This window comes from Enhydra lutris, unplaced genomic scaffold (genome assembly GCF_002288905.1).
Source record: "Enhydra lutris kenyoni isolate GAN:26980312 unplaced genomic scaffold, ASM228890v2 scaffoldscaffold59, whole genome shotgun sequence".
Taxonomy (NCBI): domain Eukaryota; kingdom Metazoa; phylum Chordata; class Mammalia; order Carnivora; family Mustelidae; genus Enhydra; species Enhydra lutris.
Window position 1 is genome coordinate 9,493,129 of NW_019154143.1, and position 71,592 is coordinate 9,564,720.

At 47.2% G+C, this 71,592-nt stretch overlaps 1 protein-coding gene and 1 pseudogene across 1 annotated transcript; both read left to right on the plus strand.

Moving 5' to 3' along the window:
* Nucleotides 1-22,336: 22,336 nt before the first annotated feature.
* LOC111158507 (neuralized E3 ubiquitin protein ligase 3) lies at nt 22,337-28,154 on the plus strand. Its single transcript, XM_022520575.1, has 4 exons — nt 22,337-22,416; nt 25,294-25,779; nt 26,770-26,838; nt 27,476-28,154. The coding sequence occupies exons 1-4, from the start codon at nt 22,389-22,391 to the stop codon at nt 27,640-27,642; spliced, it is 750 nt and encodes a 249-aa protein (XP_022376283.1). The 5' UTR covers nt 22,337-22,388; the 3' UTR covers nt 27,643-28,154.
* Nucleotides 27,999-33,912, plus strand: LOC111158387 (annotated as a pseudogene).
* The last annotated feature ends 37,680 nt before the right edge of the window (nt 33,913-71,592 follow it).

The following is a 71,592-nucleotide window of genomic DNA, read 5'->3' on the forward strand; positions in this document are numbered from 1 at the left end:
GATGGCATTTAATCTTTTTTTCAATTACATGAGTCCTCTAAGAACATTCAGGACCACCTTAGAACACTTTCAGGGCCCAAAACCCACAAAATGTTCCCAGACACTGAGCTAAAGCTAAAAGCTGCCTTCTCCTAACTCCTAACTCCCAGGACCCTTTGCTGGCCCGGTTCTTGGAAGAAAACCTGGCTGTGGAGGTTCTTCTCATCCTGGAGCTCTCCAAGCTGGAGGGCCCATTCAAGATCTGTCCACCTGGCCTCATTTTAGAGAGGCAGCCACCAGGCCCAGAGATGTTAAGTGCGTTGCACAAGGTCACACAGCACGCCAGTGTTGCTTCTTCTGGGACCCACATGAACCCGTCCAGCTCACTCAGAAAACAACGCACTGCCAGTTCTTGCCCTGGGAAGCTCTGTTCCCAGGCTCAGCAGTTGCAAAAGGCCCCCAGGGCTTTGTTTTCAAAGAAGAAATGAAGCGGGAAGTATTTTTAACAGTATTTTTAACTGCTGGCCCCGCCTTGCTCCTGCCTTGCTCCCTCGTGCTAGCTGTCCAGGAAAGGCCGGCTTCACAGTGGCATTGCAACTCATGGAAAACAACAAACGCCCGAAATAGATGATACCCAAGCTCAGGAATGGAAAAAATTGGCTCATGCCTTCAAATGCCTCTTTTAGAAAAAGCCAAGAATAGCTTTCAGCCTTTGGGGACCTGCTGGGGGTGAGGGAGTGAGGAGGTGTGGTGCTGGGACAGGGATCGAGCCAAGATTGAGATCACCAAGGGCCCAACTTCAGCCGGAAGAGTTTTGGCCACTTTCCCCCAGGGCACGTGAAAACCAGCTTCCCCAGCTCTGTCCACCCAGGGAGCCATGTGCACATCCAGCTGCTTGTTCCCTCTGACTCCCCACTGCACCCCCACCCCTTAGCCCTGCCCTTCAGTTGAATCGGGAACAACTTTGTGGGGCCCGGCCTGGACTGGGAGCTCCTCCACCCCACCAAAGGCCTCGCAGGGTGGAAACCTGAGATTCTGCCTGCCCTTCCTGAGCCTGAAGGGTGAAAGCCGATTCCCTTGTGTTGGGAGGGAGGGGAACGACAAAGAGAAAAAATGGTTTTTTTTTTTTTTTAAGATTTTATGTATTTATTTGACAGAGAGAGAGATCACAAGTAGACGGAGAGGCAGGCAGAAAGAAAGAGAGAAGGAAGCAGGCTCCCCGCCGAGCAGAGAGCCCGACGCGGGACTTGATCCCAGGACCCTGAGATCATGACCTGAGCCGAAGGCAGCGGCCCAACCCACTGAGCCACCCAGGCGCCCCAAAAATGGGGGTTTGGATACCTCCATAGACAGCTGCTATGTGGCCTTGGGCAAGTCACTTGACCTGTTGGAGGCTTAGCTTCCTCCTGTGGAAACCAGTGGTAGTCTTTGATTTACTCATTCATCCAACAGTTGGTCTGACTCCTTACCAGCACTGGGCTAGACACTGAGGCCATAACCACAAGCAGAACAAAGCCCTGATCCTTTGGATCAGAAGATGTACCCTTGTCAACCTCACAGGCTGCGGGGAATTAGCCATCCCTTCTTCACACAGCTTCTGAGCCACAGCCTGGCACTAGGAGGGGGCAATGCTTTGGACTAGTGTTTATGAGACGTTATGCCAAACATCTTACCTCCATGATGTCATTTTCCCTGTGATGTGGACACTGTATTTATCTCCATATTACAGCCGAGGGCGTTAAAGAGCAGAGAGTTCGTGCTGGATAAGTTCAGAGGCTCGTCAGCAAACAGTAAGGAGTAAGGAAAAGCCGACTGTGTGCCAGGACCCTATTAAGCCCCAGGGACAAAATAACTAAAGCCTGGTTCTCTGTGTCACTTTGTAATACAAAGCGGTAAGTAGACTGGAGGTCAATACATAGGCACAGGACAGACTTCTTGAAAAGTGGGGCCTGTGCAGCCTCTTAAAAATAAAATCCCACTGTCCCCTCAACCCTGTGTTGTATGACTGTCTCCCATTTGACAGAGGAGTAAACCAAAGCATGTACAGGTTAAGTGACTTTCCCAATCACCGCACAACAGGGGTTTCTGCTGTAGGGTTCCTTATCATAGACAGGTTCCCAAGCCGGACCCCGCCGCTGGCTTGCACTTAGAGGAGATAAGAGAAGCCAGGGGTGCGGAGCGGCGGGCTGCGGGAGAGAGAACTACGTCCCCCAGAATGCCGTGCGAGGGGCGTGTAGGGGCGGGGCCGCCGCGGGCACAAGGCTGTAATTTCTTGGTATAAAAAAAAAAAAAAAGTAGCAAAAGAAAAGAGAGAAAGAATCAAAGCCTCAAGCGTCATGTCTAGGAATAGCCTCGGAGCCAGGCCAAGTCATTATAGACGATGAGTAATCCGGTTAAGTCATTTCTCTAAACACCATTCCTTGTAAGAGAATTAAAATATCAGTTTACATCAGAGGGGGAGAGGCAGGCTCCAGAGGCCCGGCCGGGAGCGCAGCCAGGAGGGGGCGCGGCTGGCGCTCCTCTGCGGCTCGGCCCTGCCCGGGGGCGGGGACTGGATGCCAGGGTCCTGACAGCTGGACCCTGGGCTCTGGCGGGTGGCCAGCTAGTGAGGGGCGTGCGGGTGAGAGTTGGGGGGTGGGGAGCGCCCCGCCAGGCCTCGGTTTACGAGTTGGTAAGTGTTTCGGGGAAGGTTTGGGGCTGCCCTCTGTTGGAAGAATCCATGTCCCTCTCAGGGGCAGCCCTGCAAGGTGAATGGTGGGGGGACTACACGGGGATGGGGGGCGGCTAGGATACTCTTTTCTTCAGTGTCCCTCACTTCCTCCTGGATTTAGAATCCATATCTCGGCAGCTGCAGGTCTACTGTTGGAATCAAGGGTTGGGGACTGGCCTGGGGACACGGAGAGAGGAAAAGGGGCGGGGGTGGGGGGAGGGTCTCCAATCTCATGGAAGGTGCCGAGTTCCCTTAAACGTGCGGGAAAGTCTTCCGGCGTTGGGGGGGCTAGTGGTGGTGGTGGTGGTGGTGGTGGTGTGTGACCACCAGCTTAGTTTTTGGCGTCCTGAGAGCAGGATTATGATGAATTGGGAGAGCGAGCTGATCAAGAAGTTGCCTCTTGACCCCTAGAAGCTATTGTCTGAGCCGTCTCCAGGGCCAATCACAGGAGTTGAGTCCCAGCTGTGAACCAGACACAGGTGTCTTCCCGCTCTGGATCCTCACCAGGTAAGGCCGCTGGGGCCCAGAGACTTCCCACTGGCTTCCTGCCCTGGTCCCCCAAGGAGGCATAGAGTAACTGAAGCTCAGAGCCACCGAAGTTTGAGGCAGGCCAGGCCCAGCTCTAAGGTCCTTACACACTTTCACTCTTGGCAATGAGTTAGGCACTTTTAAAATTAATTAATTAATTAAACAAACGAAAGGACAAGGGGAAAGCATACACAGGTTCACAAGTTCCCAGGAGGCTGCCCTCACTCCCAGCCCTGGGTACTAGAACAGGAACCGCCCAGGCTCTGCAGCCCAGGCAGTCTGCTTTCCAGTCCTCTGTGAGTCTTGCTTGCTGGTGAGCTTGCAGGAATTACTCACCGTCTCTAATTTTCAATTTCCCCACATGTAACACAGGGTTTAGCCATCTCCCCCGCCCATCAAGGTTAATGTGAGGTTAGAAGTCACACAGGCCTTCAACAAATGACCATTCTGCTATTGGTGGTATTAACAGGCAAACAGCCTCTGACTGGGCGAATTCTCCATCTGTGGAAGAAAATAAAGAAGTAAATAAATAACCACACGTCCTCCACCACCATCCCCCCTACCTCTTAGCACAACAGGCATCTTTCCCTGTGTGTCTCCCAGGGGAGATCTGGGCTGGGCCCTGAGACACCCCCCACTGCCCAACCTGATCAGGTTTCCTAAGTTTTCAGGTAATAGCTTCAAAGTCTTGAAGTCTCTGGTGAGGTCTTAGGGTCTAGCCAGGATGCCAAGACGCCAGGAGGAATTACGGTAAGGTATATGATTCCTTTCCAACCCGAATAGGCTCCATTAACCCCTTCAATTCTTCGAGCCTAGGCTTTGGGGTGGGGCAGGCTGCCTTAATTCCTGCTCCCCCAATGAACGCTAACATCAAAATGAAAGCTTCCAGGCTTGGAGTCGTCTGGGACCCATTGGCTCCAAGAACTCAACATCCCTTAGAAGCTTCCTACTCTCCCTGGACCTCTCCCCACACTCCATCCCATGCTTGAAGGCCAGGCCTCTGAGATCATCATCTCAGTACTATCCATCCTGAGACTGCCCCAGGCGCGGCCTGCCCTCCCTTCCTGACATCCCAACAATGTTTGACACAGTGCCTGGCCGGGAGAGCCCAAGGAGAATCCAGGTCCAAATGGTCCTGCCTGTCTCAGGCCCTCCTTCCTTCCCACTTCGCCAACCCAGAACTCAACATTCTCCCCATACACACTGTGCATCTTTTCCAGTTCTGCATGCCTGGGAGCATGAGTACAAACCTGTGTCCATACACCTGTGCATTTGCACACACATCCTGCATGAGAGAGCCCATAGCTCACACACAGAAACACAAATGCATACACACTCCACTGCAACTCACTAGAGAGATCACGGACCCCGAGGCTTCCTTCCCCACGTCTGAGACACCATGCTGGCCTCCCCGGACGCCCTAAAGGGGACAGATGATTGTCCAGCCCTCCTGCCTCTCCCTAGCTGCCCATCTGTGCCTCGGGTTCTTCAGCCATGGGGCTGGCCTGCAGGGTTTTGCTGTTGCAACTGCCTTCTCTGTCCTGTAGTGCACAATGAAGATCCATAGAAGGGGGATGAAGGAGGGGAAGGGAGGGAGAGAAAGGGCAGGATACCCATTTCCACCTCCTCCCACTGCCTTCCCCCACCACCCTACCACATATCCTCTAGGCCTTCTCTAGGGCAGCACTTCCTAATTTTTTTTTTAAACTAATCTCTACACTGATGTGGGGCTCGAACTCACAACCCTGAGATCAAGAGTCACATGTTCTACCGACCGAGCCAGCCAGGCACCCCAGCACTTCCCAATTTTTAAGGGCAGGATATTCTATATTTCAGCCTTGAGGTCATACACGTTCCCTTTTTCTTGGAGTTTCAAGGCTGGGTAACCGTGCAGGTCTGGTGGCCACTCCGTCCCTCTGGCCCCAGGCTGGCAGCTAGGATCAGAGCCCCCACCCCGGGTCTCCCTTCCCAGTGGCCCCTTGGTGGTGATGAGCAGGATCTGGGGCCCTGGATGCCATTCAAAGCAGCACATCCTCCATCCCTTCAGGATCTCAGTATCCCCAAGCCCCTGACCTACTGGTCTCTGTGGCAGGGGGGTTCCAGGCCCCCAGTAGCCTCACTCACTCTCCCAGACCTGCCGTGGCTGAGCCGGCTGTGCCTCAGTGGAGTGGTGGAAGCAATGAGCATCTTTCTCCCTAAGACAAGTGCCCCAAGTCAGTGAAGTCCTTCATGCTCGGTTTCCACATCTGTAAAATGGGGATGGCGTACTAATAGCTCTCACACCTCCTAGTGCGATTACATGCACCAGACAAGCTATTTCTTGTAAAGGGCTTAGAACTGTGCGTGGCAGGAGGAAGCTCTCCATATACGCCAACTCTTCTCTACAGTCCAGAGCAAAGCAGAAGGCCCGGCATGAGCCAGGGCTCTGGGAAGGGAGACAGGAAACCTGGATCCCAGGTCCAGCTGTAATGAGCATATAGGCCATTCAGTCTTGGAAGGCCCCTGTCCACCCCGCCTTCCCTCCTGCTCCTGTGTGTCATATTTTGTTGGCTTTGGGGGCTTTTTAAAAAAAATAAATAAACAAGGACTGCATGAAACCCCTAATATTCTGGCTAAGTTTTGAAACTGCTCAGAAATCCCCTCCTCCCCTTGTGAGTCAGTGGCAGGAGTGATAAGCAGAACTGCTGGTGGGCAGCCGCGAGAGAGAAATTCTGCAAAATAACAGCTGGGCGGCCCTGTGGCCCCAGGGATTTGACATGGGGTTCGAAGAGACTTGACACGGGGTGCCGCTGGAGGGGCCCGGAGGCTCGAGGGCCCTGGGGATGGGGGGCGGGGGTAGAGGCTAAACCCTGAAAAAGATCACTGTGCCCACCCCCTGGCGTAATAAAAACAACTCTGAACGGTTAAATGAGTGTCAAGAAGTCCCACAAGACTGACTTTTCCCGTAAGGCGATTTCGATGCTCGTTTGGAAATATCAAATTCTTTCCAAGCATTTTCTTTTTCTATTTTGGTGCCTTAAGCACGTGCTCGGCGAACCAGGCTCGAGCCCCGGGTCGTCCAGAGCCCCCGTGGGCGCCCAGCGGAGGAGCGGCCGCCGGAGGGGGCGCGGCCGGGCGGTGCCGGGAGCGGCGGGGGCGGGGGGAGCGGGGAGGGGGCGCCGCCTAGGGGACCCCAGGCTCACAATTCCCGCCGGATCCTTCCTCGGAGCCGCGGTGCTGCACCCCCGCCCTCTGGGTTCGCAGGACCGGGCGGGGGTTTCGGAAACGCTTTCCTTGCCCAGCCGGATCTGAGTCAAAAGGGGGTAGCTGGTTCAAACCGAAAGAATAATTCGGTTAGCCAAGGCCACCAATATTTCTCTCGCGCCCAAATTACTGCCAGGCAGGGAGCTCCTGGGCCTGAGCGTCGCGGTCCCCTCGGGCCTTGCTGAAAGCCCCTTGTTCCCACATAGTTCTTTTTTTTTTTTTCCCCAGAAAAGGGGCCGGGAAGGGCTCCAGGCAGAAAGGGCTGACTCAGGGAAGGGTGCTTCCTCCTGTCCCAGGGCTCTGCGGGGCGTCCAGGGCGGTCAGTGATCCTCCTGGTGGCCCAGAGGATTGGGGTGTTCTGAAGGAAAACTTGTCTCCTTACCCCAGTAGGCCCTGCCCCGGGCCTGCCCTTCTCAGGTCATTCAACAAGCCCCTCATGCCTCTTTGTGTTTGCACCTTCCCTTCCCTCTGCTGTTCCCTCTCCAACAGCTTTCAAGGTCCTGTACACCCTCCTGGGGATAGAGGTGTGAAGCTCTTCATAACTTTTCTTGAAAGTCTCATATGGACACTCCTGGGTCCTCTACCCCCTCTTCCAATAGGCCTGGCTTCCCACGGTAGAGACCAACTTCAAACCAACTCAAAAAGACCCCTCAAGTAGCTTCAGCATCCCTGACAATGACCCCCCCTCCCCTCAAGGTCACTTCTAGGCCCCTTAGCTCAGTGGAGCTTGCCCTCTGACCAGCATCCTAGCACACACAGTGAGGCCCAAGTTAACGAGGTTTTTTTGAACTACCCTTATCCAGGAGAGAAACATTGATCTACATGGAGTAGTTAATTTCTTTTCAGGCTGGACTGCCAGGGTCAGTGGAACAAGTGAGGCCTACGGACCCCCCTCATCCAGCCTGTGGATTCCGATTACTTCCAGACCCCCACTCAATCCCCCAGCCTCTGCGGGTACAGAAAGTCTCTGGCTCGGGGACCCTGCTGGACTCAAGTTCATTCTGACTTTAGGACAGGTGTGGAAAGGAGATGCTGATGGTTCATCCTCCTGAGCCCCCAGAACACCTGGCTTGGGCCTGTTGCCCTGCCCGCTTTGGCTCAGCTCACCACCTCAGCACAAAATTCGTCCTGTAAGCAGGACCACCGTGAGCTCTCTGGCAGGGCCAGGAACACAGCTGCGCTCATGCCCAGGGTCCTACGGACGCCAGATGGCAGCGGCGTAGAGGGCCTCGTGGATGCATACCAAGGACACAAGGACAAGACTAAGTAAGGACAAGCACAGGACATGGCCAAGGTCAGGGAGTGCGGGGTAGGCTGGGCACCTGAGGAAGACACAGAGGCATAGAAGCGCATATACCCCTTGCCCCGCAGGGCTAGTGGGCGGGGCTGTCAGGGCTGCCGACCTATCAGAACACGCATATTAGCCTGCTGTGTTGCTAAATTGCAGGAAGGGGAAGGAGAAGGGGGACAGAGGGGAAGGCACCAAAATGGCCCCGTGGTGGGGCCCACTCTAGGGGCTTGGAGCAGCAGCTAATAGTGACATTGAAGTATGTCCGCATTATAAATGGTTTAGATCGGGATGGGGAGGTGACTATTAATCCTGAGGGCTGAAGGGAGACCCTGGCTCCTGGGTGAAAGGTGGGAGCCTCTCCATTTTAAGGAGCTGAATAAGAACTTGAGGGTAGGAAGGGGAGCAGAGGTGGTTCTGCCTTATTGTGGTACATTCTCTGAAGTTTCTCCACCTGGTTCCATTTTTATACGGTTTTACATTGTTAAAGTGTTGTTTAAAAAAAGAAAGAAAGAATATATGGGGAGCCTGGCCCGCTCAGTCAGAAGAGTGTGAGACTCTTGATCTCAGGGTCGTTAGTTCAAGCCCCATGTTGGGTAGAGAGATTACTCAAAAAATTTTTAAGAAACTAAAACAAAAACAAACAATAAAACAACCCCAAAAGCATATGTGATAGACCTTAAGCCTAAAATATTCACTATCTGGCCCTTTCCATAAAAATTTTGCAGTCTTCTGATTTTATGGCCGGGGAAACAAAGCTCTGGAGAGGGAAAGCTACCATCAAGGCCACACCACAGATTGGTGGTTGAGCACTCTCCGTGCCCGCCAGGCTCCTGCTCTTCCTCCTGCATTCCAGCGACACCCGGGAGGTGGTGGCCTGCCAACCCTGGGTCAGCTGCTTGTGAGAGCCAAGGGGCCAAACAGGGGACCCAGATGGATGCTTGCACCTCGAATGGTGGTGGATGCTTCTCCCCGTTTCCCTGCCGTTGCTCTGAAAGGATTATGTTTTGCTACCTTTTATCTGGGAGTCTGGTCGAAGCATACCACTGAATTCAGAGAATACAGTTGCTGATTTCTGTACATTTTCCCCCACTGTGGTCTGGCCCGCTTATCAAGAGCTCTGTTAATCATGATACCCAAGTGTGTGCAGGCACAACACATAGGCACATGTAGGGACATTCTGGGGAATTGATTTTTCTGGGTAACTGAGGGTTAACTGGAAACCCGTGTCCTGACGCCTTATCGAAAATTTCTCTACAAACGGTGAGCATTTCCCCAACTTAGTATTTTGAAAAGTTCCACCACTTTCTAAATATGTGACCTTGGTCGAGTTACTTAACCTCAGTAACCTCAGTTTCCTTATCTGTAAAATGTGCACAGCAATACCTTTCTAGATCAAGGCAAGCCCTAGAAAGAGGAGCCATCTGTGCCCTAGACGTGGGGTTGCCCTCCCCGCGGCCGTCTCTGCCCGTCAGAGGGACTACGTAGCTGGCTGAGGCTCGGTGCAGGGATCTAGGATTCTGGTTTTGATGCTGTTGTACATTCTGTCCATGTTGACATGGAGATAGGGCAGAACTGGCATCAGTCTGCAGTTTCTGTCCCAAGGAAGTCCTCCCAAGGAGATGGTTTTCTTATGATTTGCTGCTTCTTCATAAAAGCCTGTACAATCAGGGGTTGCCCACAAGGACCCGAGGACTCTTGGTCCAGAGCCTAAATGCTGTCTTGATTTGAATTTGTCATGCCTCCTCTGAGAAAGCATCAGCAGATGAAGGGTAGGATTTGGGCTCAGGCTTCCTGGCATTCCATCCCACCCCCAATCTGTCCCACCCTCCCTGCACACAACTCAGGGCCACCCTCATGCCAGAGGGCCAGCAGGAAGAGAGACAGGGAAGAAGGGGGAGCTTCTGGGGCCACAGGAGAAGGCAGGAAGGACATGAAGGTCACTCTGGTCTGGAGAGAAAGCTGGGCAGGCTCTGGATTCCCAGTAAGCCTAGGGGGATTGGGTAGAGGGGGGCGCTTCCGGTCTCAGTTTTGGCCTGGTGCATTCTGGGAGGCTTTCTCAATGGCCCCCAGATGGAGGAGTTGAGGGGGCTGCCCTGAAGTGGGGAGCCCATGGGAGAAATGCTCTTGCTGGCTGTGGAGGGGGAGGAGGCAGCCTCCTCTTCCCTCTGGTCTGAGCCCTGCTGCTTCAGCCACTTGCTCCCTCAGAGATGAGGCCAAAGGGCGCGCTGGGGCTTTAAGCTGGAGGCACAGCACCCACCTTCAGTGAGAGGGAACAGGCTCAGGATCAGATCGATCAACTCCCAGTCCTGCAGCTTTCCGTGTGGCCCCCGTGAGGCCTCTGGGCCTCACGCTCTTTATCTGTAAGCTGGAAATACCTGCCTTAGTGTTGATGTGAAGACTGTGGGGTTAATGTGTGAAAAATCAGCCTCGCATGAGTCACCAGCCTGACATGGGCATCCCACCCTCTTCTCAGAGCAGAGCACAGCCATTGGTCCCAGGGGTGAGCAGGGCCGCCTCGGTCCCCCTCGGGCTTAGTCTGTCCTAGGCTCTCCCTTCCCACAGCCCACCCCGCATCCCAGGTCTTCCTACAGAGGCTGCCAGGCTGGGACAGCGCCTGTGACAGACATCAGAGGGCTTGCTGTGGGATGTGGGAGTCTCACTCCCCTCAGGCTGCTTATCTCCACCTGGAGAGGGTATCCCTGGGTACCTAGAGGCTTGCCAGAGAGTGCCTGACCTCCCACACATCCAGCAGAAACTGGAGGGGTGGAGGAGGAGGAAAGAGAATCGAACAGTAGAACACACATGTGCTGAACACACACGTGTGCAAAGACAGAATCACTATGGAGAGGGGGAGGGAGATGGCACAAAACATTCTGATACGAATAACACAAAACCCACTTTGTATATGTATGGCACAGAGGATTCCGCAAGTGCTTTCAACCTTGCCATAGTCCCTGATTGCTAAAAGCGGACAATTTCCTTTCTAGGGAAAGCTGTGAATAGCTATAGTACGGTAAGGTGAGGGCAATGTGAGGGGGGAAATCTGGAAGGATCTAGAGGTGAAGACTTGAGCCAGGGTCCTAGGAACAGTAGGCAGTTCATGAATATAGGCTGATTGGTTGTTAGTGGGGTGCATGGCAGAACCCTGATTTTAATGGGGTTGGCAAACAGCAGTCAGTCAACCCTCAGCATCCCTTGCAGCTGGGGGTAGCCTTGAGACCTACCTACCGCTGGTCAGTGAGATGCAAGGAGTCAGCTGGGGGTTTCTAGGAGTCTGACCTTCCTGCCACAGGCCTGTGTCTTCCTCTTTGTCGCTTCCTTTTTCCTTCCTGCTTGGAAGGTACCATGGGGTAAAGCAGCTATCTTGAAACCATGAGGAAAAGAGCAGCTTGCCAAGGAAGCGGAACAGGAGGCTGCGAGGACGCTGGATCCTTGATGGTCTGCTTGAGCTCCGGTACCAGCCTGGGCTACCCGCTGCAGGATTGGTTGTCCTTTGAGCAAAAGGAGCCCCTGTGTGGTTAAGCCACCATCCCTGGGTTTTTGTTACATGACATTCAAGGCAATTCTGAATGAAGTCAGTGGGCAGGTGCTGGTGGACCTCAGTTGTCCCACTAGCTAGAGGGCCCTGGAAAACTCATTTGCCCTGTCTCCTTGGCTTCTCTGTAAACCAGAGGTTGGATAAGAGGTTTTTAAAAATTTTTTTAAAAGATTTTCTTTATTTATCTGATAGAGAGCACAAGTAGGGAGGAGGGTTAGAGAGAGAAGGAGCAGGCTCCCCGCTAAGCAAGGACCCTGATGCGGGACTTGTCTCCAGGACCCCAGGGTCCTGACCTGAGCCAAAGGCAGACGCTTAACTAACTGAGCCACCCGGGTGGTCCCCCCCTCCCTGGAAAAATGACTGTTTTAATAAGGACATCTGGCTCTGCACATTTCTGCTGCCTAACAAGTGTACGCCTTCCTTCAGTTTACAGATGCTGGCAGTTGAAGGAATTACGTCTAAAATTAGATTAGATTATGTGGAAGGAAAGATTGCCATCTTCTTTTTTTTTTAAGATTTTATTTATTTATTTATTTGTCAGAGAGAGAGCGAGCGAGCACGTGCACAAGCAGGCAGAGTGGCAGGCAGAGGTGGGAGAGAGAAGCAGCCTCCCTGCCAAGCAAGCAGCCCTATATGATGCAGGGCTGAATCCCAGGACCCTGGGATCATGACCTGAGCCGAAGGCAATGGTTTAAACGACTGAGCCACCCAGGCATCCTGGAAAGATTGTCATCTTAAAGCTTCTGGGACTCTGGGAAAGGAGGCCTGCAGTTGGTAGCCCTTTGTTTAAAATCTGCCACTGTGATTGTGGTGTGCTGGTTTTTCCTTGTAATTTTGTAAATATTTTGCTATGTATATTTTGAAGATATTAGGTATAATCAGGTTGAGGATTGTTATAGTCTATTGGTGACTTACTCTTTCTACCATCATACAGTGCCTCCTTTTCCCCTAGCAGTTAAAAGTCTATTTTGCCTAGTGTTAAAACTGCTATAGTATCTTGCTTTTGATTAGTATCTGCTTAGTACAAAAATGTTTCCAATATTTCTGGGTCGGAATGTCTGAGGCATATCTCCCGAAACAGCCTATAACTAACGCGGTGGAAACAGAGCCCGAGAATCTCTGCCATGTTAGTGGCAAGTGTAGTCTGTTTACAACTATTGTCATTATTGATATATTTTTATTTAATTTGCTCTTTTATTTATCTTATATTTACCGTGTTCTTGCTTTGCTTGTCTCCTTTTGCCACCTTCTGTTAGATTGGTCATATTTTCTTTATGCTCACCCCTTTTCCCTATACTGGTTTGGATAGTGTGTATTGTATTTTTATTCTTTTAGAGGCTAATTTACAGCTCTGTCATGCCTATCTGACTTAACAAAGGACAAAATTAATCAGTGTCTTTCTGCTCTTCCGCAGTAACACCAAAGCTCTTAAAAGCTTCAACTCCAATTACCCACCTCTCATTTTCCATGCATTGTTATCTATTATTTTATTTCACCTTATTTTTAAATCTCAAATTGTTTATTATTGGTGGTGGTGGTATAAATTAGTGACCTTTCTGTTCTATTTTTAATTTTTAAAAATTTAATTCCAGTATCATCAACATATAGTGTTATATCCGTTTCAGGTGTAGAATATAGTGATTCAACAATTCTATACATTACTCAGTGCCCTTCACGGTAAGTGTGTTCTTTATCCCCTTCACCTAGTTCCCCCGTCCCCCCCACCCTTCTCCCCTCCAGTAACCCCCCATTTGTTTTCTATAGTTAAGAGTCTGTTTTTTGGGGAAAGAAAGAATCTGTTTGTTGGTTTGTCCCTTTTTTCCTTTGTTCATTTGTTTTGTTTCTTAAATTCCACATATGAGTGAAGTCATATGGTATTTGTCTTTCTCTGACTTATTTCACTTGGCTTTATACCCTCTAGATCTATCCATGTTGTTGCAAATGGCAAATTTTTGAAATTTTAAAAATTTCTTTTTATGGCTGAGTAATATTCCATTGTGTATATATCCCACATCTTCTTTATCCATTCATCTACTGAAGGACACTTGGATGGCATCCATCACTTGGCTATCGTAAATAATGCTGCAATAAACACAACGATGCCCAAATCAATGGCTGTTAAGATTTATACATTTATGCATAAGATTCTCTTATAACCTCTATTATTGTGGATAAATTGTCTTCAATCAGTGTAATTATTGCTCCTTTTTAAGTAAGCCATGTTTTCCCTCTGATTGCTTTTACTGTCTCTTTGGTGTTCTGCAGTGTCTATATGTGGATTTATTTTTATTTATCCTACCTAGGATTCAGTGTGCCTTTTGAATCTAAAGAGTCAAATCTTGTTTCCATTCTAGCAAAATTTCATCCATTCAAAGCATCCTAATCTTTTACTATCATTTTTATTTCTCCCTTTATAATGATTTTAACATCCTGATGTGATATCCTTTTCAGTTTGTTCTGTCATCCCAAATTCTTGGGGATAATGATTTTTCTGTTTGTCGTACTTGCCAGCTCTCCTTCACAGTAGGTGGTTTCTTTGTGTGATTCGTAACTGGTGTTTTGAGCTCATCTTCAGTGAGACTGTTTTGTTCCGCGGGAGCCCAGTGTGTCCCGGGTTGTGAAAATGGCCTCAGAGATCTATTCTGTATTGTTTGTATGAACAGCTCCAAGGACTCAGCAAGGGAATATATTTTGTGTTGATTTTTCAGCTTGGGAACTCTTTGCCCCACAGATAGCATAAATTTAGATGCTACTCCCATGAATACTTCAGGTTTTAAGTCTTGATTTTTCCCAGGAATCTTTTCACCCACTGGGAGCCCTAAGCCAAGACAAGACTCACTGTCAGTTCTAGGTCAGTGGGTCGATTTTTTCCTGCAGGCACAGCACACACATGTCTCTGCACCTGCGTGCTGGGGTTCTCATGCTCAAAGCCTCCCTCCCTTCACCTGGTGCCCTCTGGCTGCCACCCTCTCTCTCTTTGCCTGCACCCTGTGGCTGCTTGCTTTCCTCCGATCGCCATTCTCTCCTTCTCTCATAGCAATGGCATGCCCCAGTTTCTAGCTCAGCACAGGACTGTCCAGAATAAAGGTTACATTTCCTAGACCTTGTCACCGCATGTGGCCACATGATTAAGCTTGGTCAACGGGAGACAAGCTGAAGTGAGGGGCCCCGGGAACCTTCCTGGCTGTGCACTTGGAAAGGAAGGGGTATTCTGTGCCCTGTCTTGACTCCCCCTGTGCCAGCAATTGTCTTTCTTAGTTTCCAAAAAGGGGCTGAGTCCACCTAGAATCATCTCTGTGGAGTCTGTGGCTGGCCCTCACCTCCTGCTAGACTGCCTTCTAGCAAATACGTAACTCCTCACCCAAATCACCAGCTTGAGCTGCTCATGTTCCTGCCCAGACATGTAGTTGAGCCAGGGGCTGCCCTGGCCAGACTGGGTCAGAGGTCCTCAGGGCTCTGGAGATGCACAGTGCTCGTGACTCACTCCCCAGTGAGCCTACAAAGGGCTCCAGGGGATCCATCCTCCAGCAGGGAAAGTGTAGGGCACTCCCATAGCCCTAAGAAATGCACTGATGTCCCCTCCAATAAGGGGAAGGCTGCCCCTTCAATGGTAAGGGCTGGTGGTTGCTAATAAGCGCAATCCCCTGTGCTAACAGGTACCCATTCAACCCCATCAGCCCTCGAGGTGGGCCCCTTCGTTCCCATTTTGCAGATGAGAAAGCTGAGGCTTAGGAAGGGCAATCAGCTGGTCTGGGAGGGGGGGATGGCTGTTAAGTGGCAAACCCAGCTCTGTCTGACTCGAGTTTATTCACTTGTCCATTCCATTGTCCTTCCTGCCTAGTAACTCTGGAGGGTCCATCCCATTCCTCCAGCTCAACACCTGGGCACCCCGCCCCACTGATCTCATTCATTCACCACTGTACGACCTGCCTGCCCAGCCCTGTTCTCTTGCCTAATCTTCTGCTTGGATTCCCAGGTGCCCTTGAGCCCTCCAACCTGACGGCTTGCAGCCGTCTTAGGCTCAGATCTATTCCCAGATTTGTATTTCTCTGAAACTAGCTCTCAGCAGGTGTGGGACCTGCCCCTCGTACCTGGCATCACCCCCCACTGTCGCCAGGGCTTGACTCCTCAGCCCTGCATTGCCGCCTCCTTGCTGCCCCAACCCGTCACTCCTGGTGCTCTGCACCTGTGCTCCATCCTGTGTTGCTCTGCCTGGTGGATCTTTCCCCAAAGCAGATTGTTCTAGGCCCCTGACCCAAGGCTCCTGCTCCGAATCCTGCGGCTATTCCCTATTTTCTACAGAATCAAGTCCAACCCTCCTGAGCATGGCCATTGTGACTGAGTTCCTTGCTGCCAGCTCTGTCCACGCTCTGGAGGACCAGTGTTCCACTCTACCACTGGGCTAGATAGGGCTTGCTGCTTACCTAATATGCATTTTCTCTTTCTTCCTTCACTAGAGAACCCTGACTTTTAGCAGCTCCCCCAATGAGGACTACATTTTTCAGCTTCCCTAGCAGTGAGTTGTGCCCACATGACAAAATTTAGGCCAATGAGATGTCAATGAAAATGTTACATAAACCTTCCAGTGAGTTGGCTTAGAGGGAGTTGACTTAGCTGAGAGGAATGCCCTTTTGGGTCTGTCTCCTTCTGCTGCCTGTATTACTGATGTGCTGGCTGGAGCTCCAGCAGCCCTTTTGGTCCATAAAGTAACCGTGAGTCTGGAGGCCTGTGCTAGAATGGTGGAGCAGAAAAGTAGAGAGAACCCTGGGCTCCTTATGGCCACAGAGCTGTCACGGTTACCCTGGACTGCCTACATTCAACTTATTTTATGTGGAAAAAGAAATGAACAGATCTCCTTGAAGCCACTACTCTTTTGGATGTTCTGTTATACACAGGCAATCCTGATCTTAATGGATACAACCAGATAGCTTTGGGCACAATTACATTTCTGTGTGTGCATATGCGGTTCCTCCTTCCTGGAACTCCTGTTTTCCCTTTCTTGCTGTTGAAGGCCTAATTGTGTTGCAGGTATCAATTTTAACATCTGTTATTCCACAAAACCTTCACCCATTCCCTGGGCATAACAAGCCCCTAGTGCACAGGCCCTGGGTTTTCCCAGGCCTCGGTTTGGTATTCTTATAGCACTTACCTAAGTAACAGGGTGTACTTGAATTGACTGAGGGACAAGAAGTGGGTTTTCTTCAATCTCTGGTTGCCCAGAAATTAGTACAGTACTTGCTACATAGGAGGTGCTCAATAAATTTTTTGTTGAACGCAGACACACACACACACACACACACACACACACACACACGACACCCCAAGGGCAGCTGCCACAAACTTTCAGGACAGACTCCCAGCCACATGTGTGTGGGTAAAGGGGGACACAGGGAGAAGGAAAACAGGAAACCAACCCCAAACCCAAACCTCTCCCTTTCCCCTTTCTCTTACCTCTGAGCAGCCAGTTGGCCACCTAGGGTGACTCCCTCCTCTGGCTCCCTTCTCTGAAGGGCTCCACACTCACACTATGAAGGGTGCCCTGGTGCTGACAGGGCAAGAGCCAGAGAACCCAGGGCAGTGAAGGCCCACAGCAGAATCAGGGCCCAGAAATATCTGGATAGGGCAGCAGGATGGAGAGAACAGCACAGACCTAACTAGGGGCTAGCTACTTGGCTGGCACACCCTAGCCTCCCTCTCCAGACTTCTGGACCCCAAGGACCAGGGTAGGAGTCTAGCTATTGACCCAGAGGAATGGTGGCCTCCCAGAGTTGTTGGGGGGCTCGTCAGCAGGAATCGAGTGGAGAGGAAGGAAGGCAAGTGCCCAGGGTGGCAGATGGGAGCTTGTGTGGTCCCCAACCATTTCCCTCCAGGGTATCAGACTCAGTTCCCTTTCTCCCCACCAGGCGGCAGTGCTAGCTAAGCCCTCTGGCTTTTTAGGGCAGATTTTTCTAAGGAAGTGTGGCTACTCCGTCTTTCATCACCTTACTCAGAATCAGAGTTTTAGGGCTTGAAGGGAATTTAGCCAATATGTAATTAAGGAACAATTAACATGCGATTTGAGGGTCCACCTGGACGAATTTTTCCATATGTCTTTATATCACCCGATCAAGATAGAGGACGGTTCCAGCACCCCAGAGGCTCCTTTGGGCCCCTTCCCAGTCAGTAATTCCCAAAGTTGCACACTACCCTGATTTCTAACACCACGGATTAACTTAGCCTGTTTTTAAACTTCATAAAAGCGGAGGCACACAGTGGGGCCTTTTTGGATCTTCTCTTAAGGCAACATCTCATCACTGAGATTTAACCATGTTGTTGTGGCTAACAGTATTTTGCTCATTTTTATTGCCACAAATCTTCCACAGTGTGACTACGTGGCAATATTTTTCCATTCTCCTGTCGATGGGTGTGGGAGGCTGGATTCCCCTGAGACAGAGATTACTGACGGGACTCATTAGTGGGTGTTCTTGGGGTCAACACCTGTGGAAATAGGACTGGACGGGGAGAGAGCCAGACTACGGTACTTGCACAAGAACCTCAGCTGACCTCATGAGGGTAGCACTCCGGCCACTGGAAGTTCTTCATTCCTGAAGCAGGATCTGAGCAGCACATCAGAGTGTCCTGCACAATGGACATTTGGGCTGTTTCTAGTCTGGGGTTATTATGAATAACTCCGCTCTGAGCATTCATGTACTGGTCTTTGGGGACATATGCACCGAGTCTGTCAGGCATTCCACTAGGAGTGACATCTCTGGGTCATTAAGTAGGCGGACCAGCAATTTTAGAAGAAACTGACAAATCCTTGCTGACCACCTACTGTGCACATGGCCCTGATCTCTCTAGGGGCTAGTTTCTAGGCACGGTAGCCCCTTGCCCTCTGAGCTTTCATCCCAGTGGGGAAGCCGAACACAGACAAGTATAATAAGGTAGGGGTCCAGGGCCCTGGTGGCTGGAGAGACAAGGGGCTGGGCTGCTTAGCTGTCTGTCCTCGGTTTGGGCAGGGCTCCCACTGGCTTCCCATTTCTGCTCCATCACAGTTGGCGTGAACAATGGGCAAATGCTCAGCTCCCTCAGCCGTGCGATGGGGATTGAATCCGCTGTCCGGCAGCCAGCTTCTCTGAGCGCTTGAGGCTACTTAGGAAAGGCTTCTGTGGAAGCCCTTTGAAATGAAGGGGCCCTGGGCAAAAGACGAGGGCTGAAAGCCAGTGAGGGAACCCTGGGGAGGGACGGAGGGACTATGAGGAGCCTCAGGGTCAGGAGAGGAGGCGCGGAGATCTCAGAATCTTCAGCCCTCTGACCTCCCTGCCTGGGGGTGTCCCTCTTAGCTTGGAGGGCTTCAACACATCCTGCAGTACTGACGACAGCCACCAGGGGGCGCTTTCGACCGAGAACTGTCGGGGAGGAAATGCGCACAACAGTTGTGTAGGTCGCTTGGAGGGGAGGGAAGGACTCCATTGAGGTGGTATCTGCCTCACTCAGGCAACCCCTTAGCAACAATCCACAAAACTCCTACTGTGGGGTCAGCACAGTCAGACAGGGAGGACCACTAAATGCTCAGAAGGCTGCAAAGTGGCTTAAGCGAAGAGGGGTGGAAGGGACATAGTGACACTGGGGATGCAAGCCCCCCACAGATCCCACGATTCAGACATCTGGCTCCTAGTTGCCTCTGGCCAAAGTCCTGTAGCCCTTAGTTACTGTTTTATTATTATTTTTTAAGATTTTATTTATTTGAGAAAGAGAGAGCAAGAGCGAGAGAGAACAATGAGTGGGGTGAGGGGAAGAGGGAGAAGGCTCCCCGCTGAGCAGGGAGCCCTATGTGGGGCTCAATCCCAGGACTCTGGGATCATGAGCTGAGCCGAAGGCAGACCCTTAACCGACTGAACCACCCAGGCGCCCCATAGTTACTGTTTTAAAAACCTTTAAAAATGCCTCAGGAAATAAGAATAAGTTGCATCCCAAAAAGAGCGGGACGCTCTTCTGCCTGAGAAAACGAACACAATGTGCCATGTTTGCAAGAAAAAAATAAGAAAGATAGTTTGCAGCTTAGCAATAGTTCCAGGATGGAGAACTTCTGCCCCTGTGCTCTAGAGATGACAGCACTAATGCAATCTGCTGAGAATTTTCCCCAATCCCAGGCCCCGAAAACGGAGTGACCAGGTCCCTGAGCAGAAGCACCAGCTCATCACAGTCAAGGAGCTGCCTGGTGATCAAGAAGGGAAATACTAAAGGGGCGCCTGGGTGGCTCAGTCTGTTAATTGTCTGCCTTCAGCTCGGGTCTTGATCCCAGGACCCGGAATCAAGTCCCATGTCAGGCTCCTTGATCAGCGGGGAACCTGCTTCCCCTTTCCCTCTGCCTCCTGCTGCCTCTGCTTGTGCGCTCTCTCTCTCTCTCTCTCATAAATAAAATCTTAAAAAAAAAAAAAGGAAAGGAAATATTAGAGCCGACATAATCCCTAATCAATCAGCATGATCCAAAACCCCAGGTCCTTACCCTGGATTTTCATCTTTTAAAAACCCTTGCTTGTAAGCCATCGGGGAGCTCGGGACTGGGAGCATTAGCTCCCCATTTTCCTGGGTGGAGCCACACCAACAAATAGGCTCTTTCTTTACTGCAGATGCTCTGTGGGCTTCTATGGGCTTGGTTCAGTTACAGTAGCACGGAGGTTAACTTACTGGCTCTTGAGCCAGACGGCCAAGGCCAAGTCCTGATTTGTAGTTTACTGCCTTGTGATTGTAAACCATGTGCTTCTCCTCCTTGTGCCTTAGTTTCCCAGTCCATAAAATGGGAATGATTGCAATAAATAATTTTGAGACCCTGCCACGAGGATTAGCAAGTTAACACAGTCCTAGACTTAGAACAGTAAGTGTGTGATGTGGGTGCTGCCTGGGCACCCCTGTGCCCCAAGTGTCAGCGTGAGGCAGGATGGCAGCTCCTCAGAAGGCTGGCTCCCACTTGAGGTCCTGAAGGTCGAGCTAGACCACATCAGCCTGTTGGCATCAGGTAGCCCGGTGTCTACAGCTTGCCAGGTAATTTTCCACCAGGGCTGAGGGGACTTCCCTGATAATCATAATCATAATCATAATCCATAATCCATAATCACTTCTATAAGATTGTGGTTTATCAACAGGGTGCTCTTGGCTCCAGCCCTCTGGCCACTGCCCAAGTTAGCCAGTGATGCCGGTGGAGCCAGGGTCAGGAAGCACCGATGGATCTCTGGGCCCCAGCACCGCCCAGAGACAAGGTCCTGTATCCCTTAGGTTGGGACCATAAAGCGTGGGGCCCTTGCCTCAGGCTGGACCAGCTGGAACCATCAACCTTGGACTCGCCGTGATTGCTATGGACTTTTCTCACCAGTTTGCCTTTGGCCTTTGGGAGACAATTTCTAGCTGGGGAAACCAAGGGAGGCCGGCCAGGGGTGTGGTGTGGAAGAGAAGGTCCAGGGTCCAGGTAACAGTTTCTGAGGGCAGCTGGAGCCAGGCCGCTGTCACCTGTCCGTTGCTAAGGCTAGAATCACAACATGTTGGGGCTAGAAGGACCCAGAAACCAGTTCACCTTGGCTTCCTACTTTACATATGGGGACACTGGGGCCCGATGAGGACAGGGGAGGGCAAGAAAGCACAGGAAGCAGAACTTGGGTCTCCAGACTCTCCATCCTTTCCCACCTGAACAACCTCCCCAGCCCAGTCACCAGCACTACTGTCCCCAGCTTCTCTGGCGACAGACATGGGGGTATCCATCCCCTTAACTGAGTTCAGAGTAATCACTGATCATGGCCTTGATCTGGGGTCTTGGGAAGGGCTGAGCCTGGAGGTGGGGGGCCAGGGTACCCATTAGCCTCCAAACCAACCCTGGGCCCTGCCACCTGAGGTCGGTTCCGCAGAACCACCTCGTTAGAAAAGTAAAATCCCAGCCTGTAGCCCCAGGCCTTCAAAACCAATCAGCATTTTAGTAAGATTCCCCAGGCGATACAGTGACTGTGACTGTATGAGAAGCACTGGTCAGGATAAGCCATTTTCCCTCTACCAGCCTCGGCTTTCCTATAGACATGGGCAGGGCAGAAGATCTCTGACTTTTTTTGTTTTTGTTTATAAATAGACTCCACACCAACATGGGGCTTGAACTCACAACCCTGAGATCCAGAAGTTAAGGTTGACCTTTGACTTCTTGGCACGGCTGGCTAACACACCAGCAGGCAGGCCTCCGCCATGACCTCCTGCGGGACGCTGATATGCATTTTGTAGCGTGGAAAGTGGAATTGAAACTCCAGCAGGGTTGGGGGAACAATCAATACCTCTCCCATTCTGCTGACTTACCCCTCTCCTCTCTGCCTGAGACCCAGGCTGGGGCAACTCCACAGGTCCGGGGACGCTGCTAATTCCATTCAAGCCACTTGAGCAACACTGATTAAGCACCCACGCTGTTCCCGGATCTGTAGCGGAGCATGTCCACCCTAGCTGGACATTGGAGTCATCTGGGGGGCTTTTGAAAAACAACTGATGCTGGGGGCGCCTGGCTGGCTCAGTTGTTAAGTGTCTGCCTTCAGCTCAAGTCATGATCCCGGGGTCCTGGCTTCGAGGCTCCCTGCTCAGCGGGAAGCCTGCTTCTTCCGCTCCCACTCCCTCTGCTTGTGTTCCCTCTCTCGCTGTCTCTCTCTATGTCAAATAAATAAATCTTAAAAAAAAAAAAAAAAAAAACTAACGCTGGGCCCACCCCAGGCCACTGAAATCAGTCTCTGGGGGCAGGTCTAGGCGTGAGTACTTTACTAATATGCCGCAGGCAATTATAATGCACAGCTGGGCTGAGAACGACGGGTCAGAAGTAAGAGAGAAGTCTATCCTAAGTCCTACCCAAGCCATCTGCGGAGTCCCTGCTTCCTTTCGATCCGCCAGCCGCGGCCGGTCTGCTGCAAGCCGGGAGCAATCATCAGGAAATTCCCTTGATACCATAACCCGTGACAGCAACCTCTAATTAATCATCAACCTTGTAACATGATCCTGGCCCATAACAAGGAGACACACTGAATCTTTGGAAACCTGTCCACGGGGCCTTCTCCAGACAATTCTTTCCAGACCCAGGGACCTGTACCCTGGACACCAGGCTGATGGGGGCCCAGCTCTGCTCCCAGGCTGGTAAGTGGGAGCCCTAAGCTTGGTCCCTAGACCAGGGATGCAGAAGGAGAGGGGAAGCTGTGGAACCTTGGGTGACTCACTTTTCCCTGGGGCCTCAGTTTCTTCATCTGCAGGCCAGGGCCCAGGCAAGCCCTGCCAGCTTATGGGGCTGCCAGAGGCATAACCAAACGGTTACCAGCACTGTAATTCTCTGAGAGCCTCACCTCAAACCACAACGTGCCCTCAGCGCTCAGGGCAGGAGGTGGAGACCCTGGGCTTTTATCACCAGAGGTCCAGACTGCATCTCAGAACCCTGCTCCTTCCCAGGCAGAGAGCCTGGAGCCTCAGCTCTTAGCTCCTGAGGGACCCCAGAGGCTCACACCCCAGCAGCAGCAGGTAGCCCCCAGAGCTGGGAAGGTGGGGAGGGATGTGATCTGGAGGGTGAGGACCAAGCCATGGTTGCTGCTGCTGCTTCTGTGGCAGCTGTGGATTTCAGGTCACAGTGGTGCCATGAAGGAGACGGCCTGGGAGTGCAGGGTCTGGAGCTGGGCCCGGGCTCCTCTGCCTCTGGCTGCGGAGTGGTGCAGAAGCGCCCCAGCTCAGCTCCCTCTGCGTGCCTCCCTGCAGGTTGTGGGAAGAGTGAAGGAAGCTGTAAGGGTTCAAAGGTGCCTGGCACCCGAGAGGCTTGATGGCTGGAGGGGTGGTGATGGAGATGATGAAGATCCAGGGAGGTCCTCGCTGAGCAGAGGGCGGACCCTCATCACTTCTGATTCCAAAAGACTTACTCCAAAGATTCTCTTTGAACGGGGTGGGGGGTGGGGGGGTGAGGGGTGGGGAGGTGGGGGGGTGTGCGTATGGGGGAGTGGGGACTTCCAAAAGTCACGATGCCTGCCCAAGTGGGCCGTTAACTCCTCATGTTCAGGATCTCTAGGCAAGGTACCTGGAGACTTGGGGACGTGGCTGGCCATACATATAAATTTCATTGGTGAATAAGGAGACCTCTACCCGGAGGGGCAGTGACCTGTGTAGGCAAGCAACAGAGCTGGGACTAGAATCAGACATCAGACATGGCTCCCTCCACAGAGCCTCCTGGATGCCTCAGCAGCTCTGCAGTGGGCCCAAAGACAGTCCATCTGATGTCAGGGCCCTCGACTCTGGCTCCTGGTCACCATCTGTGCCTACTTGGGGACTCCCCTTTGCTTGTGCATAGCCTCTGGGAAAAGGCACTTGGGCAGACTATCAGAAAGGAAGGGAGACACGAGGGTATACCAGAAGGGGGTGACAGTCATGCAGGGGACTTGGGGGAGGGAGGGGTGAACTTGGATAACAGGGTTCAGATGTTCCCAAGGCCAGAGTGAGTGCTTGTCTCTAAAGCCGCAGGTTAGAGAACCGTGGTAGGCTTGCCTTTGGCCTGTATCCATCAGGGACAGATTCCTTATGATCTCAAGGGGATCCCTTGTACCTGACCGGATTTAGCCTCCCCTCCTTGTGACCTGCTAGAATCTTACAGGCTTGTAAGTGGTCAGAGAACGGTGGCTGTGGAAACTGATGAGATCTGGGAGGGGAGGGCCTTGCTTTTTTGGATTGGGGTCTGGCTCAAGTTCTGGTTAAATTCCCTTCTGTTTTCAGCTTCCATCTTCCAACCCAGAAAGAGCAGGACAGGAGGGAAGAGTGGAGGGGAGAGAGATGAAGCCCAGGGCTGTGGGGCAGGAAGCTCACCAGCTTCCTCCAGGCTCAGGCTTGGAGCTGGAGGGGAAGGGCTACTCAGTAGGGAACTTCCTCTCTTGGCTACAGAGGGGAGTTGAGTTGGGAAGTCCCCTGATTTGATTTGATTTGATTTTTTAAAAGATTTTATTTATTTGACAGAGATCACAAGTAGGCAGAGAGGCAGGCAGAGAGGGAGAGAGGAGGAAGCAGGCTTGCCGCTGAGCAGAGAGCCCAATGCAAGACTCGATCCCAGGACCCTGAGATCATGACCTGAGCTGAAGACAGAGGCTTTATTTATATATATATATTTCTTAAAGATTTTATTTATTTATTGGACAGACAGAGATCACAAGTAGGCAGAGAGGCAGGCAGAGAGAGGAGGAAGCAGGCTCCCTGCTGAGCAGAGAGCCCGATGCAGGGCTCGATCCCAGGACCCTGGGATCATGACCTGAGCTGAAGGCAGAGGCTTTAACCCACTGAGCCACCCAGGCACCCCATCCCCTGATTTTAAAGTCCAGCCTTGGGTCTTGGCTGGCCCAGCCCAGGATTCTGAGGGGCAGACCTGGGGCTCCTTCTCCAGCCTGTGTCCCTTCTCCCCACCTCACCCTGTGGGGGGACTGTTGGGCCCCTTTCTCCTACTAGAAAAGGAAGTCACCCTTACTGGTGGTGACTTCACAAATGGTGCAGGTTCTCTGTGGGACAATGATAAAGTCAGAGAGGAAGACAGCACAAACACCAAGACCCATCCACCAGAGGTCACCACAATTAGCAGCTCCATCTCCTTTCAGGTTGTTTCTAGATACAGATAGAATATATAAACATATAAACGTATGTGTCAAAGAAAATCTGGATCATATTATATCTACGGTTCTAAAACCTGCTCTTTCTATTTAATGCCAATAACCATTAGCAGGTGTTGAGAGCCGGCACAGGCATGAGTTCCTTTAATTTTTACACCATCCCTCCGCGAGGGGCCTTGAGGCTTGGGGAAGTTCATGGTGGAACTCAGATCCTAGGCACGCAAAGTGCGTTCCTCACCAGGGTTTAATCAGGTCTGGGGGAGGAGGGGCGGTCCCTGGATGGGGGCAGGAGCAGTGGCCCCAGGGTGATGGGGGGTATGTGGAGATGACTCTGGGGAGCAGGTGGGTCCGGGTCCTGACCGCACTGACGCCCCCACCCCCACCCCCACAGACGCCAAGGCGCCGCGAGAGACGCTCCGCTTCCATGCTGAGGCTAAGGGCATGCAGGTGCATCTCGACGCCCGGCGGTGCACTGCGCAGAGGTGCGCCACGTTCCACGACGGCATCGTGTTCAGCCAGCGGCCTGTGCCGCCCGGCGAGCTGGTGGCTCTGCGCGTGCTGTGGCACGAAACCCACTGGTACGGCGGGCTCCGAGTGGGCTTCACGCGCCTGGACCCCGCACAGGTGTCCGCGCCCAGCCTGCCGCCCTTTGTGTGCCCAGACCTAGAGGAGCAGAGCCCGACATGGGCGGCCATGCTGCCCGAGGGCGGCGCGCTGCTGGGGGACGTGATCCACTTCTGGGTGAACTGCCGAGGCCGGCTCTACGCCAGGGTCAACGCGGGGCCCAGGCTCCTGCTGCGCAAGGGCGTGCCCCTGGACGCTCCACTCTGGGCCGTGATTGACGTGTACGGGACCACCAAAGCCATCGAGCTGCTGGGTGAGGCAACCTGCGGGGACCCGGGCGCCGCCCCTGGGTGGGAGGTGGAGGCTCAAGTGACACCGTGCCCCCACCCACAGTCGTGGGGAGATCCGTTCATTTCTTCATGTACAGTTTTCACATCAGCTGTTGCCCAGGGTCAGATATGAAGATGGGCGCTGGGGACGCCAGATGGACAAGACCCAGCCAAAGGGAGGGCAACCTTGTCCGTAGAGAATGCTAAGAAGATATGACTAGTACTGCAAACATCTGTTAAAGGGCTGTTTCCCAAAGGGACATTTGGAGACTGGGTTTTGCTGTCTAAGTAGGAGTTTGCAAGAGTCAAGTGTGGAGAGCAAAGGTATGAGGGTTAGAAGCACACAGGAAGACCGCTCGTGCGGGTAAAGTCAGCCCTTCCATCCATGTGTGGAAAAACAAGAACCATCCCTCCAGCCACCTGGAAGGAGAGTGGATTTCAGGGACAGTGGATACAAGAAACAACCATAAAAGGAAATATTGGCATTCCTGTGCGGGTCCTCCAGGGTTCTGCACAAGCAGACCATTCCGCCCCGTTCCTACCCCCCCCCCCCCCGTTTTAAAATTGCTTGTCACAGCTGCTGAAGCCTCTCCCCTGGGACCCTGTTTTGGTAGGTCTGGTGTGGGTCCAAGCACCTGTTTTCCCGGCCTTTGGGGGGATTTTAATGCATGTCTGGGTTTAGGAAGGTCGATAACGCTGAGGGTCTCCAGTCAGGCAGCAACAGTAGGGCAAAGAGCAGATGTCTAAAGGAGGGGTTAGGGTGGGGTGGTTTAGGAAAAAGAATATACAGCCTCATAAATTCTCTGCTGGGTTAAACTTGGAAGGGATGGCTGGGACCCTAAGATCGGCTGGGAGCTCCAGCACTGCAGCCCAGGGAAGAAAGCCCATGGAACTACCCAAGGGGCTGGTGGGGGTGGGGTGGGAGCACCCTGGCTTTGCTTTCCCTGGGCCCTGAGTCTCCCTCTCTGCCTCAGATACCACAGCCAGCGTCATCCCCTCCGCCATGCCACGGGCCTTCAGCGATGAGTCTCTGCAGCCTCAGGGTGAGTGGCTCCCCCCAGCCCCAGGAACTCCTGGGGACTCCAGCACCAGAGGCACCAGGAGAGGCCCCAGCTCTGGGGGCTCACAAAAGTCTTTCCAGGTCCACGAGTCTCCCACAGGCTTTAGGCCAAAAGATTTGGCGCTGCCTATGGGAAACCTAAAAACAATTTAACAGCTCTGCCTTCTAGAACATTGGCTAACTTTACAAGTTACAAGAGCACATTCATGCACAAATAATGTTCTTTTGTCCCTGCTTTAAAAAGCAGTCCGTGTTCATAATGAAAGATTGGTCAAGCAGAAATAAAATAAATATTCAAGAATAAATATGGAAATTTTAAAAATCACCCATTACCTCTTAGGTGAATTTGCGCCTACAGTTTTGTAGTCCTATATCTGTGGGGCAATTGTGCTCTGTTTCCCTTTTTTACTAAGTTGGAATTTTATGGTATATATATGTATGTACATGATGGTTTTCATCCCAATTTTTTCTTTTTTTCCATCTGATTATGTTGTAAGCATTTTCTCGTGAGGTTAGTATTTGTCACAGTAGGACTGTATGGTTCTCCGCCCTGTAGTTGTAGCGTGAGGGGGCCCACCCTTTGCCTCCCTGTGTCCCAGCTGTGTTGTGCCCTTTCCCAGCCACAGCAGAACTGGAGTGCATCATCTGCTTCGACCGTGCTGCCAACACCTGCCTTCTTCCCTGCAGCCACGCATACTTCTGCAGCTCCTGCGCCGGTCGGGTCCTCAGGGACTCAGCCAAGTGCCCTGTGTGTCGTTGGGAGATCAAGGCCATGGCCCCCGCGTGAGGTCCCCCCACCCACATTCTGGAGGCATCAGAAAAGCTGGTCAGCAGCAGGCCTGGCATGAAGAGGGCAGCGGGAAGGCCATGGTGCTTCCCACCCGCAAAAGGTCATTGGGGCCAGCCCCTTTTCCTGCCCTCAACAGAACTGTTTCCCTGGTGCTTCAGCACTGGGCCCTCTGCTTAGCCAAGTTCATTTGTGCCCAGGGTTTACCAAGGCTTTTGCCTAACCACCAGGTGCAGCCACCGTAGACCTGACCAGCAGTCCTGGTCCCCATAGGTCACGTCAAGGAGAAGGGCCATTGTTCAGAGATGGGGCAGCCTGATCCCTGGTTTTAGAGTGGAGGAACCTCTGCTATGGGCATGGATCTGGGAGAGGCGCAGCCCATCCCAGGGTATCAAGAAGCCGGGAGCAGATGCAGGTAAGCTTCTGGATGGCACGTTTACACGCCTGTGTAGAAGCTGAGTCACCCCTGATAAGCCCTCCATAAAGCAGACCGGCCTTTAGCCACCCTGCCCGCCTCGCAGGGTGATGGTGAAGTCCCAGCGGACAGCGTCTCTGAAGACATTTGCGCACACGGGACTGTGATGTTGTGACGGTGCTTATTTTGCCAGTTTCGGAGGGGTCCAAATAAAGTTTGTCTCTTGTGAATGATTTTTGTAATGAGTACGTCCCCTTTGCTGCAGTTGGGGCAGGGTATGGATGGAGCCGTGGGCTGTGGGGATGCTAGGGCATTTGGGAACATACCCTCTGTCCTCTGCAGACACACCCTAGGCTTGCGGTGGACGGGGTAGGGCTCAGTCACTCAGGCCTGTGGACTTTATTCTGTTGAGCACAAGAAGGGGACAGCTCTGTGCTCCCAGCCCTGAAGTCACAGCCAGGCTTTGCCCTTGCCACCCTTAATCTGAGCGGACTGCCAGGAGGTTCTGGCTCCCAAAGGAAGGGAGGAGTTGACCCGTGAGCCCCACCCCCACCCCCACAGCAGGTGCTTGGGTTGGGACAAACCATACCTATTACTTTGCTGCTGTTCCTCGCTCTGGGGCTAGTGGGGAGGTATCTCCTGGAAGAGAGGACTAAAAGGGTGGTTCCAGCCTATTGTGCTCAAAATTGTGATCCTGGGCACTTTCATGGATTGCCTCCCTACCCACACCATTGCCAACCAGTGGGCAGGACACTGGGTTTGGGGACAGTGGAATAGCTTACACTCTGGAGTGGGATCACCTCTCCACCACCCATGAATGGTCTAACCTTGGTCTTGTGACTTGACTCCTGTGAACCTCAGTTTCTTCATCTGTAAAATGGAAATAAGATCATTTTCTATGCTGGTAAGTGTGAGAATCTTGAATATGAAACTTGTAGCTTAGATGAAGTATTCAAAATACGGCATCTCCCTTCCCCTGAAAAAGGCATCTCCTAAGGGGAAGCAGCCAAGAAATCGATGGGCTTAGGTATCAGGGATCTGGGTGTGAGTCCTGACAGCCCACTGACTTTTACCAAAGGCCCCCATGTCATCCCCAGCATCTTGGAATGATTCCTATGAATCCCTTTTTCACCCTGTGTCTTTTTTTTTTTTTTTTTAAGATTTTACTTATTTATTTGACAGAAAGAGACGCAGTGAGAGAGGGAACACAAGCAGGGGGAGTGGGAGAGGCAGAGGCAGAGGTAAGCTTCTCGCTGAGCAGGGAGCTGGATGTGGGGCTTGATCCCAGAACCCTGGCATCATGACCTGAGCTGAAGGCAGACGCTTAATGACTGAGCCACACAGGTGCCCGCTGTGTCTTCTTGTTTTTAAATCCAGATGCCTCTAGGGCAAGGGCAGTGCTGTCATCCTTTTTCCAGGGAACACCTTCTTGTTAGTAAACACCCGGGCAAGCTTGCTCTTAGAAATGATCTCGAACCAGAGCCGGGGATTTCTGGAATGGTGGAGTAAGGAGTCCTGTAAATCCATTCTTCCAAGAAATCAAGAAAAATATCGGCAAGATTATAAAATCAACTTTTCCACAACTCTAGATTACAGCAATCTAACGAAGGGTTTATCCAAGAGAAACCACACAACTTTGCTAAGAACCATGGGGTCTGTGGGGCTTTAACTTGGCCTATTGCCACCCCTCTAGCCCCATCTCCACAGTGGCCTTGAAAACCAGCAAGCTTAGCAGCTGCTAGAGGGGACAGATTGGGTTGGGAGTACTGCAGAAAGTTCCATCACCCGAGCATCATCACTGTTTGACCTATGTGACAGTTCATTGGAAAAGCCTGATCTACAGAGTGTTATTATTTAATCCAAGTTGAAGCTCTCTGCTCAGGAAAACCCCTATTTCCAGGGCATTTGTTAAATGTAATCAGCTTCAATTGCTTAACCTCACAGCTGCCAAAGACTGCGATGCCAGCTGGGGGGCAAACATGAGCCCAGCCAAAAATTTAAAAAGGAGATCTGAGAAATTGGATGTACCTAGGGGAATTTGAAAAGCTCTGGTGTATTTCTGGGGATCTCAAAGACTTTGGAAAGGTTTGGAAAGGCCTGATGGGCCCCAATCTCTCACTTCTGGCTGACCTTGAGGTCCTGTACAAGCAGAAAGTAAAGACTAAGACAAAGCTGTAAATACTTGAGCATTGAAGGCATGCCTCAACCCCAGAGCTCCCAGGCAAGAAGTGGAAGATTTTCTAGCTCAAAGCATTTAAGTAAATCTCTGTAATCATTATCTGACCATTAAGCTAACCCAGTGGGTACATCAGTGGCTGCACACTACAGAAATATAGACCTCACGGAATTAGTCCAGGAAAATCACTGAATAAACAAATATACAGATAACAGTAGTAGTAAAGCCTGGCAGGGGTGCTGGTGCTGGTGGTGCTAGTGGTGTTTGTATTCAGAGTTGCCATATTATGTTACCTACTGGATCTGATTTTCAAAGAGAAAAAAATTATATATCTATATATATATATATAGATATAGATATATGACTCATTTCAGTCTCTAGAAACTGCCCTTGAGGAAGGCTAGATGTCAAACTTACTAGACAAAGATTTTCTTTTTTTAATTTTAATTAATTTCTTTTTTTTTAGTTTTTTATTTTATTTTTTTTAATTTAAAAAAAATGTGTTTTTGAGAGTGCATGTGCATATGAGGCATGAGGAGGGGCAGAGGCAGAGGGAGAGGCAGACTCCCTGCTGATGAAGGACTCAGTCCCAGGACCCTGAGATCATGACTCAAGCCGAAGTTGGACGCTTAGCTGACTGAGCCACCTAGGCACCCCAAATTTTTGTTTTATTTCCAGTATAGTTCACATACAGTGTTATATTTAGTTTCAGGTGTACAATATAGTGATTCAGCAACTCTCTACGTGACTCAGTGCTCATCACGATAAGTGTACTCTTCATCCCGTTCACCTATTTCACCCATCCCCCCACTCCGTAACCAGTTTGTTCTCTATGGTTGAGAATCTGTTTCTTGCTTTGTCTCTCTCTCTTTTTCCTTTATTTTGTTTATTAAATTCCACATGAGTGAAATCACATGGTATTTGCTTTCTCCCACTTATTTTGCTTAGCGTTATACTCTCCAGCTCTACCCATGTTGTTGCAAATGGCAACATTTCATTCTTTTTTATGGCTGAATAATACTCCACTGTGTATATATACCACGTCTTTATCCATTCATCTATCTATGGACACTGGGCTGCTTCCATAATTAGGCTATTGTAAATATTGCTGCAATAAACATATGGATGCATGTATTCTCTTGAATTAAGTATTTTGTATTCTGTGGGTAAATATCCAGTGATGTGATTACTGGATCATAGCATAGTTCTATTTTTAATTTTTTGAGGAAACTTCAAACTGTTTTTCCACAGTGGCCGCACCAGAAATGCACTGCATTCCCTGCAACAGTGCACAAGAGTTCCTTTTCTCCACATCCTCACCAACACTTGTTTTTTTGTGTTTTTGATTTTAGCCATTCTGACAGGTGTAAGGTGATAGCTCATTGTAGTTTTGATTTGCATTTCTCCTAATGATGTGTGATGTTGGGCAACTTGTCATGTGTCTGATGGCCATCTGTATTAGTATTTATTTTTTTTAGATTTGTTTATTTGTTTGAGAGAGAGAGTGCATACATGGGTGAGAGGAGCAGAGGGAGAGACTAACTCAACCAGACTCTGCACTGAGTACAGAGCCTAAGGCAGGGCTTGATCCCATGACCCTGAGATCACTACCAGATCTGACACCAAGAGTTAAACTCTCAACTGACCATGACACTCAGATGCCCCTAAATCAGCTATTATAAATATGTTCAAAGTATTAAAGTAAACCATATCTAAAGAATTAAAGGACAACATGTTATCAGTCTCACCAAATAGAGAATATCAGTAGAAACAGAAATCATAAAAGCAACCAAATAGAAATTCTGGCGTTGAAAAGCATGATACTTGAAAAAAAAGATTCACTTAGAGGGGTTCAACAGGAGATTTGAGTTGCATGAGAAAGGAGCAATGAACTTGAAGAAAATGCAGATTATTTAGTCTGAGGAAAAGGAAAAAGATGGCAAAAATGAACAAAGCCTTAAAGACCTTAAAGACCTGTGAGGTACCACTAAGTGCTCCATCATACACATAATAGAAATACCAGAAGGAGAACAGAGAAAAGGGAAGAAAAAAATAGACCAAAATTTTCTAAATTTAAGGGCTTGTCCTGCCCCCAGGGAAGGGGCTTCTAAGGCTCCGCCCACACCTTGCGTTCAGCCGGTCTGCTCAGCTGGTCATAGGCATCCCCAATGGTTAAGGAAGGTGGGGGCTGTGGCCCAGCCTAGGGAAGAGCTGTACCAGGGTAATGTCTTCCGTCAATCTGACACACGTATCTTCATCATCATGGATGCATCAGCCAACTTAGCCAAGAAGATCTACTCCACCAACTGGCAGTTGTTCCAGGATGGCCTTCTGCCCAAAGAGGGAGCAGAGGGAGAGACTAACTCAACCAGAGGGCTACACCACCTCCCACCTCACAGTGGCAGACATGTGAAAACAGAGCGAACCTTTCTTCAAAGCCGCCCCAGAGGAGAAGCCCAAGCTGTAGGGATTCTCCGCCCACAATTCCCACGTGGCTGGCCAGTATGACGACACCACCTCCTACAAGTGCCTCAACAGCCACATGAATGCCCTCCACAAGGGGCAGCAGGCCAACCACCTCTTCTACCAGGCCTTGACCCCACTGTATACGAGGCGGTCATCAAGAACATCCATGACACCTGCGTGAACCAGACAGGCTGGAACCGTGTCATTGTAGAGAAGCCCTTTGGGAGAGACCTGCAAAGCTCCAGCTGGCTCTCCAACCACATCTTCTCCTTCTGAGAGGACCAGGTCTACCTCATCAACCATTACCTGGGCAAGGAGATGATCTAGAACCTCTGGCTGAAGTTCGTCAATCCTCAGCCCTATCTGGAACCAGGACGACATTGGAGCTCTTTGGGGTTGAGGGCCGCAGGAGTTACCACAATGAATTTTGGATCATCCAGGATGTAATACAGAAGCACCTCCTGCAGATACTGTGTGTGGTGGTGATGGAGAAGCCAGCCTCCACTGATTCCAAAGATGTCTGTAATGAGAAGAAGTGTTAAAACAGATCTCAGAGGTGCAGGCAAACAATGTGGTCCTGGGCCAGTCTGTGGGGAACCCCAAAGGAGAGAGTGAGTCCATCAAAGTGTACCTTGATGACCCCACAGTGCTCTGCAGGTCCACCACTGGTCTCTTTGCGGCCATTGTTGTCTATGTGGAGAACAAGAGGTGGGACAAGGTGCCCTTCATCCTGCACTGTGACAAAGCCCTGAACAAGTGCAGGCCCGAGGTGCATCCACATCTCTGGGACATGGCCAGCAACATCTTCCAGCAGCAGTGCAAGTGCAACAAGCTGGTGATCTGCATGCAGCCCAAAGGAGCTGGGTACACCAAGATGATGACCAAGACGCCCGGCATATTCTTCAACCCTGAGAAGTCAGAGCTGGACCTGACTGATGGCAACAGATATAAGAACATGAAGCTCCCCAGTGCCTGTGAGCACTCATTCTGGACATCTTTGGTGGGAACCAGATGCACTGTATATGTGGTGATGAGCTCCGGGAAGCCTGGTGGATCCTCATACCCCTGCTGCACAAAGACTGAGCGCTAGAAATCCCAGCCCTTCCTGAATGCTTACAGCAGCCAAGGCCCCACAGAGGCAGGTGAGCTGATGAAGAGAGTGGGCTTCCAGGACAAAGACACCTTCAAGTGGGTGAATCTCCACAAGCTCTGAGCCCCAGACGCCCACCCCATCCACCTTGGCCCTGTCTGTCTCTATCCCCCCTACTTGCTTCCTGGCCCAACCCCCCAATCAGGAGGGCTTCAGGACCATAGACCTCAGCCTCACATTCCTGGCCCCTGGCCACCCCACCCAGTCAGTACTGCTGCCACTCTGGGCCTAGCTATATTCCTCAAACACCAAGCACTCCTGACTGGCTCTGTGACTGTCCCCAGCTGCCACTGGCTCTGCCTGAGCCAGCTTCTTTCCACAGGATGGAACCCCAACAGAAGGAAGTAGGGTGGTTCTTCCACCTGTCCTGGGCTCCTCGCTGCCTAGGACAGGAGTAAGGGATGACAGGGAGGGGCACTGTGTGGGCCACAGTGGGCCCGTGGTGACCTCACACTACTGCTGGCTACAGCATGCTCCTCGGAATTGGTGGGGGGCAGTTCTTTCACGCTAGTCTCAGTGCCACATGACATTCCTGGTTACTCACTGGAAGGGACCTCTGTGTTACCCAGCAGTCCCCCATGTCTTGGGCTCCCAAATGTCCTTCTGCCCTACTAGCTCCCCCTACTCCTCCAACTCTGCACACCATGGCCTACCCACTGCAATGCACCCACAGGGGGCCACTCCCCACTGGAAAAGCAGAAACAGCCAGTGGCACAACCCACCGTAACCTCCTGCTATTTAACCCACAAACAGAAAAAAAAGTCTTTAAATGTGATGAAAAATATTAATCTACACATCCAAGAAGATCAACAAGCTCCAAGTAGGATAAACTCTAAGGAATTCTCACTGAGACATATCAGAGTTAAATTGTCAAAAACAAAAACAAAGAGAGAATCTCAATGACAAGAAGAAGAAAAACTCATCACATACATGGGATCCTCAGTAACTGCTGACTTCTCATCAGAAATAATGCAGGGCATTGAATCACTATACTGTACACTTGAAGCTAATGTTACACTGTATGTGAACTAATGAATTTAAATAAAAAACAACGGGACGCCTGGATGGCTCAGTGGGTTAAAGCCTCTGCCTTTGGCTCAGGTCATGATCTCAGGGTCCTGGGATGGAGCCCTGCATCAGAGTCTCTGCTCAGCAGGGAGCCTGCTTCCCCCTCTCTCTCTATGCCTGCCTCTCTGTCTACTTGTGATCTCTGTCTGTCAAGTAAATAAAAATAAATAAGTAAAATAAAAGAAACATTTAGGGACGCCTGGGTGGCTCAGTCAGTTAAGTGACTGCCTTCGCCTCAGGTCATGATCCCAGCATCCTGGGATTGAGTCCCACATCTGGCTCCTTGCTCTGCAGGGAGCCTGCTTCTTTCTCTGCCTTTCCCTGCCACTCTGCCTGCCTGTGCTCTCTCTGTCTCTCTAACAAATAAATAAATAAAATCTTAAAAAAAAAAAAAAAGAAACATTTAAATAAAAAACAAGAAAAGAAAAAAGGACTCATGGAGGCCAAAGTGTAATGGGGTGATATATTGACAGTGCTGAGGGAAAAATAATAATTTCAACCAAAAATAATATAGTGAGCAAAATTATCCTTCAGAAGTGAAGAAGTGAGGACATTCTCAGATAAACAAAAACAGAGCACTCATTGCTAACAGACCTGACCAACAAGAAATGCTAAAGCAATTCCTTTCATATTAAAATGAAAGGATTGATGGGGCCTGGGTGGCTTAGATGATTGGGTGGCTGACTCTTGGTTTCAGCGTGGGCTGTGATCTCAGGATCCTGGGATCAAGCCACCTTGGGCTCTATAATCAGTGGGGAGTCTGCTTGAGGATTCTCTCTCTCCCTCTGCTCCTTCCCCACTCATACTCTCTCTCTCTCTCTCTCTCTCAAATAAATGAATAAATCTTTTTAAAAATATTTTATTTATTTATTTGAGAGAGTGAGAGAGAGCATGAGAGCAGAGAAGGTCAGAGGGAGAAGCAGAATCCCCATAGAGCTGGGAACCCAATGCGGGACTCGATCCCAGAACCCCGGGATCATGACCTGAGCCGAAGGCAGTCGCTTAACCAACTGAGCCACCCAGGTGCCCCATGAATAAATCTTTTTTTAAAATTACAAAATGAAAAGATTGATCTCAAAACTTTCTCCTATAGGTAGGAAAATTGTGGCCCAGGAAAGAAGAATGGCCTTATAAATGATAGCATGAGAATTAGAATCCTCATTTTAACCACACTGGCTCAATTATTTCTTCATTCATTTATCAAACTAACTCCAAAAAATATTAAACACCAGACACTAGAAGTTATTCTACTATAAAAATGGCCTTATCTGCATCCTTCAGTGTCACATGCTGGGGAATAAATAAGTAGAGTATAATATGGTAAGTTTGAAAATAGTCTATACAAAAAGCTTGTCAACTTCTCCTCAAGATAGCACACTGAATACATGTAGCTATTTCTTTTTTCTCAGGTGTCTATAAATTGTTCATAAAAGATATAATAAATCCATATCTTCATTTAAAAACTATAGAGGGAAGTATTTAGTACCATTATAAAAGATGACAGACAGATGGGAACAGATTGAAGATGGAAAGCTTGGGTCAAAAGTCCACAGAGGAGTGGTCTGCTGCAAGGGGCAGGAGATGTTCTAGGGAAACTTCAAACCCAGAACTGGAGGACTGGGAGAAGATGGTCCATGCCTGACTGACCATGAATAGTTGGGGCATCACAGAAGGCATGATCAGGAATGTTCATCTCAGGCCAGGCAGTAAGCCAAGGAGGTGTCTTCCCATGGCCAAGAGCACTGGTGGTGTATGTGTGGGTGAGAGAGGCAAGGCAAAGCCCCAAACACTGATGGTTCTTCAGGGAAACAGAAGCTTCAACATCCAGAAGGCTAATTGTTGACTCATCTTGTCCAGCAGCCCATGCCATCCATTTCTCATGATCATATTAAACAGGTACAGTGCAATTCGCAGATGCCTATCCTACTCCCTCTTGCAAGCAAACCACTCAATCTAACAAGGAATCTTAGTTCCAAGGGGAGTTCATACCCAAGAAAAACCAAGTATTTGAGAAAAGCTAACATCATGGAGGGAAAGATACCCAGCTCAACAAAAGGAGGATTTCATACCTAGAAAAGATAGTTAATAGAGCAGGCAGACCTGGGATTTAGGATAAATATAAATGCAGAAAGATATTTCATCAAAAAATATGGGTACAGGGTGGGGTGGGGTGCCTGGGTGGCACATTTGGCTTAGTGTCTGAGTCTTGGTTTTGGTTCAGGTCATGATCTCAGGGTCGTGAGATCAAGCTCCGAGTTGAGGGTCTATGCTCAGCAAGGAGTCTGCGTGAGGTTCTCTCTCCCTCTGCTCCTCCCACTCATGCCCCCTCCCACTCTAAAATAAATAAATCTTTAAAAAAAAAGTCTAGGTATAGAGGCATCTGGGTGGCTCAGTCAGGTGCCTGACTCTTGATCTCAGCTCAGATCTTGATCTCAGGGTGGTGAGCTCAAGTCCCTGCATTGGGCTCCACAAAAGAAAAAACTAGGTACCTTTGAAAGTAAAAATTTAGTAAAAACTAATTAGATAGACTGAATAGCAGAAAAATTATAGCTGATAAATGAATTCATGATCTGGAATCAAACAGAATGCACTGCAAAACTACAAAGAGGTGAAACATGAAAAAAAAGAATAGATGCAGAAGTTCAAATATCCAAAATTCCAGAAGGAGAAAATGGAGAAAAATAAGGAAAAAAGAGAATGCTCAAAGAATAGAGCATTAAATGCTCAAAGAATAAAGCAATTAATATTGAAGAAAGACTCTTCAGATTGAAAAAGCCTACCAGTTGCCAAACAGAATATGAAAAAAAAGACCTTCACCTTGACCTGTACTGATGAAATTTCAGAACATTGAGGATAAAGAAAAGACCCAAGGAGGGAAAAAAAAAAATCACGAACAAAAGAACATGAAGCACATGAAAAAAGTAGTTTTCCTCAATAATACTGGTTGCTGAAAGACAATGGAATGATATCTTCAAGTTTCAAAGGGTTTTTTATTTTATTGAAGTATGACTTATATAAAAAAAATGCACAGATCTTAAGTCTCCATTATGATGAGGGAATAATTTTGAAATCTAAAAATTTACAGGCCATTTTCACTCAAACATGAGGGCAAAATGAGATTCTCACATATAAAAAGACCCACTTTTTCATTTACAGATACTTTATGAAAAGATTATTAGAGGAGTTGCTTCAGAAAGAAGAAAAAACAAGAAAAAGTAATGCAATAGTGATTAGTGAAAGCAAAAAATGTTTAGTCTAAATAAATGTTAATTTTACAAAAAAATTTAATAATAATCTGGAATGAAAACCACAGATGATATCCTCATGGGTGGAATGGAGAGCAGCAACAGCATGCCAAGCTTCCTTTCTCACTAGGAATAGGTAATTGTTAACAATAAAAATGAGAAAAAGATAAGTTTAGTTGATATGTCAAAGAACATACAAACAAAATGTAGAAGACTACAGAAAATATAAATTCCAAACCATTAAAAGAAAAGTAATAGAACTTCAATTCCAGCAATCCAACAAAAGGTGGAAAACTAAATCAAAGAACAAAAAGTAGGTAGGAATAAGTCCCAACAGAGGGATACTCATAATAAATGTGAGGGGTTAAATTTACTTATTGATTGACAGGGATTTTTCAGTTTGGGCAAAATAAATAAATCATTCACTCACTCTAGGAGATACAATCCAGTTACATCATCTCTAAGAGATGCCCTTAAAATCTGAAAAGACTGAAAATAAAGGAAAAGAAAATGATATTAAGAAAATTCAAAGAGCAAGAAAACAGATTGCGGCAGGCCACAATCAGGCTTGCCTTGGAGATCCCTCAAGATAATGTAAATGGAAGATGCCTAGGCCTTCTAGGACAGGTGCAGATAGGAGGAGATTGCCTCCTGCTGACTTAGAAAGAACTCATGTATCAGCTGAGGGGCCATGCTCTCTGAAAGGTTGAATTTCTGCTATGTATGTTGCATTGGTCATTTCTGGTACTGGAGTGAGACCACAATTCTATGCTTCTCAAACACCTGAATCTTACTCCATGAAAACCACCAAACTTTGAGCATAATCCCTTGAGAAATAAGAGGATAATAGGGAACACCTGTCTGTCTCAATCGATAGAGCACGAGACTCTTGATCTTGGGGTTGTGAGTTTTGAGCCCCCTGTTGGGTGTACAGATTACTTTAAAAAAAAAAAAATAAGTAGGGGCGCCTGGGTGGGTCAGTGGTTAAAGCCTCTGCCTTCGGCTCAGGTCGTGGTCTCAGGGTCCTGGGATCCAGTCCCGCATCGAGCTCTCTGCTCGGCAGGGAGCCTGCCTCCTCCTCCTGTCTCTCTCTGCCTGCCTCTCTGCCTACTTGTGATCTGTCAAATTAAAAAAATAAATAAGTAAGTAAACATTTTAAAAATTATAAAAGTTTTTTTTTTTTCCTAGCAGCAAAGCAAAGTTTATTGAGCCTTAACAAAGTGATAATACAAATCTCCTGAGGAGGGCGGGGACCTGAGAGGGTTGCCACCGGAATTTTTAAGTTTTATTGAGCTTGTTGTGGGCTGTTTAAATCTGATTAACCCTCCCTGAGCCTGGCATCCAATCAAGTTTTTGTCACTTGGGAAAGGGTGGAGAGCTCCTTCCAGGGTGGTATAAAATCCTTTTAGGGGTGGTTTCCTTGGAGAGAAGCAAGATGGCAGGGGAGTAGGAGACCTAAATTTCATCTGGTCCCAGGAACTCAGCGAGATAGCTATCAAACCATTCTGAACACCAATGAACTCAACTGGAGATCAAAGAAAAGAAGGGCAGCAACTCTGTGAACAGAAAGGCAACCACTTTCTGCAAGGTAGGATGTGTGGAGAAGGGAATCCGAGGGGATACAAGGGAAGATACACTGTGGGGTGGGGGAGGGAGCCTCCAGTCAGCCGGCTACTGGCAAGTGAGAGAGCCTCAGAGCACAAAATCTGAACTTTTAGAAGTCTGCTCCTGTGAGGGATGATCACTCTAGTGGCTAAGCGGGGGTGGGATGTGTTGGGGGGTGGAATGCTCGCTGGGACAGTGTGGTCTCAGGACCCTTGGAGTCACAGGAAGATGGGAGGGTGCGGCTGAGTGTGGCAGAGCTCCCAGGTATCTGAGCAGGGAAACCAGCTGCAGAGATGGAGCCGAGTAGGGGGCTCTCAGCTCGGGGTTGCCATAACCATGATCCATGGCACAGTGAGGCCACACCACAACTCTTTGATCAGGGGCCCAACAAGCAGCAGAAACAGGGAGACTCCACTTCCTTCCCTGGGACAAGGGGCACGGGATCACATGGCAGGAATCTGCTGGGTTTGGAGACTCCAAACAGGGCTGTGGGTCAGAGATAGAAATGCTTGGTCACAGGCCAGGTGAGCACAGAGTGTGGCCTGAGACCAGGGAGACAGGAGGGATTAACTGTTTTTCTCTGAGTGTGCACTGAGGAGTGGGGCCCCTATATCTTGGCTCCTCCGGGGCCAGAGATTGGGAGGCTGCCATTTTCTTTTTTTCTCTTTCTTTCCTTTTTCCTTCTTTTTTCTTCCTTTTTTCTTCTTTCTTTCTTTCTTTCTTTTTTTAGATTCTGTTTATTTATTTGATAGTGCACAAGCAGTGAGAGTGGCAAGCAGAGGGAGAGGGAGAAGCAGTCTCCCCACTGAGCAGGGAGCCTGCTATGGGGTTCAATCCTAACCCAGGAACTCTGGGATCATGACCTGTGCAAAGGCAGATGCCTAACTCTTGAGCCCCTGTGGCAGGAGCTGCCATTTTCATTCTCATCCTCTAAAGCTATGAGGAAAGCCTTCAGGGGAAAAAAGCTACAGAGAACAGTCTGGAGCAGATTACTTAGCTTGGCCCCTGGCAAGGGCGATGCAATTCCTCCTGGGGCAAAGACACCTGAGAATCAAGGCAACAGGCCCCACCCCCAGAAGGTCAGCAAGAACATCCAGCCAAGACCATGTTTACCAATCAATGAGAACTGCAAAACTCCAGCACTAGGAGAATACAGCACATAGAATTCATGGCTTTCTGGGGCACCTGGGTGGCTCAGTGGGTTAAAGCCTCTGCCTTCAGCTCAGGTCATGATCCCAGGGTCCTGGGATCGAGCCCCGCATCAGGCTCTCTGCTCAGCAGGGAGCCTGCTTCCTCTCCCTCTCCCTCTGTCTCCCTCTGTCTGCCTCTCTGCCTGCTTGTGATCTCTGTCTGTCAAATAAATAATAAAATCTTAAAAAAAAAAGAAAAGAAAAGAAAAGAATTCATGGCTTCCCCCCCCATGACTCTTTAGTCTTTCAACTTTAATTTTTAAAATTTTCTTTAATTTTTTCTTTTTAAAAAAATTTTCTCCTTTCCTTTTTCAACCAACTTCTTATGATCTCCTTTTTAAAAATCTATTTTATTTATTTATTTGACAGAGATCACAAGCAGGTAGAGAGGCAGGCAGAGAGAAAGGAGGAAGCAGGCTCCTGCGGAGCAGAAAGCCCGATGTAGAGCTCAATCCCAGGACCCTGGGATCATGACCTGAGCCGAAGGCAGAGGTTTTAACCCACTGAGCCACCCAGGCACCCCTTAATTTTCATTTTTACAGTCATATTCTATCCCTTCATTGTATATAACCTTGTTTTTTGTGTATATACAAGTTTTTCTTTCTTTAAAATTTTGGGATGCATTTTCTTCTAACAGACCAAAATACACCCAGAATCTAGTGTATGGCTCCATTCTATTCACCAGCTTCATCATATTATCTCCCCCCCCCACCCAGTTTCGAATCTCTTCTGATTTGTTTAGTGTATACTTCTCTGGGATTGTTGTTTTAGTATTTTAGTATTTTGTTCTTTTGTTCATCTATTCTTCTCTGGACAGAATGACAAGACGGGGGAAAAAAAACAAGTAGCATTGATTGCTTAAAAAAAACAGGTAGCATCAACTGCCAGGGACCTAATCAATATGGACATTAGTAAGATGTTGGAACTACAGTTCAGAATAACAATTATAAAGATACTAGCTGGGCTTAAGAAAAGCCTAGAAGACACTAGAGAATCCCTTTCTGGGGGCGCCTGGATGGCTCAGGTCATGATCCCAGGGTTCTGGGACTGAGCCCTGCATCAGGATCTCTGCTCATCAGGGAGCCTGCTTCTTCCTCTCTCTCTGCCTGCCTTTCTGCCTACTTGTGATCTCGCTCTCTGTCAAATAAGTAAATAAAATCTTTTTTAAAAAAAGAGAGAATCCCTTTCTCAAAAAATAAAAGAACTAAAATCTAAGGAAGTTGAAATTGAAAAGGCTATTAATGAGGTACAATAAAAAATGGAGGCTCTAACTGCTAGGACAAATGAGGCAGAAGAGAGAATTAGGGATACAGAATACAAAATGATGGAGAATAAAGAAGCTGATAAAGGGGTGCCTGAGTGGCTCAGACAGGAGCAGCTGCCTTTGACTTGGGTCATGATCCCAGGGTCCTGGCATCAAACCCCACATCAGTCTGCCTGCACAGTGGGGAGCCTGATTCTCCTCCCTCTGCCTGATGCTTTGCCTACTTGTGCTCTCTCTCTCTCTGTCAAAATAAGTAAATAAAATCTTTTTTTAAAAAAGAAGAAGCTGACAAAAAGGTAAACAACTACTGGATTACAAGGGGAGAATTCAAGAGATAAGTAATACCATAAAGTGAAACGATATTCGAATAATTGGGATCCCAGAAGAAGAAAGAGGGGGCAGAAGGTATATTGGAGCAAATTATAGTAGAGAATTTCCCTAATTAGGGAAAGGAAACTGGCATCAAAATCCAGGAGGCACAGAGAAATTCAAAATCAATAAAAATAGGCCAACCCTAACATCTAATAGTAAAACTTACAAATCTCAGAGACAAAGAGAAAATCCTGAAAGCATCTCAGGACAAGAGGTCTGTAACCTACAATGATAGAAACATTTGATTGGCAACAGACCTATCCAGAGAGACCTGGCAGGCCAGAAAGGACTGGCATGATATATTCAGGGTATGAAATGAGAAAAATACTCAGGCAAGAATACTTTATCCAGCTAGACTGCCATTGAAAATAGAAAAATGATAAATACTTCCAGGTTTTTATCAGAAACTAAAAGAATTTGCGATCACCAAACCAGCACTATAAGAGATATTGAAAGGGGTCCTCTAAGCAGAAAAAGAGTCCAAAAGTCACATAGACGAGAGGAACAGAGATGATATAGAGTAACAATCACCTTATAGGCAATATAATGACACTAAATACAGATCTTTCAATAATTACCCTGAATGTAAGTGAGCTAAATGCCCCCAATCAAAATATATAGGGTCTCAGATTGGATAAAATGGCAAGAACCATTTATATACCATTTATATATGTCTGCAAGAAACTCATTTTAGACTCAAAGACACCTCCAGATTTAAAGTGAGGGGTGGAAAACCATTTACTGTGCTAATGGACATCAAAAGAAAGCTGGGATAGCAATCCTTATATCAGACAAATTGGATTCTAAACCAAAGACTGTAATAAGAGATGAGGAAGGACACTATATAATACTTAAAGGGTCTGTCCAACAAGAAGATCTAACAATTGTAAATATCTATGGCCCTAACATGGGAACAGCAATTATATAAGCCAATTAATAAAATTAAAGAAACACATCGATAATAATTCAATAATAGTAGGGGACTTTAACACTCTCCCTCACTGAATTAGATCATCCAAGCAAAATATCAACAGGAAATAAGAGCTTTAGATGACACACTGGACCAGATGGACATCACAGATATAGTTAGATCATTCCATCCCAAAGCAACAGAATACACACTCTTCTCTAGGGCACATGGAATATTCTCCAGAATAGATCACATCTTTAGTCACAAATCAGGTCTCAACTAGTACCAAAAGATTGGGATCATTCCCTCCATATTTTTGGACCGCAGTGCTTTGAAACTGGAACTCAATCACAAGAGGAGAGTTGGAAAGAGTCAAATACATGAAGGCTAAAGAGCCTCTTAAATAGGATACTATTAAAGAATGAATGGCTCAACCAGAAAATTAAAGAATTAAAATTCATGGAAACAAATGAAAATGAAAACATAACCATTCAAAATCTTTAGGATGCAGCAAAGGCCGTCCTAAGAGAAAAGTATACAGCAATACAAGTCTTTCTCAAGAAACAAGAAAGATCTCAAATATACAACCTAAGCCTACACCTAAGGAGTTGGAGAAAGAACAACAAATAAAGCCGAAACCCAGCATAAGAAGAGAAATAATAAATATTAGAGCAGGAATCAATGAAATAGAAACCAAAAGAACAGTAGAACAGATCAACAAAACTAGAAGCTGGTTCTTTGGAAGAATTAATAAGGTAAACCTTTGGCCAAAGTTATCAATATGAAAAGAAAAAGGACCCAGGTAGATAAAATCATGAACGAAAGAAGAGAGATCACAATCAACACCCCAAAAAATACAACTGTAAGAACATATTATGAGCAACTATATACCAACAAATTAGACAGTCTGGAAGAAATGGATGCATTCCTAGAGATGTATGAACTACCAAAACTGAACCAGGAAGAAATAGAAAACCTAAACAGACCCATAACCAGCAAGGAAATTGAAGCAGTAATCAAAAATCTCCCAATAACAGCCCAGAGCCAGATGGCTTCCCAGGGGATTTCCACCAAATATTTAAAGAAGAATTAATACCCATTTTTCTGAAACAGTTCCAAAAAATAGAAAGGGAAGGAAAACATCCAAACTCAAGGCCAGAATTACCTTGATCCCCAAACCAAAGAGCTCAACAAAAAGGAGAATTATAGACCAATATCCCTGATGAACATGGATGCAAAAATTCTCACCAAGGGGTGCCTAGATGACTTAGTCATTAGGCATCTGCCTTCGGCTCAGGTTGTGATTCCAGGGTCCGGGAATGGAGCCCCACAATGGGCTCCCTGCTCCACAGGGAGCCTGCTTCTCCCTCACCCATTCCCCTTGCTTGTGTTCCCTCTCTAGCTGTCTCTCTGTCAAATAAATAGATAAAATCTTTTTAAAAAAATTTCACCTAAATACTAGTCAAAAGATCCAACAGTGGGTGCCTGGGTGGCTCAGTTGGTTGGGCAACTGCCTTCGGCTCAGGTCATGGTCCTGGAGTCCTGGGATCGAGTCCCGCATCAGACTCCCTGCTCGGCGGGGAGTCTGTTTCTCCTGCTGATCTCTCTCTCCTCTCGTGCTCTCTCTCTCTCTCTCTCTCAAATAAATAAATAAAATCATAAAAAAAAGATCCAATAGTACATTAAAAGAGTTATTCACCATGATCAGGTGGGATTCCAGGGCTGCAATTTGGTTCAGCATCCGCAAATCAGTCAATGTGATACAGTACGTTAATAAAAGAAAGGACAAGAGCCATATGATACTCTCAATAGAGGTAGAAAAAGCATTTGACAAAGTACAGCATCCTTTCTTGATTGAAACTCTTCACAGGGTAGGGATAGAGGGTACATACCTCAATATCATAAAAGCCATCTATGAAAAACCCACAGTGAATATCATTCTCAATGGGGGAAAACTGGGAGCTTTCCCCCTAAGGTAAGGAACATGGCAGGGATGTCCACTATAACCACTGCTATTCAACATAGTATTAGAAGTTCTAGCCTAAGCAATCAGACAACAAAAAGAAATACAAAGGCATCCAAATTGGCAAAGAAGTCAAATTATCACTCTTTGCAGATGATATGATACTTTATGTGGAAAACCCAAAAGACTACACTCCAAAACTGTTAGAACTCATACAGGAATTCAGTAAAGTGTCAGGATATAAAATCAATTGCACAGAAATCAGTTGCATTTCTGTACACCAACAATGAGACAGAAAAAAGAGAAATTAAGGAGTTGATTTCATTTACAATTGCACCCAAAACATAAGATAACAAAGAGGCAAAGGATCTGTACTCAGAAAACTACAGAGTACTCATGAAAGAAATTGAGGACACAAAGAAAGGGAAAAACGTTTCATGCTCATGGATTGGAAGAACAAATACTATTAAAATGTCTGCTACCTAGAGCAATCTACATATTCAATGCAATTTCTATCAAAATACCATCAACTTTTTTCACAGAAATGGAACAAAAAACTCTAAAATTTCTATGGAACCAGAAAAGACCCTGAATAGCCAGAGGAATGTTGAAAAAGAAAACCAAACCTGGTGGCATCACAATTCTGGACTTTAAGCTCTATTACAAAGCTGTTAACATCAAGAGAGTATGGTACTGGCACAAAAACAGACACATAGATCAATGGAACAGAATAGAGAGCCCATAAATAGACCTTCAACTCTATGGTCAACTAATCTTCAACAAAGCAGAAAAGAAAGTCCAATGGAAAAAGGAGAGTCTCTTCAACAAATGGTGTTGGGAAAAACTAGACAGCCATATGCAAAAGAATGGAACTGGACCATTACCTTACACCATACACAAAAATAGACTGAAAATGGATGAAAGACCTAAATGTGAGACAGTAATCCAACAAAATCCTTCAGGAGAACAAAGGCAGCAACCTCTTTGACCTTGGTCACAGCAACTTCTGCCTAGACATATCACCAAAGGCAAGGGAAACAAAGGCAAAAATGAACTATACAGACTTCACCAAGTTAAAAAGCTTTTGCACAATAAAGGAAACAGTCAACAAAACCAAAAGACCACTGACAAATGGGAGAAGATATTTGCAAATGACATATCAGATAAAGGGCTAGTATCCAAAATCTATAAAGAACTTACCAAACTCAACACTCTAAGAACAAATAATCCAATCAAGAAATGGGCAGAAAACATGAGCAGACATTTCTACAAAGAAGACATACAAATGACCAACAGACACATGAAAAAGTGCACAACATCACTTGGCATCAGGGAAATACAAATCAAAACCACAATGAGATACCACTTCACACCAATCAGAATGGCTAAAATAAACAAGTCAGGAAACTACAGATGTTGGCAAGGATGTGGATAAAGGGGAATCCTTCTACGCGGTTGGTAGAAATGCAAGCTGGTGCAGCCACTCTGGAAAACAGTATGAAGTTTCCTCAAAAAGTTGAAAATAGAGCTACTCTACAACCCAGCAATCGCACTACTGGATATTTACCCCAAAGATACAAATATAGTGATCCAAAGGGGCACCTGCACCCCAATGTTTATAGCAGCAATGTCCACAATAGCCAAACTATGGAAAGAACCCAGATGTCCATTGACAGATGAATGGATAAAGAAGATGTGTGTGTATATATTTTAGTTAATTAATTTATTTATACACATGGAATACTATGCAGCCATCAAAAAGTGAAATCTTGCCTTTTGCAATGACGTGGCTGGAACTAGAGAGTATTGTGCTAAGCGAAATAAGTCAATCAGAGAAAGATAGTTATCATATGATCTCACTGATCTGAGGAATTTGAGAAACAAGGCAGAGGATCATAGGGGAAGACGAGAAAATGAAACAAGATGAAACCAGAGAGGGAGACAAACCGTAAGAGACTCTTTACTATAGGAAACAAACTGATGGTTGTTGAAGGGGAGTGCAGGGATGGGGTGACTGGGTGATGGACATTTGGGAGGGTATGTGTTGTGGTGAGCATTATGTCTTGTGTAAGACTGATGAATCACAGACCTGTACCCCTGAAACAAGTAATACATTATATGTTAATAAAGGGGGCAGATGATGTAATGAGCACTGGGTGTTACATGCAACTGATGAATCACTACATTCTACCCCTTAAACTAATAATACATTACATCTTGACTAAATTGAATTTAAATTTAAAAAAAAATTTTAAGAGTAAAAAATAAATGGCTGGGGGGGATTGTTTCCTCATAGCCCTTGGGGGGAAGGACTTGTCACTGCCTGCTTGCCCTCCTTCATCATTCCCCCCCTGAAGAGGTAACCCTAACTGCTATTTGGGAAGAAGGGCGATGGCTGATTGATTGTAGCTACTTCCTGCTGGCCAAGGGCATTGGGTGGGGCAACAGTCAGGGTTCCTCTTGTCCCAATCTATCAAGGGATCCCCTGTAGATGTCTGGTTTGAACTCCGTGTGAGGCTCCAACTAAACTACCATTTGGAGTTTGATGACCTTTATTCTGGAAGATACAAAGCAGGTTAGGGCATTTGGGAGTCAAGGCCCAAAGCACAGTGCAAGACCAAGTACAGCCAGGGGTCCAGCGAGAGACAGAGAATGTTTTAGTGAACTCCCACCTACTGTGAGGAGAGGGCGGGCAAAAGAAATGCAATATGGATTATGATTGTGAGTAGATACAGGGAAGGTAAAATTTAAGAAGAATTATCTGAGTCTTGTGGCTTCAAGTCTGGTTTGAGCTCCTCTCTGGGTTCATAGAAGGATTTCAGTTCTTTGGTGTTAGGCCCCATTGGGGACCGGGGTTTGACCCTAGGATGGTGGATGCAGGCTTCAAGGTTAGAGGGAGTGTGCTTTCTCCATATCCTGGTATCCACGAGTAACAGTGTCCTGCTATGCCCAAAAAACCTTCGTGACAAGGAAAAGTTGTGGGGTCTTAAGGTGCGTGGGAATGGGCACTGCTGTTAAGGCCTGACCCACTTCAGCCTGAGTTGCCCAGACCGGGGAATAAATATCAGCTTCTACTAAAGGGAGGCAATTGCTAGTTTGCCCAGGAGCTATAATATGAGTTAATATCTCTACCTAAGAGAAGTGTGAAGCCCTCGGGCATTACGAAAGAGTGAGAGAAAATTAGATCTTCCCAGGTGCATCCCAGAAGGTGAGAAAAATATCTGGCTTCTGGGTCACCCAGTGACACCCTTAACAGTAACACTGCAGTTGGACAGTTGGCCAGAGGAGGAGAGTAGAAAAGAAAAGGTGGCTCCAATGTTAAGAAGGAAATTGATTGGTTTTCAGAAGAGGTTTCTTGTTAAAAAAGAGTAAGAAAGGGCAACCAAAATCTGAGCCACTTCCTGTATCCTTATCTTACATAAATCCTTTGATCTAGTTATTTGTACATCAAAAGTAAAAGTTTCCTTCTACCAGGTCCAAGTCATTATTCTTTCTCATAATAAAAGTCAGATTAGACTTCTTTGTCTTAACTGCTTTTCAGGTGCAGCTGTGTTAACAATAGATAAAATAGAATTTAAGGGGAAAAAAAGCGTTGTAAGGGATAATGAGAGAACACATATTGATGGGACAATCTCCTAAGAAGATATATATTGTTAAATGCTGATGCACCTAACAAAATATCTTCCTAAAAACAAGCAAAAAGTGATATGAATTGAAAACAAATTTTCAAAAAGGCCCAATGATAGTGGGACACTTTAACACACCTCAGAAACTGAGAGGTCAAAAAGACAAAAAAAAAAAATTAGTAAGGTTAGAAATGATTTGAAGAGTACAGTTAGTTTTCATCTAATGGCTGTATATGGTATTTTAATCCCCCAAACTAAAGAACAAATATTCTTTTCAAATATATCAAACATAAAAGTGTTTGTGTTAAATCACACATTTCAAGAAGAAAAATAAAATCACTTAAGTTATATTCACAGAACACAACGCAATATAAAATTAGAATTAACACACCATTAGGAGCCCCTGGATGGCTCAGTCGGTTAAGCATCTGCCTTTGGCTCATTGATCTCAGGGTCCTGGGGTCAAATGCCACATCAGGCTCTCTGCTCAGCAAAGAGTCTGCTTCTCCTTCTCCTTCCACCTGCTGCTCCCCCTCCTTATTCTCTCTCTCTCTCACTGTGTCAAATAAATAAATAAGATCTTTTAAAAAAATTAACATACCAAAAAAAGGGAATATGTCCAACAATATAGAAATTTAACAAGAGAATATAAAGTGAAAAACCTTAGATGAGATGCAGGATTTGTTTAGAAAATGTAAACTATCCATGGGGTGCCTGGGTGGCTCACTGTGTTAAACATCTGCCTTCGGCTCAGGTCATGATCTTGGAGTCCTGGGATCGAGCCCCCCATCCGGCTCTCTGCTCGGCGGTGGGCCTGCTTCCTCCTCTCTCTCTGCTTGCCTCTCTGCCTACTTGTGATCTCACTCTCTGTCAAATAAATAAATAAATAACTTTAAAAAAAAAAAAAAAGAAAACGTAAACTATCCAAGTTGGCTCAACAAGTATAAAACCATAATTATCTCAACAGCACAAGAAGATAGTGCAAAGGCATAATCAATTATTCCCTAAAGTGTTTACAAGATTAACATCCAAAAGTCAATAGTTCTGGTTAGTAATAACAATAACAAATAAATAGACAAATAAAAAATAGTCAAAAAGATTAAATTAACAATAACAGCAAACCTTGTAAAATACCTGGGAATCAATGTAGTAAGTTATTCAAGTCACTGTGAAATAACACAAAAAGACCAAAAATAAAAGAGCTATGTCATGTTCATGGGCAAAAGTCTCAATATGGTAAAGATCGTGTCTTTCCAAAATGCCATAAATCCAAGAATTCAGTGCATCTCAAACTAAAGCTCAGTGGGATTTTTCATGGACTTTGGGAAGCTGTTTCTAAAATTAAAATAGATGTTTAAATGCACACAATAAGATAATTTTGAAATGAGAATAAGATGAAGTAAAGCAATAGTAATTTAAACAATACTTTGATTTATGTGGATTTTTAAAGAAAAGACAAATGAATAGATTATAATACAAATCCAGATGCAGTTCCAAGTGTAAAAGAAAATTTTGCTTTGTATATGATAAATCATTTTAAATCAGTGAGAAAAAGAACAGAATTTTGAATGAAACCTTTTGGAAAAATTGACTACCCATGGAGAAAACAAATTGAAGTCATATCATGCACAAAAATATGTAGAAGATGGATTAAGGATCTTAAATTTTTTTTTAATCTTCCAAATAAAGATGATAGATTGAACACAGTCATTTACTTTTGCCCCTTGCTGAAAACCAACTGACAAGACAATAAGGGGATTTCTTTTCTTTCTTTTTTTTATTCTTAAGATTTTTTGTATTTATCTGAGACAGACAGCAAGAGAGCCTGAGCAGCAGGGAGGGGCAGAAGGAGAGAGAGAGAAACAGGCTCCCTGATGAGCCGGGAGCCTGACTTGGGGTTTGATCCCAGGGGCTTGATACCAGGATCCTGAGATCATGACCTGAGTCGAAGGAAGACGCTTAACCCACTGAGCCACCTGGGTACCCTGGGGATTTCCTTTTTTAAGACAAAACCCCACAAAAGCAAAGAAAATGAAAGAGGAGGCAACACAACAGAATTTGCAAAGCTTGAAAGGAACTGAACTAACTTAGCCCCAGACATACTGATTTTTACACCAGCAGTGGGCAAAGCTAAGGACAACCTGGTTTCCACCCAGAGCCTCCAGGAATTGAGACACCAAGTATCTCGGAAGTGAGCATGGAGGGAGAACTAGAAACAGGCATTTGTTGGAAGTATATTTAAGAAATAGCAAGGCCCGGCCGGGAGTCAAGATGGCGGAGAAGTAGCAGGCTGAGACTACTTCAGGTAGCGGGAGATCAGCTAGATAGCTTATCTAAAGATTGCAAACACCTACAAATCCAACGGGAGATCGAAGAGAAGAAGAACAGCAACTCTAGAAACAGAAAATCAACCACTTTCTGAAAGGTAGGACTGGCGGAGAAGTGAATCCAAAGCGACGGGAAGATAGACCGCGGGGGGAGGGGCCGGCTCCCGGCAAGCGGCGGAGCAACGGAGCACAAAATCGGGACTTTTAAAAGTCTGTTCCGCTGAGGGACATCGCTCCAGAGGCTTAACCGGGGTGAAGCCCACGCAGGGTCAGCGTGGCCTCAGGTCCCGCAGGGTCACAGAAGGATCGGGGGTGTCTGAGTGTCGCAGAGCTTACAGGTATTAGAAGAGGGAAGCCGGCTACAGAGACAGAGCCGAGGAGTAAGCTCTAAGCCCGGGGTTACCTTGAACCGGTCGCAGGCTCGGTCAGCTCGGAGCGCGGCCGGAGGCAGGGTGACGGGAGTAAATCGGCGCTGTTCTCTGAGGGCGCACTGAGGAGTGGGGCCCCGGGCTCTCGGCTCCTCCGGGCCGGAGACCGGGAGGCCGCCATCTTCATTCCCGCCCTCCAGAACTCTATGGAAAGCGCTCGGGGAACAAAAGCTCCCGAAAGCAAACCCGAGCGGATTACTCAGCCCGGCCCCTGGTAAGGGCGGTGCAACTCCGACCGGGGCAAAGACACTTGAGAATCACTACAACAGGCCCCTCCCCCAGAAGATCAACAAGAAGCCCAGCCAGAACCAAGTTCACCTACCAAGGAGGACAGTTTCAATACCAAGGAGAGCAGCGGAATTCCAAAGGAGGAGAAAGCAAAGCACGGAACTCATGGCTTTCTCCCCATGATTCTTTAGCCTTGAAGTTAATTTAATTTTTTTTCCTTTTCAATTTATTTTTCTTCTTCTGCTAAATTTTTTTAACTTTTACCCTTTCCTTTTTTAACGTTTTTTAACTAGTTTATCTAATATATATATATTTTTTTCCTTTTTATATTTTTTCTTTATTGGTTTTCTTTTTCTAATAGTTTTTTTTTTTTTTTTAACCTCTTTTTTTCCCCCTTCTCCCCCCTCACGATTTGGGATCTCTTCTGATTTGCTAAAGCATATTTTCCTGGGGTTGTTGCCACCCTTTTAGTATTTTACTTGCTCCTTCATATACTATTATCTGGACAAAATGACAAGGCGGAAAAATTCACCACAAAAAAAAGAACAAGAGGCAGTACCAAAGGCTAGGGACCTAATCAATACAAACATTGGTAATATATCAGATCTAGAGTTCAGAATGACGATTCTCAAGGTTCTAGCCGGGCTTGAAAAAGGCATGGAAGATATTAGAGAAACCCTCTCCGGAGAGATAAAAGCCCTTTCTGGAGAAATAAAAGAACTAAAATCTAACCAAGTTGAAATCAAAAAAGCTATTAATGAGGTGCAATCAAAAATGGAGGCTCTCACTGCTAGGATAAATGAGGCAGAAGAAAGAATTAGTGATATAGAAGACCAAATGACAGAGAATAAAGAAGCTGAGCAAAAGAGGGACAAACAGCTACTGGACCATGAGGGGAGAATTCGAGAGATAAGTGACACCATAAGACGAAACAACATTAGAATAATTGGGATTCCAGAAGAAGAGGAAACAGAGAGGGGAGCAGAAGGTATATTGGAGAGAATTATTGGAGAGAATTTCCCCAATATGGCAAAGGGAACAAGCATCAAAATCCAGGAGGTTCAGAGAACTCCCCTCAAAATCAATAAGAATAGGTCCACACCCCGTCACCTAATAGTAAAATTTACAAGTCTTAGTGACAAAGAGAAGATCCTGAAAGCAGCCCAGGAAAAGAAGTCTGTAACATACAATGGTAAAAATATTAGATTGGCAGCAGACTTATCCACAGAGACCTGGCAGGCCAGAAAGAGCTGGCATGATATATTCAGAGTACTAAACGAGAAAAACATGCAGCCAAGAATACTATATCCAGCTAGGCTATCATTGAAAATAGAAGGAGAGATTAAAAGCTTCCAGGACAAACAAAAACTGAAAGAATTTGCAAATACCAAACCAGCCCTACAGGACATATTGAAAGGGGTCCTCTAAGCAAAGAGAGACCCTAAAAGTAGTAGATCAGAAAGAAACAGAGACAATATACAATAACAGTCACCTTACAGGCAATACAATGGCACTAAATTCATATCTCTCAATACTTACCCTGAATGTTAATGGGCTAAATGCCCCAATCAAAAGACACAGGGTATCAGAATGGATAAAAAAACAAAACCCATCTATATGTTGCCTACAAGAAACTCATCTTAAACCCGAAGACACCTCCAGGTTTAAAGTGAGGGGGTGGAAAAGAATTTAGCATGCTAATGGACATCAGAAGAAAGCAGGAGTGGCAATCCTTATATCAGATCAATTAGATTTTAAGCCAAAGACTATAATAAGAGATGAGGAAGGACACTATATCATACTCAAAGGAACTGTCCAACAAGAAGATCTAACAATTTTAAATATCTATGCCCCTAACATGGGAGCAGCCAACTATATAAACCAATTAATAACAAAATCAAAGAAACACATCGACAATAATACAATAATCGTAGGGGACTTTAACACTCCCCTCACTGAAATGGACAGATCATCCAAGCAAAAGATCAACAAAGAAATCAAGGCCTTAAATGACACACTGGACCAGATGGACATCACAGATATATTCAGAACATTTCATCTCAAAGCAACAGAATACACATTCTTCTCTAGTGCACATGGAACATTCTCCAGAATAGATCATATTCTCGGTCCTAAATCAGGTCTCAACCGTTATCAAAAGATTGGAATCATTCCCTGCATATTTTCAGACCACAATGCTCTGAAGCTAGAACTCAATCACAAGAGGAAATTTGGAAAGAACCCAAATACATGGAGACTAAACAGCATCCTTCTAAAGAATGAATGGGTCAACCAGGAAATTAAAGAAGAATTGAAAAAATTCATGGAAACAAATGATAATGAAAACACAACGGTTCAGAATCTGTGGGACACAACAAAGGCAGTCCTGAGAGGAAAATATATAGCGGTACAAGCCTTTCTCAAGAAACAAGAAAGGTCTCAGGTACACAACCTAACCCTACACCTAAAAGAGCTAGAGAAAGAACAAGAAAGAAACCCTAAACCCAGCAGGAGAAGAGAAATCATAAAGATCAGAGCAGAAATCAATGAAATAGAAACCAAAAAAACAATAGAACAAATCAACGAAACTAGGAGCTGGTTCTTTGAAAGAATTAATAAGATCGATAAACCCCTGGCCAGACTTATCAAAAAGAAAAGAGAAAGGACCCAAATAAATAAAATCATGAATGAAAGAGGAGAGATCACAACGAACACCAAAGAAATACAGACAATTATAAGAACATACTATGAGCAACTCTACGCCAACAAATTTGACAATCTGGAAGAAATGGATGCATTCCTAGAGACATATAAACTACCACAACTGAACCAGGAAGAAATAGAAAGCCTGAACAGACCCATAACCAGTAAGGAGATTGAAACAGTCATCAAAAATCTCCAAACAAACAAAAGCCCAGGGCCAGAAGGCTTCCCGGGGGAATTCTACCAAACATTTAAAGAAGAACTAATCCCTATTCTCCTGAAACTGTTCCAAAAAATAGAAATGGAAGGAAAACTTCCAAACTCATTTTATAAGGCCAGCATCACCTTGATCCCAAAACCAGACAAGGATCCCATCAAAAAAGAGAACTACAGACCAATATCCTTGATGAACACAGATGCAAAAATTCTCGCCAAAATACTAGCCAATAGGATTCAACAGTACATTAAAAGGATTATTCACCATGACCAAGTGGGATTTATTCCAGGGCTGCAAGGTTGGTTCAACATCCGCAAATCAATCAATGTGATACAACACATTAATAAAGAAAGAACAAGAACCATATGATACTCTCCATAGATGCTGAAAAAGCATTTGACAAAGTACAGCATCCCTTCCTGATCAAAACTCTTCAAAGTGTAGGGATAGAGGGCACATACCTCAATATTATCAAAGCCATCTATGAAAAACCCACCGCAAATATCATTCTCAATGGAGAAAAACTGAAAGCTTTTCCGCTAAGGTCAGGAACACGGCAGGGATGTCCGTTATCACCACTGCTATTCAACATAGTACTAGAAGTCCTAGCCTCAGCAATCAGACAACAAAAGGAAATTAAAGGCATCCAAATCGGCAAAGAAGAAGTCAAACTATCACTCTTTGCAGATGATATGATACTATATGTGGAAAACCCAAAAGACTCCACTCCAAAACTGCTAGAACTTGTACAGGAATTCAGTAAAGTGTCAGGATATAAAATCAATGCACAGAAATCAGTTGCATTTCTCTACACCAACAACAAGACAGAAGAAAGAGACATTAAGGAGTCCATCCCATTTACAATTGCACCCAAAACTATAAGATACCTAGGAATAAATCTAACCAAAGAGACTAAGAATCTATACACAGAAAACTATAAAGTACTCATGAAAGAAATTGAGGAAGACACAAAGAAATGGAAAAATGTTCCATGCTCCTGGATTGGAAGAATAAATATTGTGAAAATGTCTATGCTACCTAAAGCAATCTACACCTTTAATGCAATTCCTATCAAAGTACCATCCATTTTTTTCAAAGAAATGGAACAAATAATCCTAAAATTTATATGGAACCAGAAAAGACCTCGAATAGCCAAAGCGATATTGAAAAAGAAAGCCAAAGTTGGTGGCATCACAATTCCGGACTTCAAGCTCTATTACAAAGCTGTCATCATCAAGACAGCATGGTACTGGCACAAAAACAGACACATAGATCAATGGAACAGAATAGAGAGCCCAGAAATAGACCCTCAACTCTATGGTCAACTAATCTTCGACAAAGCAGGAAAGAATGTCCAATGGAAAAAAGACAGCCTCTTCAACAAATGGTGTTGGGAAAATTGGACAGCCACATGCAGAAAAATGAAATTGGATCATTTCCTTACACCACACACGAAAATAGACTCAAAATGGATGAAGGATCTCAATGTGAGAAAGGAATCCATCAAAATCCTTGAGGAGAACACAGGCAGCAACCTCTTCGACCTCAGCCGCAGCAACATCTTCCTAGGAACATCGCCAAAGGCAAGGGAAGCAAGGGCAAAAATGAACTATTGGGATTTTATCAAGATCAAAAGCTTTTGCACAGCAAAGGAAAGAGTTAACAAAACCAAAAGACAACTGACAGAATGGGAGAAGATATTTGCAAATGACATATCGGATAAAGGGCTAGTGTCCAAAGTCTATAAAGAACTTACCAAACTCAACACCCAAAGAACAGATAATCCAATCAAGAAATGGGCAGAGGACATGAACAGACATTTCTGCAAAGAACACATCCAGATGGCCAACAGACACGTGAAAAAGTGCTCCACATCACTCGGCATCAGGGAAATACAAATCAAAACCACAATGAGATACCACCTCACACCAGTCAGAATGGCTAAAATTAACAAGTCAGGAAATGACAGATGCTGGCGAGGATGCGGAGAAAGGGGAACCCTCCTACACTGTTGGTGGGAATGCAAGCTGGTGCAACCACTCTGGAAAACAGCATGGAGGTTCCTCAAAATATTGAAAATAGAACTACCCTATGACCCAGCAATTGCACTGCTGGGTATTTACCCTAAAGATACAAACGTAGTGATCCGAAGGGGCACGTGCACCCGAATGTTTATAGCAGCAATGTCTACGATAGCCAAACTATGGAAAGAACCTAGATGTCCATCAACAGACGAATGGATAAAGAAGATGTGGTATATATACACAATGGAATACTATGCAGCCATCAAAAGAAATGAAATCTTGCCATTTGCGATGACGTGGATGGAACTAGAGGGTATCATGCTTAGCGAAATAAGTCAATCAGAGAAAGACAACTATCATATGATCTCCCTGATATGAGGGAGAGGAGATGCAACATGGGGGGTTAAGGGGGTAGGAGAAGAGTAAATGAAACAAGATGGGATTGGGAGGGAGACAAACCATAAGTGACTCTTAATCTCACAAAACAAACTGAGGGTTAATGGGGGGAGGGGGGTTGGGGGGGTGGGATTATGGACATTGGGGAGGGTATGTACTATGATGAGTGCTGTGAAGTGTGTAAACCTGGCGATTCACAGACCTGTACCCCTGGGGATAAAAATATATTATATGTTTATAAAAAATAAAATTAAAAAAAAAAAAAATAGCAAGGCCCTCAGATCTCCTCCTCAAATCCCTGGGAAGGAGTGCCTCTAACTGCCGTGTCAGAAGATTAGACGTTTATGCTCTAGGAATACAAAGAAAACATAAGACAGGGAAGCTTGATTCTCCCTCTGCTCCTGCTCCCCCTGCTTCTGCTCTCTCTGTCTCTGACAAATAGATGAATGAAAATCTTAAAAAAAAAAAAAAAGAAAGAAAAGAATAAATAAGAAAGTTATTAATTTTTTTAAAGTAGCGTCCACTCCAAAATGGAGCCCAACATGGGGCTTGAACTCAAGTTCCTGAAATTAAGACCTGAGCTGAGAGCAAGAGTTGGACACTTAACCGAGCCACCTGGGTGCCCCAAGACAATTATTCATTTTAAGGAATAGAAAGATCATGGATTATAGTATACATACGTCTCAGCTTATTTGTAACAAATATTTATGTAGTATTAACTCTGCCAGAGAGACAGCATGTTACAGTTAGGGAAAAAGCAATTGGAATGACAGCAGATTTCTCATAAGAAACCATGGAGGCCTGAAGAAAGTGTCACATTTTTCAAGTGCAGAGGGAAAAAAAACTATCCGTTCAGAATTCTATGTCCAGGAACTGATCCTTCAGGAATGAAGAGAAAATCAAGATCTTCTCACATGAGGGAAAACTAAGAGAATTTGTCACCAGCAGACCTGAAGGAATGATGAAAGGGGTTCCTCAAACAGCAAAATCAATAACTTTAGAAGAAGGAAACTTGGAACAAGGGAAGAATACAAATGTAGTGAGGCTGAAGAGAAAAGTGGAGCGTGCGGTGAGCACGGGAGATACGCGTAATATATACAGGTGCCATTCCCAGCTGCTCCGTTCACATATAGCTTCCCTGATGCCCGTGACCACAGAGCATCCTTGGACCCATAATACGTGGGTGTTTGGCAAGACTCAATGTGAGTACAAGTATAGAGTCATTGCTGGGAAGCAGCTGCCCACCCTGGAACTACATTCTGAACCTTCACCAAAGGAATGGGAGAGAAAACAATATGTGCTATATATGGTCTGAGGCTCCTCTCTTCCCCAATGTACTTCCTGGGTGCAGAGGACACTGAGATTCTAGGGGATGGTTGAAACATAAGACAGGGGGTGAGCTAACCAGAAATCACAACACTGGACCATAGTATGGGTGAAAGATGAACCTTTGTTGTCCCAAGGCCCTGAAATTATGGGCTTTGTTATTGCAGTTTGTGTTTCCTTTGAGTTTCTATCTTTGCAGAATCATAGCACATGACTTTTCCATTTAAGAGCTAATATTTAAATCTGAAGTAATTTATTTTTTTTTAAAGATTTTATTTATTTATTTGACAGAGAGAGATCACAAGCAGGCAGAGAGGCAGGTAGAGAGAGAGGAGGAAGCAGGCTCCCTGCTGAGCAGAGAGCCCGATGCGGGGCTCGATCCCAGGACCCTGAGATCATGACCTGAGCCGAAGGCAGCGGCTTAACCCACTGAGCCACCCAGGTGCCCTGAAGTAATTTATTTTTATATAATTTGTTGAGCAAAGGGTGCCTGGGTGGCTCAGTTGGTTGGGCAACTGCCTTCCGCTCAAGTCATGATCCTGGAGTCCCGAGATCGAGTCCCGCATCGGGCTCCCTGCTCAGCAAGGAGTCTGCTTCTCCCTCTGACCTTCTCTCCTCTTGTGCCTCTTTCTGTCTCTCTGTCAAATAAATAAGTAAAATCTTATATAATTTGCTGAGCAAATGTCTAACGTGTCTTTTGATAAAATTTCTTTTATTTCATTGGTAGCATGATTTTTTTGCGATCATGTTATGTGCTTGTGCATATATACCATATTTGTTGTGTTCAAGATATTTTAGAAAACAATATAAGAGACTATTTGACCTCAGAGTAGCGGTAATCTTTTAAAACAAGATACAAAAAGCACAGACAACGCAGGGGAGACTGGCAAGTTTGATGACATACAAATTTTAAAAAGGCTTTTATATGCCAAAACATATCATAAATAAAACTAAAAGGCAAGTTAACAGACAGGAAGTAGTAGAGTATTTCAACATATATAACAGAATGGATTGATGTCCAAATATAAAAAGCATTCGCTTGTACAGTCAATAAGAAAAATACAGAGAGCTCCGCATGCAAGTGGCGAGGGTCACATACAGGACCACCAATCCAAGCAACCAATAAACATATGATAGATGATCTTGTCCACCAGGGCTTGGGAAATGCAAATAAGAACATGAGTGAGATACCAACACAAAAGAAGCTGATCAAACAAAAACAGTTGTAGACATTATCTACTAAAATTTAAAGTGTTCAGGGCGCCTGGGTGGCTCAGTTAGTTGGGCGACTGCCTTCAGCTCGGGTCATGATCCTAGAGTCCCAGAATCAAGTCCCGCCTTGGGCTCCCTGCTTGATGGGGAATCTGCTTCTCCATCTGACCTGCCCTCTTCTCATGCTCTCTCTCGCTCTCATTCTCTCTCTCAAATAAATAAATAAAATCTTAAAAAAAAATTTAAAGTGTTCATAACCTATTGCCTTAGCTTCATCTGCTCCAGAAAGTCCCTCACATGGATAAAATGGGAAGTCACTGGATTAAAACAAAGGGAGGGAGTGTGTTAGTGAGCTTGTATCAACTCGGGTTTATCCACATGGAGAACACTGTGCCCGGGTTACAAAGGACACTTTCTCACAGTATTTCTGACATAAAGAATGTGGCATATAGTAAATTCAATGAATGTGAAAATACATAAAGTATGTTATGTCTGTGTGTATATTGGTAAGCACATAGTAAAAGTAGTTCCTCAAAAAGTTAAACATAGAGTTACGATATGAGCCGGCAATTTCACTCTGAGGTATGCACCCAAGAGAATTGAAATCAGGTGTCCACACAGAAATTTGTGCATGAATGTTCATGGCACTATTATTCATAACAGCCCCCAGAGTGGAAACCAACCCAAATGTCCGTCAAGTTATGAATGGATAAACAATATGTGGTCTATCTATGTGTGGGACGGTCTTTGACCATAAGAAGGGGAGGAAGGGCTGCGGCACGCTACAACACTGATGACTGGAAAGCATGCTAACAGCAGACCCGGTCACAAAAGGCCACATATTGTGTGAGTGACGGAACAGGCAAATCCATGGAGACAGAAAGTAAATTAGCAGGGAGAGGGGAAGAGAGAGGGAAGGATGGGGACTGACCACTAAGGGATACAAGGTTTCTTTTGGGGGTGAGGTAAACAGTCTGCAGTTGATGGTACTGGTGGTTGCACACCTTTGTGACCCTACTAACAACCCTCAAGCTGCACATTTTAAAGGTGTGGATATTCTGGTATATGGATTATGCCTCAGTGCAAAAATTATGCAAAAAAGTCCACCCAAAATAGATGAATAATGAAGTGCTAGTGGGAGAAAAAGAGGAAGGCAGTATTAGCCCCGGGAGCAGGAGACACTTTGAAGAGGAAGTGACATTTGCATTGGACTTAGAGGGCAAGTGGCTATTTTGGAAGAGGAGGGGCAATTCAAGTAGTTCACATAGTGAGCACGGCCCATGGCAAGGTGGACAAGTGCAGGATGTGTCAAGGGAATGAGGAGGAGGTCCCACTGGCCCAAGCAAGGGGGCAGGAAGGGAAACGTGGCTGGAGCCGGCCATGGGACACTCCGGTGGCCAAGCCCTCCCAGCGGACGCCAGGGAGGCTAATGTGTACAAGCCACAAGCCAACTGGCTTGTCCCATTGCAGCCAATCATGCTCTGTTTATAAGGTACTTAGAACGGGCTGCTTCTAAGTTTCACTTTCCTAGAAGTTTGAGATTTATAGCTTTTGGTGATAGGAGGTCACTGAATCAAAGCAGAGAATGAGAATGTAATGAATCACAGTCATGCGGATAACACGGATAATATGTAGCGTAAAAGGAAAGTAAAAGCCAAAGAAGGATTAGCAATGTTTGCTATAAACAGAAAACCAGCTTGGTCTGAGTCCAGGAATCTGCTCTGGGGCTTTCCTGGAGACTGGAGAAAAATTCCTTTGTTCAGTCGACTCCCAGATAAGGTTCCTGACTGGGGTATGTGACTTCAGTCTGGGGAAGAACAAAGTCCTCTCTCAGGGACCAGGTCCACGATATAGACCCAGCTACCCCCCACCCCCCCCACACACAGAGTTACACAGCCCAATGCTGTGTTAGTAGGAGCCCCCACCATTATTGCCTACTGAAAACCCCCTCAACTTCCCCACCCAGCTCTGCATGCAGAGGCCTCCTGCATGCTGATAAGCTGTTCAGGAAATTCCACTTGGAGGAAGTCCACAAGCAGAGGCTGGGGAGGGTGGTAGAGGAGACAATTCCTGAGCCTGGTAGCAGGATGAAGAGAAAAAGGCTCTGTCCCATCCCAACATGGACCTGCACCAGATCAGTGTTCTGTCTGCCAGCTGTCCTGCTCCCCCACACACCTTCCTTTGAAGGAGGATGAATGAAGCCAGATGACTCTGTGAACCTCTGGTCTGCATGAAGTGGGTGGGCCAAAGCAGATGGCAATCTTTCCATTTTACAGCTAGGAAAACTGAGGTCTAGAAACTGTGTCCAACTTGTCCATGCCTACTCGGCAGTCCATAGTGTTGTCAGGACTAGATCCCAACCTGGATCTCAGCCAAGGGACTTTTCTGCCTCATGCTGTGACATTTATGGTTGGACGTGGATGCCGATCGCCTGGTAGATACCACCTCTCCCCCTTCTCTCCTCCCCCCACCCCACTCCTGACACAGTTTGGACACAAGCAGTGATTGAGATGGAAGGGATGATGGCAAGAACCCTTAGCAGTCTCTCTCCCAGGCCCAGACCATCTTTCTGGCTTTCTCTGCAGTACCTCTCTCAACTCCCTTTGCTCTTCTTGGGTCCTGCTGGCTGAAAAGAGGACCAAATACATTTGGTTCTTCACTTGTCCCCTCAAAGTCTGTGTGGTCCTTGGGCTGATCACCCCAAGAGCCCTGGGCTTCCTAAAAGGAAGAACCCAAGTATTATATCGGAGAAAATACACTGTCCCTTTCCTTCCCCAAATGGAGACTGGAGAGACATGACTCTTGGCTGAAAGGGGACAGAGACCCTTGAGTTATCCTCAGATAGAATCCTTTTTTAATGTTTGTGAGGAAGGGGACCCAAGGGCCCCATACCTATGTAACAAATAGGTGTTCTCCCAGCCACAAGGACATGACAGTATATGTCCTCTTAGGGGGATGGATTGGGGACTGACCCTTGAGAGGCTTGAGGCCAGCCTTTTCACCTCAGTGAGTTTATGAGGCTGAGAAATCTGATTCTGTCAGCACCCAGGTCACCTCAGCACAGTGGGCCAACAGTCACCACTAGGCCTTGGGTAAACCTGACTGAGATAAATGAGAACCAACCCAAGCACCTGTGGCTGCCACAGAAACACCTTGCTCAGACCTCTGCAGTGGAGACTGACTGACTGAGAGTCCAGCTCCCCAAGGCTACTCCCGGCCCTTGACTGACATGGTGAGGCCCAGGGCAGGCCCACCCCTGTGCTGTGGGGGATTCCCGAGACGGTGCCTTTGGCTCAACAATGCCTCATCAGCCCAGACAAACCTTTCTTAGAGCTGCCCCACAGACCCAGGTCTTCTGCCCAGCCTTCCTTCTTTACCCTCTCCCTTCACGGGTGTCAGGCCTGCAATCAGTCTGAAGACTCTCTCACCTCTTTTTCCATCTACCCCCCTTCATCCTTCACAGGACTTTCCCCCCATAAATGCCTTGTAGGTCTAACTGTATCTTGGTATCTGCTTATGGAAGGATCCAGCTACCGCAGTGTCCATCAACAGGAGAATGGTTGGAATCAGTGTGTAACACCATGAATGAGCCCGAGCTATGAAAGCCATTCAGACAAATCCTCAAAATATAATGTTGATTAGAAAAATCACGGCACAGAAGCACGCTGAAATCAATCCCAGCCCACTAGCGGTTCTAAGCTTTAACAGGAATTGATGTATTTGACACACCAACATTCTGAAGGAGAGCCTATCAGCATCTCCTCTTGAGAGATGAGAAAACAGGTGAAAATCTCATTTCTCTGCTTCTCAATTCCCTTCTCTTAAAAAGGGATTGATGACAAATGCCTCCCTCACAGGTTACAGTGAGCGTAACAATACATATATAATTTATATGATTTCTAGATAAGATTCGGATTGCTAATACATATTCAGTCCCTAACCTAAAATGTGTAGGTGTGTTGTGGAATTTGGAATTAGAGGGATGTTAGAAAGAAAAAATAGGGGCATCTGAGTGGCTCAGTGGGTTAAAGCCCCTGCCTTCGGCTCGGGTCATGGTCCCAGGGTCCTGGGATCGAGCCCCACATTGGGCTCTCCGCTCAGCGGGAAGCCTGCTTCCCCATCTCTCTCTGCCTGCCTCTCTGCCTACTTATGATTTCTGTCTGTCAAATAAATAAATAAATCTTTAAAAAAAAGAAAGAAAAAACAGTGAATAACCATATGTCGCGTAACACCCAAATCCAGGAAAGGGCTTTATGATCAAACGTCATAAAACTCTCATCACAAACTTTTGAATATTAAGCTAAGTGAGATAAGGACTTCACTTCCAGTTCTGCCTCCAAATGATTTACAGAAAATATTTTGGTTTTGGAACTCTTTAGACTTCAGAATCTTAGATATCAGATTGTGGACCTGTTATCTGATGTAGGACTTACTATCTGTGTTCAGAAGTGAGGAAGACCTGTTCATAATGTCCTCACCTGCTTTTAGAATCTGGGTAAAAATAATCTCATGGAATGGACAAAAAAGTGTTACTTCCTTTTCTGTTTCTGTTTTTTCCAAAGACGGGCGGTGTTGCCGGGAAACTCTGGGGTCCTTCCTGGGACCACAAGCCTGCATGTAGAAACCTGCCCCAGGTAAATGAAATGTGAAGCCAGTGCCCGGTGTGTGGAGGGAAGGCCAGCGGAGAGCAGCGTAGCACAGCCTTCTCCACAGAGAGACAGAGAGGCTGTCCTCCCCCATGGCCACCAGCATTTCATGGGGGGGGGGGTCACTTCCAAGGGAGGGTGCTTATCCCAGAGCTGAGTGTCTATCCCATTCAAGGGAGTTGAGCGGGAGGTTTGGGCAGGTGTGAAATCCCATCTCCTCTCTTTCTTGTCTCCCTTTGGTGTCCCTAGTGAGCAGCCACTGCCAATGCCTCAGCTCCTTTGGAAGTCAAGGCAAAGGCTAGAGAAGTTTGAGGGAGAAGTGGAAGCCTCTGGGCCACCAGGCCAGGGCCTTTTCCTCTTTTGCAGTGGGCTCCCTCTGCCACCCTGCCTTCGCCACAGGGTCAGACGATGTTCAGTCCTTTGCATTCTGGAGCTTTTCCTCAGCCACCTCCTCCTAGAATATGACAGCCCAGGGCCTGTCTCCTGGCGATGTCACCAGGAACACCCCTGGATCACTGGGGTGCTCACCAGCCTCCTAGGTATCCGCAAAAGTACTTTTCCCAAGGTTCGAGGGAGGCGTGTGCATTCTGTGATCTGATTTTATTCCTTGAGGGCCGGCAGTGCTACAGCCCCGTGTTCAGGGAGCACGGCATCCTGCCCTCAGGCTCTGCTAAGCCGAGTACTCTGGTTACTGAGAAAGTGTCTGGCTAGAGGTTGGGGACTTCAGGGAGATGGGGGCCCAGAGCACAGGAGGGTTAAACTGTGGTCAGCACCCAGTGGCAAGACGGCTGACTTCCCAGTGCAGAGGCACCTGCTGGCTCATTCAGTAAAGTTGTTTTCAGGCCATTGCTATGTGCCAGCAGCTGGGCAGCAAAGATGCCTGGGACTAGAGCTCTGACGGCAGAAGGCTAGCTGGGGAGCAGGTGTAGGGAGGCAGGTCCGTGGGCAGAAGCTGCTCTGGAAAGGCAGGCCAAGGCTGTCAGGCCCAAGATCAAGGAACTCAGATGATGGGCGAGCAGCACGGGGTAGGTTTCAAACTGGGGTTGGGTGATACGCGGTACCCAGGGGAAGGGCAATTTGCTCAAGGTTGTCAGGCTCAGCAGGACTCCTTAAGAGAGTCCAAATACTCCCTCAGTCCAGCAGTCCACCTGCTGGGCTCGATCCTGCCGTGATAAGATAACTACCATCTCCTGACCTCAGACTCTGAACCAGACCCTGAATGAGCAGTGTCCTCACAGGCCTGTGGTGCATGCATTGTTGTTATCCCCTCCTTGCAGCTGAGGACAGTGAGGCTGATGAGAAGCATGTTCAAGGTCAGACAGCTAGGAAGTGGCAGATCTGGGATTGTTAACCTTCAGTCTTGGCCATGTTACCTAGCCTCTCTGAGGCTCAGTGCTGTCAAATGAAAGGCAACATGATAGCAGTTCCTACGTCTCGGGGGTGGTGTGAGGGTTTGTAGGTTAATACAGGTGAAAATTCTAACAACAGGCCTGGAATCAAGGCAAACGAGTGTTAGCTACCGTTAGCTATTATGCAGATTTATTTTTGGAAGTGCGTAGCTTTTGGCCCCTTCATCCATTCCCCATACCCCGCCTCTGGCAACCACCAATCTGTGAATCTGTGAATTGGGGGGTTTTGTTTAGCTTTTTTAAATTTTAATTTTTTTGTAAGATTTTATTTATGTATTTGAGAGAGAGTGTGAGAGAGAGAGAGAGAGCAGGAGATGGGGGAGGATCAGAGGTAGAAGTAGCGACTCTTCTCTCCCTGCTGAGTGGGGAGCCTGAGGCCACACTTGACTCTGGGACTCTGGGATCATGACCTGAGCCAAAGGCAGACACTTAACTGACTGAGCCACCCGGACACCCCTCGTTGTTTGTTTGTTTGTTTTTTCTTAGAGTCCACATATAAGTGAGATCATATAGTGTTTGTCTCTGTCTGTCAAGTCCATCTATGTGGTCACAAGTGGCTGGATTTCTTTTTCAGGGCTGAATAATACTCCATTGTGCACATACATCACACTTCTTTACCCACTCATCCACTGGCGGACACTGAGGTTGTTCCTCTGTCTTGGCTGTTGTAAGTTATGCTGCAGTAAACATGGGGCCGCAGGTATCTTCTCAAGTTCATAGGTTCAGAACTATTGCTTCATTTGTTATGGTCCTAGGGAACCCGTGACCTTGAGCCCTGCTGACCACCCAAGCCAGGTGATGTCTCCTGGGCCACACCTACAGCAGCAGATTTGCTCACAAGCTCCTTATCAGGAAACACTGGCCACGTAGGAGGCTGCGAAGGGAGAGCACAAAGCTAACACCCCTGCTTTGAGGTCTTGGGAGAGGTTTAGCAAAGGCCATTAGAGGAGCGGTTCATTAGAAGCCTGCCCCCAGGCTGCCCCTGTGAGGCTGCACTAATGGGCGCCTCGGGCTGGACCTCTCTGCTGTGTGAGTCTGGTTAAGAACTCTTGCCCCACTGGGGACAGCTCTGTGGGACCCAGGAGCACAGACCCCACTGGCCACCAGGGGGCTAGACTAGGGGACAAGCTCCTTTTGGGGAGATTCCAGTGACCTGGAGTGAGCCAGAGGAAGACCACACAGCGGACACCCACTGGGGTCCATCTTTAGGGCTAATTTCAGGAGCCCTAGATGTGTGTTGAGTTAGATGCCTGTCCCTCAGGCCAAAACTCTAGGCCTTTTTCACGAAAAGACTGGATGCGTCTCTTGGGGGGCCCCTGGAGGGTGGCCAGGTGAGGCTGTAGGAGGCCTGCAAGAGCTGGTGCTTTTTTGCCGTGGCTACCTGGGTCTTGGGGACATAAGCCATTGCTTTCAAAGGTAGATGTTTTGGAGGCTTCACTCTCAGGTGTGGGTCTTAAAAGTTAGGGTGCCAGATGTGGGGCTCAAATCCTTCATTCCCCAGAGAGAAGCTGTGGATTTCGAGTTATGTCTGGATTATGGTTTGCTGCACTGGGGGTGGGGTTTAGAGCAAGACTGTGTCTCAGCCTCTCCTACCCACAAGGTTCTTGTTCTTTTTTTTTTTTTTTAAGATTTTATTTTTCTTAAGTGACCTCAACACCCAACATGGGGCTCTAATTTACAAGCCCGAGATCAAGAGTCACGAGCTCCACTGACTAAGCCATCCAGGCACCCCCTCGTTCTTCGGATGTATGGGAATCAGTTATCTAGTTAGGGGTTTCTTCCAGAGGAAACTCTTCCATGTGTAGCTACAGATTCGGCAGGAGGAGACGAGCTCAGAATGTTCCTACATCATCCCCTTCCTGGAACCGGAACCTGTTTGGCATGTTCTTAAAAAGTTAGACACATGGGGGCTCCTATGTGGCTCAGTGGGTTAAAGCCTCTGCGTTTGGCTCAGGTCATGATCCCGGGGTCCTGGGATCGAGCCCTGCATTGGGCTCCCTGCTCGGCAGGGAGCCTGCTTTCTCCTCTCTCTCTGCCTGCCTCTGCCTACTTGTGATCTCTGTCTGTCAAATAAATAAATAAAATCGTAAAAAAAAAAAGTTAGACACACACCTACCATAAAGTCCTGCCATTTGATGCCATTTGATGCCCAGTTACTTACTCAAGAGAGGGAGAACAGATGTCCCCATAAAGACTTTCACGGGAATGTTCGTAACAGTTTTATTTGTCACTGTCCCAAACTAAAAATAGCCCAAACACCCATCAACAAGTGAACAGGTAGACCAATTACAATATATCCACACACAGGAATGGTACAAGGTAATGAAAATGAATGCACTATTATAAAAGTCTCAAAATAATTACGATGAGTGAAAGAAGACAGACAAAAATTTCTAGACAGTTCAAATGAAACTGTGAGGGGTAAGGAGGGGCAGGAGGAAACTTTCGGGAGTAATTGCTATGTTTGTGATCTTGAGTGCAGTGAGTTTCACAGGTAGATACGTATATCAATATTTGTCAGATTGTACAATTTAAATATACACAGTGAGTTGCATGTCAGGTACACCTCAAAGCCGTTTTTTAAAAAAATCCAGCAACAGGGGCACCTGGATGGCTCAGTTGGTTGAGAGTCTGCCTTCAGCTCAGGTCATAATCCCAGGGTCCTGGGATCGAGTCCTACATCAGGCTCCTTGCTCTGCGGGGAGTTTGCTTCTCCCTCTGCCTGCTGCTCCCCCTGCTTGTGCTCTCTTGCTCTCCTCTCTGACAAATAAATAAAATCTTTATTAAAAATTTAAAAAGGGCCCCTGGGTGGCTCAGTGGGTTGGGTCTCTGCCTTCAGCTCAGGTTGTGATCTCAGGATCCTGGGATTGAACCCCAAATTGGGCTCTCTGCTCAGCAGGGAGCCTGCTTCCCCCTCTCTCTCTGCCTACCTCTGCCTACTTGTAATCTCTCTCTCCATCAAATAAATAAATAAAATCTTTTTTAAAATTTTTTTAAAAACTAAAAACTTAAAAAAAAAAAAAATCCAGCAATGAATATTCCTCACCTGAGGGGAAGTGGCAGACTGGGCAAGAATAGGCCTTACCAGGGTCGCTTCCGGCCTGGGGACAGAGGTGGAGAACCCTTCTTGTGCTTCAGGCCAGAATGCTTTTCCGCATGCTACACTGCCACCCTGTGGCCATGGTGGGGCATCGGTGGCCTGACAGGGCAGCCACGGTGTTCTGGAACCCTGAGGGGGTAGGGGGCGGTTTTGCCTCCTCAAGGATCTTGGAAGCTGTAGCTCCAACCAGAGTCCCAGCTGCGGCAGCAAACTCAGACACCACAAGGACCGGGTGGGCAATGCATCTGACTAAGGATGGCAGTGATGCCAGGTGGGAAGCCAGGCTCAATGGGGGCTATGGGGAGACTGGGAGCAGCCATGACTCAGCTCCACACACTTGATGCCAGAATCAAGGCCCAATGTTGCCAAGACTTTTTTTCTTTTTTTTTTTTTTTAAGGTTTTGTTTTGTTGTTGCTGTTGTTGTTGTTTGTTTGCTTGCTTAACAGCTGGAAATCCAGATTTATACAGGAAAACTTCCAGTTTTTTAATGGCAAACAAATAAGTAAATAAACTGCTTGGGCTAGTGCAGACCTATTAAACTGTGCCCATGGGCCAGAATCTGGGGGTTTCCAGTTTGCAACCTCTGAGCAAACACGTTAGATTCTCTTCCCAGGAGCCAGCCATGAGGCATGAGGCCATGCTTACTGTCCTTCCACAACATGAAGGAAGAGCCCAGGGCCAAGAGAGCAAGATACCCTTGTGTCTATCCAAAGTGGGAAAACGATTTCCAGGTTTATTCCCCAAGGCTGTGCCATTCATTAGCGCTTAGCTGTCCTCCCCTGCAGTGGAATTTAAGGCCTCTGGCTTAGAGTAGGAACAGGTTTCCTACTCTGTTTGGCACTGGGGAGGACTGAGGGAAGAATTAACGAAGGATAACAAAGGGAAAATTCTGAACACCCAGCAGGCACCAAGACTACAAGCATGTCCCCCAAAAAGAGTAGACTCTAGGCCTTCCCCTTTGCCTTCCAACCAGACAAGGAATGCAGAGTGTTCCAGCAGCAGGAACAGAGCATCTTGAAAGCTTGGACACTTCCTTCACAAGATGCCAATAGAGGCCCTTTGGTCACCAAGATGGAAGAAAGTGAATGTGGAGTTCATCTCCCAGGGCAGGAGGCAAAGCCAGAGACTCCCGTAGAGTGTCCACTGACCTGCAGAGGTTGGTATGGAGGGCAGTCCTGGTGTCCCTTTGCCTGACCTCAGGGCTTGAGCAGGCAGACATCACTCAGCAGACAGAAGCCAGAAGCCATTCTCTTGTGGGCTACCAGGCCTCTAACCTCCTAGAGTAGAGGAGGTAGCCATCTGTCCCTGTGAGCTGGGCCTCTTGATGGCCACGAGGTCATGAGGATGTACCCAAAGAGGTCCTGCAACATCTAGAAGCTGAAGAGGCATGGGTCTTTCTTTGGAGGTCAGTGGGTCAGCGTCCATTAACTTTGCAGGCTGAGGAGGGTCACAAGCATGAGCCTCCTGCTTTCTGCCCCAGGCCTGATCAGACTTTCTGAGCAGTGCCAACCCTATCCCCATTCTTGGGCATCTGACCATGGGGGCAAAGAGCAGGAGATGTGAAGTCAGATGCCTCTCACTTGTCCCAGGGAGCACGCCTCCCTACCCACCTGCCCTGTTCCCGTAGGCAAGCAGGATGTACACGTGGCCTCTGGGAGGGGACGTCTCCTTTCACTTCTACTGCCGTCAGTGAGAGGAGGGCATACCTACTACCCTTACTCTCCGGAAGGCCTCAGCGCACCCCCAGGGCAGCGTCACAGGAGAAACCCCCAGGGCAAGTGCTCCAGGAGACACAAAGCAATGATCTGAACCTAGCAGCCAGCTCTAACCCTTCTGAAAGGACTGCAGGGGCAGAAGACCAGGACTTGGGGGTGTGAACATCTGTTGGGCCAGGCCAGTGTCTCCAAGACCCTGGGCTCTGGCATGCCCTGTCCTGCCAGGCTCTCAGCCAGTGCTGGGCAGTGGGCTCTGGCAGGGATTGCATATGGGGATGGCAGACGGAGGGGCCCGGTGCCTGAAGAAACATGGCCAGGGCACAGACAGACACGATGTCCTAGGGCCAGAGCCACTGGGTGTGATTCTAGAAGCAGCCCTGGGGACCCACCCTGGATATAAGGTAGCAGACAGGGAAGCCCTGAGTAGGAGGGGATCAGGAGTCATCTTCCCCAGGCAGGGACACCTAGGTCCTCTCCAGGAACAGAGGGGAAAAAGTCATAGAGGCTCCTTCCCTCAGAGGAAAGGCGGAGTGGTTGGAGAGAAGATTCTTCATGACACTTGTTAAAGAATAGTAAGACCGACTTTATTCAAGGAGGTCCAGGTCGGTGGTTATCGCCACCACTGTAGTGGGATCTTGCGGTGGGGGAGAGAGAATGGACTCAACTCTGAACGCAGCATGACCAAATGGGAATTTATAGCCAATGAGGAGGGTGGGGGGTCAGGGGATGGAAAGTGGCTAAGAGGAAGCAGCAGGGGTCAGGGGCACT

Excerpts from the sequence above, each read along its gene's own strand:
- LOC111158507 (XM_022520575.1), top strand. The coding sequence starts at position 22,389 with ATGGGGGCCCAGCTCTGCTCCCAGGCTG. Across the intron at positions 22,417-25,293 it reads CCAGCTCTGCTCCCAGGCTG|ACGCCAAGGCGCCGCGAGAG; the intron begins GTAAGTGGGAGC and ends CCACCCCCACAG. Across the intron at positions 25,780-26,769 it reads CAAAGCCATCGAGCTGCTGG|ATACCACAGCCAGCGTCATC; the intron begins GTGAGGCAACCT and ends TCTCTGCCTCAG.